The sequence below is a fragment of the Nicotiana sylvestris genome, chromosome 11 (assembly GCF_000393655.2).
Source record: "Nicotiana sylvestris chromosome 11, ASM39365v2, whole genome shotgun sequence".
Classification (NCBI taxonomy): domain Eukaryota; kingdom Viridiplantae; phylum Streptophyta; class Magnoliopsida; order Solanales; family Solanaceae; genus Nicotiana; species Nicotiana sylvestris.
Window position 1 is genome coordinate 97155369 of NC_091067.1, and position 72089 is coordinate 97227457.

At 36.7% G+C, this 72089-nt stretch overlaps 2 protein-coding genes across 2 annotated transcripts; one reads left to right on the top strand and one right to left on the bottom strand.

Moving 5' to 3' along the window:
• The first annotated feature begins 33344 nt into the window (after positions 1-33344).
• On the top strand, positions 33345-37785 carry LOC138881365 (uncharacterized). Its single transcript, XM_070161588.1, has 8 exons — positions 33345-33575; positions 33687-33812; positions 33906-34349; positions 34611-34946; positions 35708-35821; positions 36236-36627; positions 36724-37140; positions 37254-37785. Exons 1-8 carry the CDS (start codon positions 33345-33347, stop codon positions 37783-37785), a joined length of 2592 nt encoding a protein of 863 aa, XP_070017689.1.
• Positions 37786-65412: 27627 nt separating this feature from the next.
• Positions 65413-67539, bottom strand: LOC104210907 (transcription factor MYB16-like). Its single transcript, XM_009759867.1, has 3 exons — positions 67346-67539; positions 67061-67190; positions 65413-66467 (listed from the first exon to the last, which is right to left on the bottom strand). The coding sequence occupies exons 1-3, from the start codon at positions 67476-67478 to the stop codon at positions 65648-65650; spliced, it is 1083 nt and encodes a 360-aa protein (XP_009758169.1). The 5' UTR covers positions 67479-67539; the 3' UTR covers positions 65413-65647.
• Positions 67540-72089: the final 4550 nt, after the last annotated feature.

A 72089-nucleotide genomic window follows, 5' to 3' on the forward strand; every position in this document is an offset into this window, starting at 1 on the left:
TTTGAGTTTGTTTCATGTGAGTTTTACAACAGCCTTGGGATTCTTTACAAGAATAGAGTGATTTTCAAGCGATTTTCATCTTTTCCTACAACTAGGTTTCCGAAATTTCTTTTAAAAATTGTTTGATGATTTTTTGTGTTTAAACTTCCACTTCTCATATATTTTTGACCAATTAGCCCATTTGTACTGAAAGCCCTAATTTTCTAGGTTTTTCGTTTGGTTTCTGAGTACTAGTGCATCTAAATGTATTCTTGCTTTGGGTTCTTCTGATTTCCTGTGATTTTCTTGTCCTAATATGCTTCTACTAAATTTCTTAGTTCGACCTTTCACTGATTTTATATGCTTGTGCTCGTTCTAACTATTCATGCTAAGACTTGTATATTTCTCCTTCAATTAGTGTCGTTTAATTATGTGTTTTTTTAAAGCTATGTGAAATGCTGACTATCCATGTTATACCTTATTTTATATGCTGACTCTTTCATGGCTTTCTGAATCCTTGATTACTCTGAATCCCTTATTTCCTAGTTTAATTTTAACACTTTCCTTTAAACGTTTGATTCTTACCTCTTTACTCAATTTGATTGAATTTGCTTGCCTTAATTATTTTTCCTGCCTTATTTGTATTCCACTGGTTATTGCTGATTTATTTCCTTAATTAAACTGATGTTCATTTACACCTAATTACCTATTCTATACCTAAAATTTACTTGATTCTTTTTCTTAAATACTAAGCAAGTTTTACCGTTGAACTAATTGTCCCTTGATTGAGGGAATATCTTGTTGATTAACATGTGACTTCCTTGATTTTTTCTACTTAATTGAATTCTTACCTTATTTGTTAAGTTTTTGATTACTATATAACCCCCCCCCCCCTCCCCTTATTCTAAGTTCTGAACAACAACAAGACTAGTTCCAAAACTCTCTCTTATACTTAAAGCTTTCTGCTCTTTTCTGTTACTTGCTACTTCCATTGAACTAGCCGGCTGTGAGCCAAGGCTAGTTATTGCACTACACTTCTCTATACTATGTGTTCTCTTATTGTATTAGTTTACTGATTCTTGTCTATCACTTGGCTTTTTCTATATGCAACTAGCATGCTTAAATCTTGGTTTCACTTAGCATATATGAAACTACCTATTCAACTTATGATTAACATGTCTGATAACTTTATTGCTTTCTCTAGCATGTCTCAAATTAACTCTACTCCATGTATGTATGTTTGATTATCTGTATGTTTGTTTACCCAATTCCTGATAGTAATCTACTTTGCTAGGTTACTTAATACTCCCTAAGTACTTCTGACCCTATGTTCAAATTCTGCCTAGTATAAGTATGTTCTCCACTATTTGATTGACTCCTAAATCCTATAAAGAACTCTGAAAAAAGAAACTTCTGTGCTCTTGTTCTTACATTAATATGTCCTATGTGACCCCAGTTCCCATACTCCCTGAATGAAATCTGTGTCTGAATGGTGTTGTTTAAACTGTTTGCTGATTTCTCATAATTTCACTATTTTCAAAACTGTTTTATTACTAATCAATTCCTATTTTTCATAAAACTTGTTTACTTAATTGAGCCCTTTCTAACATTGTTTTTCATATCAAAACCATTTCAAAACTATGTCAAGCACTCTCACATTACTCCTAGAATATTAGGTTCTGCCCCTCTGGCATGTGCACTGCCTTGAGATCCTTGAGATCTCTCTGAACTATGGCATGTCAGAGCTAGCCTTCTCACACTACACCTAAATCAGTTACTGTTTGAGAAAGTCTAGGTGTGAGCATTACCCGGGATCCTTGAGATCCTTAGGGAACTTTGATACACCTAGACATAATACTGCCCATGGAACTTTAGCATTTGAGGCTATTGGAGGCTTGGAAGTCATTTGGGCCTACTCCAGGCTCCCTATAGATAACTTCTTCTTTTCTTTATTTGTTTGTGTAATTTATTCATCTGGTCTGTAATAATTATTTATAAACAACATTGGGGTGATTAGTGAAAAGGGGTGGGTAGTTACATATCTGTTGAGTAACTCGGGTAGATACCATGCCTATGGGATTGTGTTAATTCACTTGCTATGTTTTCTTTACTTTCACAATATTAGAAATCATGTCTGTAGGATCTAAATAGCTTCAATAGTAGAAATCATGCTTATAGGATCTAAATGACTTCATAATTAGATATCATGCCTATAGAGTGTAAAGTATTTGAGTTCAGTTTCTATTACAGCATGTGAAATCATGCCTATAATTTCGAAAATCAGCTCTTAACAATTAGATACCATACCTATAGGAATAAAAATCAGAATTCCTGCCTGTAGAACTTAAAATCAGTTTAGTTAACAAATCAGTTTAATCCATGTTAAGTTCATTCTGAATTGGTTTAATCAATTGTCCGCTTCTTTAAATGAGTTTTCAAACATTGCCCTAAATTAATACCACTAGAAATCATGTCAATAGGATCCCCAAGTGTCTATTTAAAATCTATTCACTGTTTTACTGCATCAATGTAGATATTATGCTCTTAGGATATCATTGTTCTGCTTTTAGGCAAGCCTATAGGGCGATTTAAATCTTGTAACTCTGAAACTATGCTTTGTCATTTAAAACTGTTCAGATTTAACAGGTCCAAATCAGTAGGGAATCCAAATAGGATTTTGACACTTTGTCCTAGCTCAATATTGTATAATCCCTGCTCACCTAGATATAATGTTCTAGGATTTTCTCTTAAATACTCGACTGTTGTTTGAAGACGTGCATTTACTTGTTATATTTGTGGAGGTGACTGTGAGCCTGTAATTTGTTCTCTTTAAATGTCGTCCTACTTGTTCTTGATTGACGCCTAGACTCTTATCTTTTAAAACCTTAGAAAGGTGTAGAACTATCCGAAAGTAGAGGTCCTAAAATACCTCCAGGGCCACAAGGAAGGGACGGGTAGTGCACGCATAGGACATTTTCAAGGTTGCTAGAATGCTTTAGGCTATGACCAAGGGGAAGGACTTGGGTAGAAAAGGATATGATGACTACGCGCTAATGTCACATGTAGCCCCTCATTGAGGAGTGTTTATCGGGCATTGTGTGGGGTGATCCTATAGGCTAACCAACCTAGGACCCCTCTTTCCCAATTCCCGATGTTTAAACCTTACTCTCTTATATGCAACTTGTTCAAATTCTTTGAGTCATACAGTGTCCCAACATGCCCTTATTTGCAACTATGTGTTTAACTATTTATTTGTTAAAGGACTAATTCATAAGTATAAGTTCGGTCGGGACCCACCGTTGTAGACCAAGAGGGGTTCCTAACACCTTCCCCTTAAGGTTATTTCGAGCCCTTACCCTAATTCTCTGGTAATGCAAACTAGTCTAAGAGTTAATCACTTTAGGTACCCTAACGCACCATAATTTGTTAGGTGGCAACTCTTCAAAATACCCAATTCCCAAAAGGAATTGATTTATTACCCCCATGAATGTTGAAACTCAGACTTCTCTCTCTCTCTGCGGAGGGAAAAAAAGGGGGCGCGACATGTACCATCTCTATTTGCTCATTTCCTGGATATTCCTCGTGAGTCCTTGGGTACTCCCATTTATTTGTCCACTCTTGTGGGCAATTTTGTGGTTTTAGATTAATTCTATTGGTCCTGTGTGGTCATATTCTGTGGTTACAAGACTAGAGCGGACCATCTGTTACTTGACATGACTGACTTTAAGGTCATCCTGGACATGGACTGGTTATCCCCATATCACGCCATCCTCGATTGACATGCCAAGATTGTTACTTTAGCGATGCCAGAGTTGCCGAGATTAGAGTGGAAGGGTTCCTCCTTTAGTACAGCTAGTCGAGTCATCTCTTTTTTTAGGGCTTGATATATGGCCGAGAAGGGTTGTTTGGCTTATCTAGCTTATGTTCGGGTCACTACCCCAGAGTCTCCGATGATTGATTCAGTGCCAGTAGTTCGGGAATTTTCGGATGTTTTTCCTTCTAACCTTCCAGGCATGCCACCAGATCGTGACATTGATTTTTATATTGATTTGGCTCTAGGTACCCAGCCTATATATATCCCACTACACCATATGGCCCTGAAGGATTTGAGGCAATTGAAGAAGCAGCTTGAGGAGTTGCTAGCAAAAGGGTTTGTCAGACCAAGTGTATCGCCTTGAGGTGCACCAGTGTTATTTGTGAAGAAGAAAGATGAGACTATGCGGATATGCATTGATTACCTCCAGTTTAACAAAGTTACCATCAAGAACAAGTACTTATTGTCGTGTATTGGTGATTTTTTTGACCAACTGCAAGGTACTAGGGTGTTCTCTAAGATCGACTTGAGGTCAGGTTATCATCAGTTGAAGATTCGGGACTCAGATGTTCTGAAGACTACTTTTCGTACTAGATATGGCCATTATGAGTTTTTGGTGATGTCCTTCGGCTTGACCAATGCCCCAGCAACATTTATTGATTTGATGAATAGAGTGTTTAGGCCTTATATTGATTCATTTGTCATTGTCTTCATTGATGACATCTTGATCTACTCACAAAGCCTGGGGGAGCACGAGCAGCATTTCAGAGTGGTGCTTCAGACCTTGAGGGAACAGAAGTTATATGTTAAGTTCTCCAAGTGTGAGTTTTGGCTAGAGTCTGTGGCATTCTTGGGGCATGTTGTATTAGGCGAGGGTATTAAGGTGGATCACAAGAAAATTGAGGAAGTTCAGAGTTGGCCTCGTCCTACTTTAGCGACTGAGATCAGGAGTTTCCTGGGGTTAGAAGGTTATTATTGCCAGTTTGTGAGGGGTTTTTCATCCATTGCAGCACCTTTGACAATAATTGACCCAAAAGGGTGCTGCATTCCGTTGGTCGTATGATTGTGAGGCGAGCTTTCAAAAGCTCAAGACAGCTTTGATTATAGCATCAATTCTAGTGTTTCTTTCCAGTTCGGGGATGTATATGGTGTATTTCGATGCTTCACGCATTGGCTTAGGTTGTGTATTAATGCAGGAGGGGCGAGTTATTTCATATGCTTCACGTCAACTGAAGATTTATGAGAAGAATTACCCTGTGCACGATATAGAGTTAGCTGCGATTGTCCATGCTCTTAAGATCTAGAGGCATTATCTTTATGGGGTGTCATCTGAGATTTACACCGATCATCACAGCTTAAAACATGTGTTCAAGCAAAGGGATCTAAATTTGAGGTCGCGCAGATGGCTTAAGTTACTGAAGGATTATGACATCACTATTCTTTATCATCTGGGCAAAGCGAATGTAGTCGGGGATTCCTTGAGTAGAAAGGCGAAGAGTATGGGTAGATTGGTTTTCATTTCAGCAGAGGAGAGGCCACTAGCCTTGAACATTCAGTCCATGGCTAACAGACTTGTGAGGTTGGATATTTTAGAGCCAATTCAAGTTCTTGCATGTGTTGTTGCACAGTCTTCACTATTGTAGCAGATCAAGGCTTGCCAGTTTGATGATCCGCACTTGGTAGTCTCAGAGAGACTGTGCTACAGGGTGGTGCCAAGGAGGTTTCTATTGGTGAGGATGGTGTTCTATGACTCTAGGGTCATCAATGTGTTCCTAATGTTGTTGGCTTAAGAGAGGATTCTAGAAGTGGCACGCATTTCTCTATATTCCATTCATCCAGGTGCTACGAAGATGTATTATGACCTGAGACAGCATTATTGGTGGCGGTAGATGAAGAAATACATAGTTGAGTATGTAATTAGGTGCCTAAATTACCAGCAGGTCAAGTATGAGCACCAGAGGCCAGGTGTCCTACTTCAGCAGATAACTATACCTTAGTGGAAATAGGAGCGCATTACTATGGAATTCGTAGTTGGGTTGCCGCGGACCTTGCAAAAGTTTGATGCAGTTTGGGTCATTGTCGACAGGTTGACAAAGTCGGCACACTTCTTTCCGATTGAGACTACATATACTTCAGAGAAGTCATCCCAGATTTATATTCGGGAGATAGTTCGGTTTTATGGTGTGTCTGTTTCCATCATATCAGATAGAGGGCTTCAGTTCACTTCACATTTTTGGAGAGTCGTTCAGAGTGAGTTGGGAACCTGTGTAGAGCTCTGCACTGCGTTTCAGCCACATACCGATGGGCAGTCATAACAGACAGTTCAGATCTTGGAGGACATGCTTAGGGCATGTGTGATTGACTTTGGGGGACAATGGAATCAGTTCTTACATCTGGCTCGGGTTTGCTTACAACAACAATTATCAGTCCAGTATCGATATGGCTCCATTTGAGGCTTTATATGGTCGACGATGTCGTTCTCCCATCAGGTGGTTTGAGCCCGGCGAGGCTAAATTATATAGTGTTGAATTGGTGATAGATGACTTGGAAAAGGTAAAGTTAATTCAGGAGCGACTTCGCACAACACACTCCAGACAGAAGAGTTAGGTGGATCAGAAGGCACGTGATGTATCATTTATGGTAGGCGAGAAGGTTCTCTTGAAAGTCTTGCCGATGAAGGGTATCATGAGATTCGGGAAGAAGGACAAGCTGAGCCAAAGGTTTATAGGACCATTTGAGGTGTTGAGGCGGGTTGGGGAGGTTGCTTATGAGTTTGCTTTACCTCCCACCTTATCAGGTGTTCATCCGGATTTTCATGTGTCTAAGCTCTAGAGGTATCATGCCGACTTGTTGCATGTGTTAGACTTTAGCACTATTCAGCTAGATGAAAGCTTGGGTTATGAGGATGATCCAGATACCATTGTTGCTAGACATGATAACAGCCGAATCAAAGAGGATTTCCACGGTAAAGGTTTAGTGGAAGAGCAACCAATTAAGGAGTTGACCTGTGAATCCAAAAAGGACATGCGGAGCAGATATCCACACTTATTCAGCACTTCAGGTTTTAATCTAGACCCGTTCGAGGAGGAACGTTTGTTTAAGATGTGGAGCATGTAATGACCCAACCGGTCGTTTTTCTTTCTAGAACCTCGTTCCCCTAAATGAGACTTCCCATACTTGTTTTTACTGATTTATGACTTGCGAGGATGGTTAGTTCGGGATTTGGAAGAGTTCGGGTTGAAATAGGAACACTTGGTTCATTAAGTTTGGCTTAAAAGGCCAAGTTTGACTTCGGTCAACATTTTTAGTAAACAACCTCGAAATTGGGATTTGACAATTCCAATAGGTTCGTATGATGATTTCAAACTTGGGCATATGTTCGGATCGGATTTTGGATGACCCGGGAGCATTTTGGTGCCTAATAGTGAAAGTTGGTTCTTGAAGGTTTTAGAAGTTCTTTAAATTTGGTTTGGAGATGGTTTTGGTGAAATCGAGGTCCAAACGGAATTCCAAGACCGGTAATAGTTTCGTAATGTCATTTAAGACTTTCACGCAAAATTTGGTGTCATTCCGAGTAGTATAAGTACATTTCGGCGCTTACCATCACCTTACGGTACCCGTATGGGTTTTTACCAATAAAACTCTCTCATTTTATTTCTCTCATTTTGTTGTATCAGATCCAAGTAACTATATCCTTCCATTTTGAACCTCTTTGCCGATTGATCAGAAGGATCTGAACAGGTTTTGGGTAAAAGGATTTAGATTGAGTTACAACTTTGGAACCTTTCGGGCGAAACCATCGCCAAACCATTATAACATCTGCCCCAGTTTCACTTTTAGGGGAATTTGGATTTTATTTTGGTGTGACTAAACCCCAGAGAGAGGCTGCCTACGTATCCTTTCGGAATCAAGTTGAACGTAGTTCAGGGAACTTTGTTTTTGTTTTTCTTTTCTTTTGTTTTTTCTTCTGTTTTGTTTGTTTATTTTTTTCTTTCCTTTTTCGTCTCTTTTTTCTCATCAATTCATTTTCTTTGTCTTTTCTTCCCCTTTTTGTATCTTTCTTTTTCTTCTCTTTTCATCTTTTTTTCATTTTTCATTTTATTTTTCAATTTTTTCAATAACACTTTCAGGTTCCAAAGTGGGTAATCAAATAGGAGTAACCAGCTCAAAGGGTTTGCAAAGGGTTGAATATTTTGATAGTGAGATAGAAAGCCTTCTTCATCCCCACCAGAAAACATCAATGTTATATAGAGGATCCAACATAGTACCTTTTGACTGCATTTGCACTGACAGTTGTTTCAAGGACATTTCCTTCGATGTGTCCCAAGTACGACGCACTCTTTTGGTAGTACTCTTGTTGTAATGTATGGACCTTTCCAATATGGAACCAATTTTCCTTCAGATGTTCTGAATCTTAATTTTATTTCCTTAAAAATTATCTTCATTGCGATCAAATTTTTGATTCATTATTTCGGGGTTTGACAGCTTTCAGGATCTGGGCATATAGTCCAAAAGCATGTAATGTTATTGAAATCCGCATTTAACAGAATTGAAAATACAATAAGAAAAATGACAAGATTAAGAAAAGAGACATTCCTGGACAATGAAATATTAATTTCATTTGATTTTTGATTTTTTGATTTTTTTTTAATTTTTGAAGATAGAAGGGTTTACATCAGAAAGTAAGACAATAAAGTAAACCATCAGGATCACACCCTAAGATAATCCGAACGTAGAAAGAATAGCAAGACTGGCTACTAAGACTCCCGTCTGATGGGGAACTTTCATGTTTGGCGACAATTTTTTGGCTTTATTTCTGTCTCGGCAATGGTTGCAATAGCCTTCAGTGTCGGATCAAATTCCTCATCTTCACAAATTATTCCGACTATTGACCCGATGTTATGGGTAGGCAACATATTGTTCATCACATCAGGATCTTCTTTATACTGAAAAATAATTCTTTCAGCTTCAATCAAATCTTCAACTGCCCTTTTGAGGGTCCAACAGTCCTCTGTACTATGTCCCACAGCTCCAGAGTGGTATTCACATCTAGCATCAGCTCAGTGTGACAGGGACTCGGGGTTTGGCCGGTTCGGGGCCACTAGCTGTAATAGATTTAGCCTGATTAGCCTTTGGAACAAGCTTGAATACGATTCACTAATAGGGGTGAACTGATTCTTTCTGAAAGGCTCTCTTGGGTGACGATTGTACTGGGGAACATTTGGTTGGGGATTATATGGAGCTTGGTAAGGATAGGCATTTAAGGGAGGTGGAGCTCAGTTTTGTGTATGATGTTATGTGTAAGGTAGCAGCATCTTGAAGGGGATAATAGTGTTGAGGGACCTCAGGAAGCATATATGATTGGCTGAATGACTACAACCCCCCCCCCACCCCACCCCCTCCCTTCGAGCTGGAAACTATCATGGCTCCTTCCTCTCTCCCATTTCCATTTATCAAACCCTCTTTACCGTTTTGAACATCTGGTGATTTGGCTTTAAAAGCAGCATGACACAAGATTCGACTCGTTTTTAGCCCACTTTCTACCATCTCCCCAATTTTGATAGCCTCAGCAAACAGCTTTCCAATAGCAAACATCATGTTTTGGAAGTAGTCCGCCTCTTGGTCCTATAGAAAGACCATGACCATTTCAATTTCGTCCATTGGAGGCTTTACCCTGGCAGCTTGCTCACGCCATTTGACAGCATATTCGCGGAAGTTTTCCGCGATTTTCTTTTTTAAATTTGACAAAGAGTTCCTGTCAGGAGCGATATCCACATTATACTGGAATTGGCGGACAAAATCTCGGTCCATATCACCTCACATGTGCCGATGAGTAACTTTTTGATCTGTATATCTTTCAGAAGCGATTCTGGTGAGTCTTTCCCCAAAATAGGCCATTAGCAGCTCCTCTTTTCCACCAGCACCCCTCAACTGGTTACAGTATCGTTTCAGGTGAGCGAACGAGTTCCATGCCCGTCGCACTTTTCAAATTTTGGCATCTTGAAGCCAGCTGGCAAGTGGACATGGGGAAACAAACAGAGGTCAGAGTATGAGACACTCTTTTGGCCACTCAGACCTTGTATGTTTTTCAGGCTTTGTTCCAGACTCTTCATCTTCCGAGCCATTTCTTCTTGCTTAGGATTTTTAACCATCTTTTCTTGCTCCACCGAGAGATAATATTGCGGAGGTTGAGTGAAGGAGTACGGGGTCACATATGTTATTTCTGGTTGAAGTTGTGCACCCTAAAAGATGAACATTGGAGGCGGTGCCCTTGAAGCCAGTGCGCGGGGGCGAACCACAGAAGGCATCCTAGGATCATTGGAGGGAATTGGAGGGTACCCACCTGGGGTGAGCGGGTTGGGCACAGGGGCGTTGGTAACCTCACCTGACCGGGAGATCAACTCAGGAATTACACATGGCGGTTCCCTACCATTGGACCAGGCGACCCACATTTCCGACATGCGGAGACACAACATCCTATTCTCTTCAGCAACTGCTGATTCTAGTTGTGGAATAGCTGGTGCTAGGCTATCCTCAAGATCGATGATTTGTAGATGGCTTTCAGAGACCATAGGAACCTTTACTTTGGATCTTGTGAAGTAAGGATGGGAATCCAGATTACCAACAAAATCAACCACCTGAACAGAACCTGGCTAATTTGCACACCCAACAACCTTGTTAGTTTTGAGACGCTTAACAGATAGGAAATCGCATATTGGGATGCAATGCACCTAAATAGTTAAACGTTTCTACTATGTGTTTAAACGAGTTACATGTTTCATCCCGGCCTTAATTACCCCTTTTCACTTTGTACCTCTTTTCTTTCATTTATGTTTTTCTTCAACCGCTCTTGATTTTCTCATTTTGTTTATGTCGCTCTTTTATTTTTGGCACTCTCTTTTTCTCTAATTATTTTTGTCACTCCCTTTTCTTTTTCTTTTTCTTTTTTTTTCTTTTTCTTTTTCTTTTTCTTTTTCTTTTTTCCTCTTTTCTTTCTTTTTTCACTCAATTTTTTTTCTCTTTTCTTTTCCAGTTTATTGTCCCTCAATTAATTTTATGGCTATGATCGAATCCGATGGAGATTGCCTACGTATCATAATACCTCATGAATTAGATCTTGCGTAGTTCGGGAAGATTTAGAATGGAGTAAATAAGCTAACTCTTTTTTTTTTACTTTTATAAAACTAAGACCAAAACAGCTTTAAGAAAAAGAAAAACATACTTTTTTGGATTTTTTTTTTTGTTTTTTGTTTTTTGTTTTTGGAATTTTCAAAAGAAATGCTTTAAAAGAAGAAAGGAAATATATTTTATTTTTTGGATTTTTTTTTTTGGAATTTAAAAAGTAAATGGAAGATATTTAGTTTGAATTTTTATTTGTTTTCTCTTTTTCTAAAGAAGAAAGAAAATATTTTTTGGATTTTGGATGTTGCCTCTTAATTTTCAAAAGAGGGACTTTTAAGAAAATATTTTGGGATTTCAGAGTTTTCATTTTTTTTTTTGTTTTTAAATTTACAAAAGTACTTCTAAAGAAAAATGAAAATAGTTTTGGACTTCAATTTTTTAAAAATATTATTTTATATTTTTTGAAAGAAAGATGTTTAAACAATGAATTTTTTTTTATTCTTTCTTTTTTTCTGATTTTGTTTTTGAATTTTTGGGAAAAGCCTTCTTAAAAAGGTAGAAAAAAATATTTTTTTTTTTTTGGATTTTGATTTGACATGTGGATTTTTGAAAGAACTTTTAAGAAAATATTTCGGATTTCTGAGTTTCTCTTTTTTTCTTTTTTAATTTACGAAAGAACTTTTAAAGGAAAGCGAAAATATATTTGGACTTTTATTTCTCAATTTTTATGGACATTTACAAAAAAAAGACTTCTAAAGAAGAAAAGAGTATTTTTGGATTTTTTTTCGGAATTATTTTTGAAAAATATTTCAAAATTAAGGAAACCCGTATTTTGGATTTTGATTTTTGATTGATTTTTATTTTTATTTCTCTTTTTTCCATATGAAAAGGAAACTATTTTTTTGTTTTGAGTTTAAAAATCTTTATTTTGAATTTTCTAGGAAAATGCTTCTAAAGAAGGAATTAAGGGAAAAATTAGGATTTTTGAAAATTGGGGTCAGAACCAATGAGGTTTGCCTACGTATCTCACATCCGGTGAGAATCAGACCCGCGTCATTCGGTCAATTTTGACGGAACAAGGGAAACATGGCGCTTGAAAATTTTGGCTCATTTTGAAATGACTTTTTTTTTTCTTTTTTTTTTTCAGAATTTCGGCAGAGTTTCAGGATTTTCAAATACCTACCTCACTCTTTTTTTTCTTTTTTTTTTTTGATTTTTTTCCCTATTCTAAAAGCCGGTCAACATGCAAGCCGAATAAAATAAATGCGCAAATAGCACGTAAGATGCATCAGGATGGTCTTTTTATCTTGGGTACACCTGTCCTAGACGGACCCAACCCCTGTGTTGGGTCCCCAAAGTCAAATACACATGATGCAAACAAGTGTTCCTACTAGTGATACGGCATGAGGCTGTGTTATTCTAGGTTTAAAACCTGGGTGTATTGTTCTAGACCTGGCTTACCCAAGCGGACAACTCGAGCCGAGGGGGCAACGTACCGGTAACCAAAAGATCATCCGGTTTTGCTACTTGTCCGAACCTAGTTCTAAATTAGGGTATGACACTAACAGAAAAGAAGTCACGAAAGCATGCACTTCCCAGAATATTAGAAGAGAAGGATTTCGCAACAGTTTATATACAGTTCAAATAATATCAAAGCAGTAAAAAGCGGCATTTAGCACAACAGGCCCAAACATATAAAAATCAGATAATAAATAATGCCAAGCATAACAGTTATTCTAAGCTCGAATTCATGAACCTTGAAACGGAAGTTCTAGGTTTTTATTCCACACCAGAGTCGCTAGAGCTGTCACGCCTCCTTTTTCCCACCCGAGGGGGAGTATAAGAAAGTTTTTCCAATTAAAGTGACATTATTCGATATGGGATTATTTATTTATTTTTCAGAGTTGCCACTTGGAATAGTTTATTTGGTGTCCCAAGTCACCAGTTTATTTTAAAAATTCCAAATCGAGGAAAATCGATTTTTATTTAAAAGTTTGCGAAACCAGAAAACTAGGTAAGTAATTCTGTTAACCCGGGAGAAGGTGTTACGCATTCTCGGGTTCTGTGGTTCGAGCACGATCGCTTAACTATTAATAATTGGCCTAATTTTCTGATTTGTTACATGTTTTAAACATATTGTGCATTTTTAACTTTTTAAACCGCTTTTTAGGATTTATGAAATTATTTCTTGAACAAGTTACGATTGTCGTACACTTGCCATTTTGGAACACATTGCAAACCACGCTACATAAAATGCACCCGCGATTTGCGACATGTTTATTTTATTAATAGTTCGAAGTTGTTATGATCGGGTCACGTGAAATCCACACCCGAATTTGGGATTAGGTATCACAACTATGTCACGGGAACTTTACCCGTAGCTACAAAGATTTTTCTATAAACTCTCCTAAAGCAAACTATGAATGTTCAAAATATTTTTTTTACACTAGGTTATAATATTAATGTGAGGGCAATAGATTAGATGATTCAATTATGAATGTAAACAGCCTCTCTGCCCCTTGGGGTAGGGGTAAGGTCTGCGTACATATTACCCTCTCCAGACCCCACTTGTGGGATTATACTGGGTCGTTGTTGTTGTTGTATATTTCACTAAAGAAAAATAAGGATGCCCCTATTTAAATCTAATTTAAAATTAGGTATCACAACTACGCCATGGTAACCGTACCCGTAGTTGTAATGATTTAATTGCGTGCCTAAAGTAAACTACGGTGTTCGAAATTATTTCTTTTCCTAAATTTGAGGTTATTGCAAGGCCATAGCTTATTTATCTATTTTTTAAGATTGTACATCCAAGATACTGTCAACAATCCAAACTTTCATATACAACACTAAAATTATGGCACATATAGACTACGGTGACAATATCCATAGTGTGAGGATTCATCAAGAAAATGACTAGTTTCGCATGAAAAAAAAACAAACAAAGTCACCAAAAAAGAATAACTATAAGTGAACGATTGCTACAACAGGTACATTAATGCAAACAAAGCTTCTTTCTTACCAAGGAGGAAAAATACAAAGTAATAAAGAGATACAGGGCTGCTTTCCATTATCCAATTTGAGTATTCATACGTGACATCTTGTTCCTTAGTCCTAAAGACTCTCATGCTGAAGAAAAGGACAAATACATAAGGAGACACTCAATTGACCCTAACACATATCTAGGAGGCAAAGGTCAATTTAATTATCTCTATGTGCATATTCATTGGACTCTATGGCCAAAGATACAGTGATGTAGAGCCAAAAAACCAATTTCTTTTGCCAAATGACGGTGGTTAACTGCATACGCGTACATCTACCCAACATATAATGGCCTTTTATTTCCTTGTTTCGTACACCCATTTAAAGGAAAAAAGCAACACAAATGTTCAGCTATTAATGATTTTGCTAACCATAACAGATGAATCAACTAAACTATTACATCTCCTTTTCCAAACTATCCTTACAAGAATTAATAATTAACAAAAATGATTCTCACACTTTGAACATGAAATTGACTTAAATGAATCAACCATTATACAAATAGTCATTTTTAATCATTCAAATGAAAGCACAATACAAGGGAGTTTGGAACTTACCTAGCTGAAGCAGCAAATACACTATAAATAGGCCAAATTAAGGTAGAATTCTAAATCTGGTTACAGTAGAACCCGAGCCAAATAGAAGATGACGATACCCAGCAAGCAGCCACAGATCCAGCAGTCAATTAGCAATTTTGGAGAGTTTAAACACTCCTAGCAGCCAAAAGGAAGGAAATTTCAAGTTTTCTTCTCATTTTCTCTTGGAATTCCAAGTTTTCTTTCGAATTTACTGCCCTCTTTTGGTCTTGGCTTCCTCTTTTATTTGATTTCAGATATTTATTTTTTGATATTTTTAGTGTGTGTGAGAGAGAGCTGGCGATGGAGGATGATGGCTAAGCTTTTGTTTTTATGGAGGAAGTGTGTGATCTTTGGTTTTGAGAGGGAGAGGAAGAAGAAGATGGAGGGGAAACAAATGCTGGGATTGAAAAAATGGGGAGGGGAGCTACGCCGTTGTTCTCTGAAGTAGCAGGTGTCGTTGTGTTGAAGAAGAAAGAAAGCACCGTTTCTCTGTCTTTTTCAGAGGGAGAGGGTCCTTGATTTTTAGGTCTCTATCTGATCTTTTTAGGTCTAGCTCTAGGTCTTAATTAAAAGGGAAGGGAAATGGGTACTGGGCTTTGGGCTTGAAGGGATTTGGGTCATGAATTTGGGCTAATTAACTTTGGCTCAATACACTAAGACTAAACCAAAATCTTTTTTCCCATTTTCTTTTTCTTTGATTTTAAAATCTAATAAAATCCTAAAATAATCCTAAATCAATCTAATTTGTAAAAGTTAAAATTATTTATCTATTAAAACAACTAATTAACTTAAAACTAAATAAAAGCACTAATTTCTAAAGACTAAAAGCTAAATATTTAAAAATGACCATTTTTGTGATTTTGCTTAATAAAATTAATTCCTACATGCAAATTGAACCTAAGATGGCATGAAATTAAAACGTGACAATTTTTATGATTTTAAAATATTAAAAATGCATGAAATGCAACTAAATAAAGAAAAACTCCAAAAAATCAATTAAAACTATTTTGGTCTATTTTTAGGAGTTATTTTCATGTAGGACAAAAATTAGGTGCTCACACCCCTGATCGGACGAGGCTTGGACAAGGTTGAGAATTTGGAACAATAGCTGAATGTACCAGGTCTATCATAATCGCACCTGCGCTTGGCCAGCCGCAAGTGCGAGCTCGCAGGTGGGAGCCAAGCTACGTAGAAGTGGTTAAGGAGGGGCAACCCGGGTTTCGCAGAAGTGGGTACCCACCCACAGATACGACGCCAGCCGGTCCAGGGCATTTAAGAAGAAGCGGACTCTTGTCTGAAGAAGCGAGGGCGTAGGTGCGGCCCCCTGACTGCAGGTGCGGAAATCGCTAGAGGCAGTGAGCCTCATTTAATACGGGCTTAGGCTATTTTTATCACATTTTCTTCCACTCTTGGGCGATTTGGTAGCTTTTAAGGAAGGGATTTCGACCTAGCCTTGTAAGGTAAGTAATTTCCACTTAATATGAGTTTAATACATAGATTATAGGTAGATTCCAACATGAAAATTGGTAGAAATCATGGGTTTAGATGAAAAACCTGGGGTTTAATAATATAAATGAGATTTTACCACGAAAATGATTATGAAACTTAGTGAAAATCATATATTTACGTTTCTAAGGTTATGGGTAACAACTTTCTTCGAATATTTTGGGAATCCGGCCATGTGGGCCCGGGGGTAAATTTTAGAAACCTTACATCTAGGATTGGGTAATCACTTAACTAGTTAGAATGTAAACTTTTAAATATATATTGATTAGTTTTTATGCTATTTAAATAGTTTTGGATTGTTCGGCTCTGATTTGAGGGTTTGAGCGCATTCTTGAATTTGGAAGTAGGCTTTTAGACGAGTTAAGTCTCCTTTATAACCTTGTAATAGGGAATTAATCCCATATGTGAATCAAATAAATGTGTGTACCAATTTGTGGGGGCTACGTACATACGAGGTGACGAGAGTCTGTACGTAGCTACTATTATGCTATTGTCCGGGTAGTTTAAGACTCGTATCATGCTTTACTTGAAATGTTTGCGCCCTTACTTGCTAATTCAATTACTTAAGTCATTGGAATTTTATAAAATAAGTGTAAAAGGTTAAACTCACTTACTTGAAGATTTAATGGAATACTTGACCATATATGTGAAATTTGTGTTTTCTTTGAAAATATTTGCTATTTGTGGATCGGGCCGAACGCCTCGGTAGTAAATAGATGCATCTATGGTTCACGCCATTCGACCCTCTAGTAGTGCACAATTTAAATATTATATTGGATCGGGTCGTATGATCTCGGCATAATTTACGCATGATAATTCTTGGAACTCTCCATGATTGATACTACTTAAATGTCTTGAAATGTAGGCTGTTGAATGATAAAACTTTATTTGAAATTTATAATTTTGAAAGAAAAACTCATCATTTCCAGTTATTGAGCTTTCAGTATTATTCATGAAATTCATGCTTAGTATAACACTTTGATTATATAATTGTTAGCCCATAGTAAGTGTCAAAGTCGATTGTCGCGCCCTTTTTCTCCTCGTGGTGTCCGGGTTTCGACATTTATGTGGGAACAACTCGTTTTCTTTTGGGAATTGAGTATTTTGAAGAGTAGCCACCTAACGAATTATGGTGCGTTAGGGAACTTAGAGCTATTAACTCTTCGATTGGTTTGCAGTACCAGAGATTTAGGGTAAGGGCTCGAAATAACCTCGAGGGGAAAGTGTTAGGCACCCCTCTTGGTCCACAACTGTGGGTCCCGACTGAACTTATACTTACGAATTAGTCCTTTAACAGATAAGTGGTTGAAACAAATAAATGAAGCATGTTGGGCATTGTATGACTCAAATAATAAGACATAGAATTTGAACAGGTTGTGTGCATAAAAGAAAGTAAAGTATTTAAGCAAAGGGGATGTGGGAAGAGGGGTCCTAGGTTGGTTAGCCTACAGGATCACCCCACGCAATGCACGGTAAACACTCCTCAATGAGGGGCTACACGTAACATTAGCGCATAGTCATCATATCCCGTTCTACCCAAGTCCCTGCCCTTGTCATAGCATAAATCGTTCTAATAACCTTGACAATGTCCTACGAGTTCACTACCCGCCCCTTCCTTGTGGTCCTGGAGGTTTTAGGACCTCTAAAGCTGAGCAGTTATAGACAACCCCTAAGGTGCTTAAAATGAAAAAATTTTAGGCGACAGGCAAGAACAATTTAGGACTACATATAAATCAAGTTAGAGCCTCACAGTTACCTCCTCAAGCATATCACATAAGTGCACGTCTTCAAACAACATTCAAACACTTAAGAAAACAAATCCTAGAACATGACATCTAAGTGACCAAAGGTTATAAAGTACTGAATTATGCCAATATGTGAAAGATCCTATTTAACTTGCCTACTGATTAAACCTGTTAAATTTGAGGAATATCTCTGATTGCCTACTGATTAAACGAAACCTCCAGTGTGCAAGAGTTCAGAGAGATCTCAAAAGGGTCCCAAGGAAGTACGCACACTGGAGGGGGCGGAACCTAGAGACTGGAGTAGAGTGAGAGTGCTTGACATAGTTTGAAAAGGTTTTAGCAGGAAAGCAGTGTGAAAGAGATTTAGTTGAAGTAGCTTTGTAAAAAAGAGGGTTGTTTAGTAAAACAGCTTTTGAGAACAGTCATGTAATTAAACAAATAGCATGTCAGTCAAACAAGTTCAGCAAACACTCAGGGAAAAAATCTCCACACAGGGTCGATTGGGGTTGGGGACAAATAGAGCAGGTATGATGAACACATAATAGGAAGAAGTCTCTTGTGCTTGGGGCAGGTAGTAAGACATAGATTCAGGTGTGTTAATTAGAACACAGTTATAGAACCAGAGATGCTTCAGGGAGATTCATGGGAGTTGGGAGATAATAGAGTATAGGATCTTATACTAAACATGGTTGAGCATAATATTAAAACAACTTGGGGCAATAGCCCAATAAGTGCATACTAGAACTAAGCAACATTATACAAGCATTAAATAGAGTAGAGTCAAGTTACTTAGTTCATGAGAGCATGCTGACCCTAAAGAGGTAAGACAGGGCTAGCATAATTATATGAAGCAAAGAGATTAAATACATGTTGAACAACAAAACTATAGGTAGAAACAAATCAGGAACATGATGAACTGAAGTAGTAAAAGAAACATATTACTTTTTGGGCTTGAATTGAAATCAGAGCATACTAGTATAGAGATGGTAAATACAAGGTGAAGAATAGGAGAGCACAATAATTAGCCTTGGCTTACAGCCGGCTAATTCAGAATGGTAGCAAGTAACAAAGAAAGAAAGCATAAAGCTTTAAGTGTGAGATAGATTTTTTTAACCAATGTGTTCGTGTCTGTGTTAATGAAAGAGCAGGGTATTTATATTTTAAGAAAATAAGGCAAGAATCAATGCTCAGCAAAAATAATGGAACCATGTACTAATTAGAATCAAATCAATGTAAATATTTCCCTTCAATTAAGGAGTTAAATAATAAATAAGAAAATAAATCAATGTACGACCAATAAGGAAAGATTTCAAATACAGTAAGTATAGGGTAAACAATTAGGGTTAAGTTCAGAAAAGACTCTAATTAAGGAAATAGTCAGTAAGAATAAAGTACCAATGCAGACAATGTAAGCGAATCAATCATATTGAACAGAAAGGGTAGGAATCGAAGGTTTAAAGGAAGGTCTTCCAATCAAACCAAGCAATAGGGGATCCAGAATCAATCAAGGAGAAACTCATGAGTCAGTTTTTAGCATATAAATAAAGTAAGGCATGGATAGTAAAAAGTCGACACACAACTCTAGCAAACATGAAGGTTAAATAGCACTGATAGAAAGAGGCAAGTCTTGAACAGTTAAGATGAACACAAGCTCATAGAATTGATGTAGGTTGGGCTAAGAAACTCAGTATAAACATATTCGAGGCTAGATAGTCACAGAAACTCAAACGAGAACCGGTCAGTCACAAAAACAAAACAAATAACCCTAAAATTAGGGCTTTCAACATAGACGAGTTGAAGATGTAGTTAAATCATATAATCAATCAAAATATGCAAGAAATAGAAGTTTAAACACAAAGAATCAAGTAAAACAAGGTTTCAAAAGGAAGTTCTGAAAACCCTAGTTTTAGAATGAGGTGAAAAACACTTGAAATCAATAATTCTTGCAAAGAATCTCAAGGACAGTGTAAAATATTAAAGAAACAAACTCAAATCTTCCTAGATCTGTACAAATCCAGGAGGCGTAGAAAAGAAATTAGGGTTTCGAAAGAAACCCATATAGAGATGAGGAACCTGCTTAGAAAACCCAAGGATCGTTGCAAATACAACATGATTTTGCTTGAAATCACACTGGAGTAGCCAAGAACATGCAGGCGACGAACCCTAGCTGTAAGTCGACATGACCTTGGGCCCTTGAAGACCTTAGAGAAGGCAAGCATGGCATGAGAGAAGCCATTGGAGGCTCAAGAGACGACGAGAGGTCACCGGAGATGGGAAGTCGGCAGTTGAAGACTAGGGATAGGTTGAGAGTGTTTTGAGAGAGGAGAAGATCTTAGGGTGGCGGATATGGGAAAGTGATTAAGGTTAGGGGGTCGTTTGGAATTAAAAAGGAAAGAGCAAATACGGGTCGTTGATCTGAAAGATCAACGACCGTGATTTGATGGGTTCTGCGTTGGGTAAGGGTATTTAGGGTTTGGGTCGGGTGGTTTAATGTGAATTTGGTCTAGGGTATTGGGTTTAATTGAGGCTAAAATTAAAATATAATTTGGCTAAGTTTTAAATAGCCAATTTAACACTATATAATCTATAATAAATAATAAATAATTTCTAAAAAAAATAATTTCATGTAATAATATGATTTAAAATATATATTTAACATTTTAAAAATATATAAGATCAATTTTATGCATATAAATGTAATTATACATTAATAGGGCTAATATTGCAATTATATGTAAATTAGTTTTAAAAAATACAAATGCAATTATAAAAATGCACTAAAAATACTTAAGCTCTATTTTGGCACAAAAAATAGGATTTAGATGGCTAAATTACTGCAACGATAATTTGAAGGATAATTATTGGGCATTTTATAAGTAAAAGAAACAAATAAATCAATTTAAAAACTTTTAAAATTATAGAAAAACTATAAAGACCTTGTGCATGCTTATATATGCCTATATATGTTATTTTGAAAGTATATATGTGTATTAAAATATATAGGGAAAAATTGGATATCAACAGCTGCCCCTCTTTACCCGGAAAGGATAAAAGAGTTTTCGGGTAAAGAAATGATGGCCAGACCAGACGGGATGCTTTGAAAGACAGAGGCCAGACTCTGATCTTCGACTTGCCTACATATCCCTGGTTTTACAGGAATCAGGCCATGTGTAGTTGGATTTATTGGCGGAATATACCGATGAGGTCATTACAAGAACGGACGCGAGAAGCGGAAGCGGCTATGGTGAGCGGTTAAGGCTCAGGAAAATTTGAAGTAACTGGAGCGAGATCACTCCTACTAGGATAGCGGCTTCCTACTAGTTACCTCCAGATAAAAGATGCTACAAACATATATTTGCGAGAATTTAAACATGATGCAAATTCCCTTTGGACCATGAAGGTTGTCTTCGGACGGTTAAAGATGACGTTCTTGGACCATGATGTCCTGGGTCATGAATTGCTTAGTAAGGGATTCGCAGACCATGAAATGATGTTCTCAGGCCATGAAGATGGTGCCTCCGAACCATGACGCCTTTGAATAATGATATACAAATTTGAGAGATCATTAGGTCATGACATAGTGTCTTCAGGCTATGAGGATGATGCCTTTTAGACTATGACGCCTTTGGATAGATTAGCAATATTTCAGCCCATGATATGCAACAATATGATGCTAACAAGACAAGGCTTAGTCTTATAAAATGGATGGCAGAGCTTAGCCTGATTGATAAACAAATAGATAGTGCTAGAAATAGAGCAAGATTTGTGTGAAATAGGATAGTGCTTAGTCCCGTGCAAATACGGAGGTAGGGATTAGCCTCATGTAGATATGAAGGCAAGGATTAGCCTTATACAAGAATGAAGGCAAGGATTAGCCTCATGCAGATAGGGAGGAAGGGATTAGCCTCATGCAAATTGGGAGGCAAGAATTAGCCTCATGCAAATATGGAGGCAAGGATTAGCCTCATGCAAATATGGAGGCAAGGATTAGCCTCATGCAAATATGGAGGCAAGGATTAGCCTCATGCAAATAGGAGGTAGGGATTAGCCTCATGCAGGTAGGGAGGCATGGATTAGCCTCATGCAGATAGGGAGGCAGGGATTAGCTTCAGGCAAATAGGGAGGCAAGGATTAACCTCATGCATGATGGAGGCAAGGATTAGCCTCATGCAAGTATGGAGGCAAGGATTATCCTCATACGGGTATGGAGGCAAGGATTAGCCTCATGCAGATAGGGAGGCAGGTATTAGCCTCATGCAAATAGGGAGGCAAGGATTAGCCTCATGAAGATATGGAGGAAGGGATTAGCCTCATGTAGGATGGAGGCTAGGATTAGCCTCATGCAAGTATGGAGGCTAGGATTAGCCTCATGCAAGTATGGAGGCAAGAATTAGCCTAATGCGGGTATGGAGGCAAGGATTAGCCTCATGCAGATAGGGAGGCATGGATTAGCCTCATGAAAATAGGGAGGCAAGGATTAGCCTCATGCAGATAGGGAGGCAAGGATTAGCCTCATGCAGATATGAAGGTAGGGATTAGCCTCATGCAGGATGGAGGCAGGGATTAGCCTCATGCAAGGATGGAGTCAAGGATTAAACTCATGCAAATAGGGAGGTAGGGATTAGCCTCATGCAAAGAGTAGTATATGTCTTAGCTGGAGATATATTTGGTACCTGATGGCCTTATTGATAGTGATCTTGCTACGTGGATGTTATCGTTACGTCGGATTTGCCTGCGTTCAAAGAGAAATTGTATGTTTTGTGAGGGGGAGGTTGATTCGTGTTTCTATCGGCTGGCTTTGCTTTGCTCCATTCTAAAAGCCTTTCGAGTTCCCCTGGGTGACACCTGACTGCTATGAAAGTAGAGTTTTCAAAAATATGCAGTTTGATAAAAAAAATAGAGTTATTTCATAAATATATTGATACATTTAGATGAACTAGTGACTGTAACACAATCTCAAAGGCATTTCACCTCTCCTATTTTGGAATTTTGAAGGTCCTACTCAAAATTCTTCCCTAGTTCGGTAGGTGTCCTTTGATTGTTTACGGATAATAGGCCTTGCTGAATCTTTTTGGAATTTTGAGAATCTTTCTCAAAATTCTGCCCCTATTTCTTAACCAGTTTCTGATTTTAGGGCATGCACTGGCGTCGGCTGGACTTGCTTCAGAATTTTGAGGACCCTCCTTAAAATTCTGCTCATATTTCTGATTTTGGGGAAAAATAAAAATTTTATTGTGATATGATCGAACCCATAAGGCTGCCTACGTATCCCTTCTTAAATGGGAATCAGGTCAGGCGTAGTTCAATTACATCAGATGAGAAATGTAAAATAATCTAGGCATATTATCTCTTAACTGCGTCTGAATTGATTGGTTTTAGCTAGACTTCTCCGTCCATTTCTGCAAGTATGAGTACTCCTCCTGTCAGGACCTTGTGAACCATGTACGGACCTTGCCAGTTGGGAGAGAACTTCCATTTGGCTTCATCTCGATGCGGGAAGATTTTCTTCAATACCAGCTGCCTTGGTGCGAACTGTCTTGGTTTGACTCTTTTGTTGAAAGCTCTAGACATTCTGTTTTGGTAAAGTTCTTCGTAACATACTGCGTTCATCCTCTTTCCATCGATAAGGGCCAATTGTTCAAAGCGACTCCTTATCCACTCTGCATTGCTGAGTTCAGTTTCCTGTATGATTCTTAAAGAAGGAATCTACACCTTGATTGGGATGACAGCCTCGATACCATAAACCAGCATGTAGGGAGTTGCCCCAACTGATGTGCGAACCGTGGTGCGGTACTCCAATAGAGAAAAGGGTAACTTCTCATGCCATTGGTGGTGGTTCTCTACCATTTTCCTTAGTATCTTCTTAATGTTTTTGTTGGCAGCTTCTATGGCTCCATTCATCTGTGGTCTGTAGGTTGTGGAATTCTTGTGCTTGATTTTGAAAGTTTCACACATAGCTTTCATCATATCACTATTAAGATTGGCGGCATTGTCAGTAACAACGGAGTCGGGAACTCCAAAGCGGCAAATAATACGATCCTTGACAAAATCTGCGACGACTTTCTTGGTTACAGCTTTGTAAGATGCAGCCTCTACCTATTTTTGTAGTAATCAATGGCTACCAGAATAAACCTGTGTTCGTTTGAAGCAATGGGCTCAATTGGACCAATAACATCTATTCCCCAAGCGGCGAATGGCCAAGGTGAGCTTGTTATTTGAGCTCGTTTGGTGGCATTTTTATCATATCGGCATGCACTTGACATTGAAAGCATTTGTGGACATACTGGATGCAATCCGTCTCCATGGTCATCCAAAAGTAACCGGCCCTGAGTATCTTCTTAGCCAAGACAAAATCATTCATGTGTGGGCCACAGGTCCCAGCATGCACATCCTCAAGTAGCTTAGAAGCTTCATTTGCGTCGACACATCTTAGTAAACCCAGATCAGGAATTCTTCTGTATAAGTTCCCTCCGCTATGGAAGAAGTGATTGGACAATCTCTGGAGTGTGCGCTTCTGAGTGTGGTTTGCATGTTCCGAATATTCTCCCTTTGACAAATATTTCTTTATGCATATAAATGTAATTATACATTAATAGGGCTAATATTGCAATTATATGCAAATTAGTTTTAAAAAATGCAAATGCAATTATAAAAATGCACTAAAAATACTTAAGCACTATTTTGGCACAAATATAGGGTTGAGATGGCTAAATTACTATAACGATAATTTGAAGGATAATTATTGGGAATTTTATAAGTAAAAGGAAGAAATAAATCAATTTAAAACCTTTTAAAATTATAGAAAATTATAAAGACCTTGTGTATGCTTATATATGCCTATATATGCTATTTTAAAAGTATATATGTATATTAAAATATATATATAGGAAAAAATTGGGTATAAACATCGACCCCTCATCACTACTTCTTCGAGGTTAGACTGGATACTTACTAGGTACATGTTGTTTATGTACTCATACTAAACTTCTGTACTTAACTGTACAGGATCTGAGGCAGGTGCATCTAGTTACCCGTCCTGCACGCTTAGTTGATCCCTACCTCGAGACTTCATGGTGAGCTGCCTTCCGAGTCGTTCTGCAGCAGCTGGAGTCTCCCTTATGTTTTATTTTTCTGTCTATTTCTTTTCAGACACTAGGCTAGCATTCTTTTGTATATTCTACTAGATTGCCCACACACTTGTGACACCAGATCTTGGCACATACACTAGTAGACTTATGATTTTGGGTTTGCTTACATGATTCGATTTGTACTCATTGCTTCTGTTTATTTATGTTACACTTGCAAATTTCTAAATCTTTTTAACAAATAAGGAAATGTCACCACTTAATAATTTATTTAAATGGAAAACCACTTGTTTGATTAGTGTTGGCTTGCCTAACAATGGTGTTGGTGCCATCACGACCTATAATGAAATTTGGTCATGACAGAATTAATGAACAAGCAAATGAGAAGAGAAATTTCCAGCAGTAATTCAATTAACAGTAGCAAAAAGAAGCAAAATCACAATGGCTTTGGCTTTTAACCGGCCAAGGTATCAAGTTTCAGAGTATAATAAGTGAGAATGAGAGAATAATACAATCATTCAAGTTTGTCTTAGGGGGATTTGGGGAAGGGGTTATATAGTGGTAGAAGTTGAACGAACAAACATAGAAGATAATCAATTAAACACAAAATAAGGAAAGAAAATATCACATGCAATCAATGATAGAAGCATTAAAAGAAGATTCAGAACCCAAACCCTAGTTGGTATCAAATTCAGGGCGAATCATTCACAAGCCCTAATCACAATGGAATCAACGAAGATATACTAGATACAAGAGAGAGTTTTCTTTTCTCCAATGTATAGAACCACAAACGCACACAGAACAATAGAATCAAAGCCAAATATGTGAGGATCGAATTGCCATAATTATAATGGTAGCGAAAGTTACCATAAATGAATGATAATAACAGAAAAGGTAAGTAGGATCCGCGTATGAGGAAGGACGTTGGGATCTTTTAGGTCGGCTAGGGTATGGCCTCTGAGGGAGAAGAGAGCACGTGAGGGCGGCTGTGGAGAGATAAGTGCATTTTAGGGTTTGGTCACAGGGATATAAGGAGAATATGGGATTTATTATGGGTTGTTGATCACTTAAAATCAGTGGCCAAGATCGAATAGGAAACGGGGCGGGTCAAATGAGCGGGTCCCTGATCGGGTCAAATTAGAGGCTCGTTTGGCTTGGGATTTGTGAATTGGGCCAGGTATTTGGGGTGTTTGGGCCATTAATATGGTCCGCAAATTTGCATAACGTGGGCTATATTTTAAATACATGAAATTAAGGAAAAATAATTTAAAAAATAGTTAAATAAAATATAAAAATTCCATTTATGAAAATTAATACCTTAAAACAATATTTGAAGATTAAAAAATGTAAAAAATATTTTTACCCCAAAAAAGAAGACAAATGCAATCAATTGTAAAGTATAGGCTATTATTGTGTAATTAGCATAAAAATGCAAATGTAATTATATAAAATAAATTAAAATATTATAATGTGTACATGTAGGTATAAAAACTAAATTCAGATGATTAAGTCATCACAAAATAATTTGAAAGAATAATTAATAAATACTTGAGTAATTTGAGTGCAAGAAAATCAATTTTAAAACATTTAAAAATCATAAAAAAAAAATATATAGAAAATACTTATATGACCCTTGTAAATGCAAAATGATATTTTAAAAGTATATGGAATACATTGTAAAATATGAGGGCAAAATTAGGTATCAACATCAACAGAATTGGTCAGTGGTCGTTTTTGCGATCAAGTTTTCGCAATTGCGGGATTCGCAAAGGTCGCAACTGTGACATCTGCAGCTTGTTTATAGCTAAGTATTTTGGGACTTAGATGTATTTTACCATATTTTAAATCCTAGAGTCGGTAGGATGTGATTTTATGGAGTGATTTTCGTACTAAACTACTCGGTAAGTGATTTTAATCAATTTTTAATTTTATTTCATGATTATATATAACATTTAACATCAAATTCATGAGCATATAAGAGGAATTATGAATATTTTGTCTATATTTTGAAAAATGAAAATTTGATATTTGAAAGTCTAATTGGACTCGAATTTGAAAACAATAATACATATATAAACTCGTGGGATTATGGGTAGTTGAGACCTACTGTTTGACTCGAGTTTTGATCGGGCTGCCCTGGGTTGACTCTTTTGAAAATGGTATAAAAATCATAGCTTTATTAATTAAATTTGGTTTCTATTGCATTGCTTGCTATTGTTAAGTCGCTTTTGGCTAGATTTGAGCCAAGTGGGGGTGTATTTTAAGAGGGAAAGCTATTTTGAGTGATGAATCAGCCTAATTGAGGTAAGTATCTTGCCTAACTTTTTGTGAGGGAAACTACCCCTTAGGTTTTGGGAGATGGTACTAATTCAAAATATGTGGAAGACTTGTACGTGAGGTAACGAGTGTGTATACGGGCTTATATGTGGTATTTGATCAGTATAGACTTCTAAGCTTCTTTCATGTATTTAATTGTATTTGTCAGAATATGCTATATTTTTCATTGTTGAATTTTCTCTTACGTGCTTACTTCAAGTTGTTAGTACATGTTCTATCTTTTATTGTCAAGTTCACTCTTATGTGATTTATTTGTTAAATGTAATTACTTGTCAATTCATGCCTCATTTGTTACATGTCTTAATGATTAATTGATTATTAATAATCGTGTCTTTATTTATAAATTGTCATTACTTGTTATGTGATTTTGGGAGTTATCGTGTAACATTATCATCTGTTTGTGACTTCTTGTGTAGCTTCGTTATTGCGTTTGGTTTTGTTGATACTCTGTAGTTGGTTGTAGTTGTTTGTGTAATTCCTATTATTTAGGGATCGGATTGCACGCTATAACGATATTGAAATTATATGAAAAGATATGATATGGAGCGATAAGGATGGATGATATGATATAGGTGGGATCAGGTTGCACGCCGCAAAGGATATTATTATTATTATGTGGAATCGGGTTGCACGCCACAACGGATATTGCTATTATTTTGTGGGATCGGATTGTATGCTGTAATAAATATTTTTATTATTACTTGGGATCGGATTGCACGCCGCAATAGATTGATATGTTGTAATTATTGTGACAGTAAAGTTATCCTAAATTGTTGTTCTCATGGTGTGTTCTATGTTGGAACGGTTTATCGGTTGGACGGTTATTATTTTTTTCCTTAAATTATTTCACCGGTATTTGATCTTATTGGGTTGACCGTTGTTAATCCAGTATTGGAACGATATTGACTTCTTGTGCGAGTCATGCATTCTACTTAGTTTGTTATGTTATCCTAATGTGCTAATATGTGATTCCGTTATTTCTTGGAAAATTAATTGTCAAGGTGAATTTATGTGCATGAGAGAATTATCTCATATTCGTTCGAGTTGTTGGTAAATTAGCTGTTTTAAATAAAAGAATTCTTAAGGTGTTTCACGCATGCCACTTTCAAAATAAAACTCGTTATCTCACTCGGCGCTTTATTATTTTAAATGGTTTTCTCATTTTTACATTAATTGAGTTTCAAATTATATTTGTCACCTTATTCGATGTTTTCTTTACTTGAAAATTTTCATCACACTTTACTTTTAACAAATTATATATTTAACTCATTAATTTAATGGGTTTTTTTCTTTGTTCAAATACGATATTTTACTTATTTTATTAATTTCTAAGCTAAACCTATATGATACTCTATTTTGTATAACTTATTCTTACTTTACTTTATTATTTGATTTCTAAAACAAACTCATTATATTATCTGACGCCTTACTTTATTTCAGATTATTATTACGGTTATCTAGTATTAAATATATATTTCTCGATCATTTTAAATCATATTTGACACGGTTACAATATACATGGTAGCACTTGGGCCTTGCCATGCGAAGGTTATTGTTATTATGGGCACAAGGTGCCAAACGTGAGGATTTGGAAATTTACTCATGATTTGTGGTTATGAGGTGTGATGCATCGGGTAGTTCTTGTTGCAAGTCTATGCATTGGGAACGATTGGATTAATTGAGTTTCCATATATTTTTCCTTATTTGAGTTCATTTATATCTCTTAGATGTTCAGATTATGTTACTGCTTTATTCCCGTCTACTTCTTGTTGCTATTTGTGCTTTCATTATTTTCATTATTGGTTGTAAATCAATAATCTTTCCGTTGTTAGTCTTACATTGATGTTCTTTCCATTATTAGTTTTGTGTTATATCTTGCACAGGTTTATATGTCTGATAGGTGTCTTGACCTGGTCCCGTCACTACTCTATCGAGGTTAGGCTTGATAGTTACTGGATACCACTATGGTGTACTCATGCTATGCTTATGCACAATTTATTGTGTAGGTCCAGATACTTCTGATTGAGTTGGTTTTGAGACTTATATTTGCGCGGATGAAGACAAGGTATACCTACTTGATGTTCGCAGGTCCCGAAGTCACTTTCTGTTGTCTTTCATTTCCACTGTTTACTATTATTTCCCCAACAAAACTAGGTAAGGCATTTACCTCAAAGAAGCTAAATCAATACTCTAAGAAGTCGTTCCAGTGTGAAACAACCTACGAACGGCTCAAATCTAAACGAAATAACTTAATATCATAAACAAAAGCAATAGAAAACGATTTTGAATAATAAAGCATCGATCTTTAACTAAACTCAAAAAGCCAACCTCGGGCCCGGACCCTGAAACCCAACAAAACTCATAAATTCTGAACACCCATTCCGGTAGGAGTCTAAGCATACCAATTTTATCCAATTTCGACCTCAAATTGGCCTTCAAATCATCAATTTATATTTTAGAAAAGTTGTTACTAAATTCTCCAATTTCTTCAATTTGATTCATCAAACAATCGCTAAATTTAAGGTTAGAATCATTAAATATAAATAAATCTGAGTCAAAATACTTACCCCAATCCAAATTATTAAATTCCCTCCAAAATTGCCCAAATCCAAGCTCCAAAACCTTGTGAGAAAAAATGACTAAGTTTTAGAACAAGTAAAAAAATACAGCACTTGTTCTAGCACGAATTAGATCCTAGATGACACCAAAACTCACATTTGATATACCCAACATAATTCTTATGAGATTATACCCAAGATAGCCTTTTGACTCACCCAATTTGGCTTTAAAATGAGGGAGATATGATGTTTTAACGTTTTAAAGGAAGCCTGAAAATTTTAGGGACATAAATGACATTTTCATCATTATTTACCCATAAAAAACCAGCAATAAGAAAATCTTTGTTTTAGCACTCAAAACTCATTCAGAATCTCCCGCACACTCAAAATACTAAAAAGAGGTTATCTTGACCCGTGATAACTAGGGATTCTAGTCTATTTTATGCTCCTTTTTGCTTGAGTTTTAGATTAAAAGTGTGTACAAGTATTCTCAAAAGCTAACTTATTGTGCTTGTTTGCAGTGTTTGGTCAAAAAGAGACAAGAAAGTCAAATCAGCTCAAAAAGGAGTGAAGTCTGCACAAGTGAAAGCTGAGTCAACTGAGCGCTACAACGAAAAATCAACCGCGGACGCGGAGGATTCATCATTGAGGAGGTCTTGATCTCGCGATCCACGGTGGCAAAGATCAGAGAGCTGCATTTTTGGGACTGCAAGTTACCGCGAACAGCGGTGATTTTATGCGGCTGCGGTGCCTCTACCGTGACAGCGGTCCTTTTATCACGGTTAGCGGAAGAGAGATTTAGAGAGTCTGAAGTTGAGCTGAAAGTTAAAGACTGTGGTCTGCGCTTGATTTTATGTATCCGTGGTAGCCTCACTGCTACAGTGGTCCATTTTCTGCTGTCAGCGGTACCTCCGTTAGGGGCATTTTTGTTCGAAAATTTTAGTTGTGTATAAATACTTCTTTTTCAGATTTTTAGGTTATCTTTTGTTCAGCTGAGCACGTGAAACCGCCGTTTTTTCCTTTTTGAGTAATTTTATAGCTTGTTTAGCAATTAGTCTTAGATTCTTAACTTGTAATTACATTTATGGCTTCTATTTCATCTCAATCTATGATTTTTTCTTCAATTATGAGCAGCTAAACCCATTAGCTAAGGTTGTGGCTCAACCCTAATATGGGTATTTAATGGGTCTTCTATTTTAGGGCCTAGATGTTTATGGGTGATTGATATTTGGCCTGATTTGTGCTTTTTATGTTGAATTGGTGGTTGCAGACACTAATTTGTGCCTTTTTGACTTAGTCTCTTCTTGAGAAAGAGAGCTTAAGTCTAGGAAATTCAGGCCAACAAGGAATTGGGGTGCATTCAAGAGATTGATAGCCCCAATTAAAAGGTTAAACCTAGAGATAGTAACATTCGACTTGAGCCAACTTTGCTTGCACAAATTGAACACCCAATTGGGCTTGAGAAAGTGAATTAGGGCAAAGTCACTCAATCTACCGAGAGGTATAGAGTGAGTATCTTCGTGCATTGGCTATATCATGATCCCACTTATAACATTATTGTCCTAAGTTTTAGATTATGTTAGATACTCACCTAGGAGTAAGTCACTTCCCTAGTGCCTTTTTATCCATTTAGAAAACCCTACAAAAATATCTACTTAGCTTAATTTTGTGCATTATTAGTATTAAATTAAAAGTATCAAACAAACAAAGAATGGTTGGAAGTGCAACCAAAAACACTGCACATCGCTAGATTAGATAGGAATCCAACTCCAAACATATCTTAGCTCCCTGTGGATTCGATCTCGTCCTTTTCGGTTAAAAGCTGGATCGACCGCTCTTGCCACTCTATAGTGGTGTAGGGTTGGACCCAATCACTTTTTGGCACCGTTGCTGGGGAGCTAAACGGTTTTGGCTATCTATCTGACTAGTTTTATGTCTTGTTTTTCTTTCCTTCCGTGTTACTAACTTGTGTGTGTCATCAATTTAGGTACAAAATGGCAAACAATGATCCTCTTGAAAATATTTTGCCAGGGGAGGAGGTAGATTATAATGGTGAGGATGAGGTGCCTATAGTACCTCATGGTCAAAGATGAGGCCACCAGTCTAATGATAATGTTCCAGACCCTCCTCCGCCACCTCCAAGAGTGGCTCCTCGGGTGCTTCTAAACGAAGGCTATGCTAGTGCAATTGTCCCACCCAAGATCCGGGTGGGAAATTTCCAAATTACAAATATGATGTTGACTTTATTGGATCAACGAGGGTATTTCACAATTGCTCCCCATCAGAATGCACATAAACATCTTAAAGGTTTTGTGGATACCTGTTGGGAAAGCAAGCAAACAAATGTGTCAGAGGATGCATTGCGACTGAGATTATTCCCTTTCTCACTTAGAGGGAATGCTTTGGACTGGCTCGAAAGGCTTCCCAACCATTCCATCACTACGTGGGATGAGTTGGCGGACAAGTTTATAGCTAAGTTTTTTTCACCAGGGCATATGGTGACTTTGAGAGATGAGATTTTGGCCTTCAAACAGGAACCTAATGAACCACTTCATGAGATCTAGGAGAGATATCGGACAATGGTGAAAGATTATCCAAACAATGACATGACCGAAGCAATGATTTAGCAGACATTCTACCATGGCATTACACGACCAATCAGTTTGTAGTGAACCAGCTAGTAGGGGGATTTTATGAACACACCTTATGTTGATGCGTGTGAGATATTGGATGAGATGGCAGATACTTTCTCAGCTTGGAAAGGTCGAGCCAATGTGCCACAGGGTGACTCCACTGTCATCTACTTGCACAAAGAGCTCCATGATCATGGTCAGGCAATAGCAGAGTTAACTACAACAATGAACCAGTTGGCAAAAGCTCAATTGCAATAAGTTCAAGCTCCTAGACAAGTAAATGTTATGGAAGGTGTCAACATGTTGGTCAATAAGAGGCGACAAAGTGGTCAACAAGGTCAAGGTAGTCCGGATCAATATGAGCAAGGTAGTGGTGGTTACAATCAAGATGACGGCTATGATGAGCAAAGTGAAGAAGTGCAGTACGTGAACAATTACCAAGGACAAAGGGGCAATGCTCCTAACCAACAATAATAGTGGAGATCCCAAGGAAATTGGGGGAATCAAAACCAACAAGGCAATAGCAACTGTGGGAACAACAATCAGAATGGGGGAAACTAGAACAACCAGGGCAACTGGAGTAGCAACAACAACAATTGGGGAGGAAACAACAACCAAGGGGGTTGGAATAATGGCAATCAAGGGAATCGGGGGCAAGTCTTTCAAAGGCCCCCGATATATCAACAACCAAACAACCCACCTCCATTTCCGTCCTAAGGTCCTAGCTCATCAAACAATGAGATGGGAAGGATCGAGATGATGTTTGAACAAATGATGAAGAAGAATGCCGACTCCAATGCCTAGTTGGCATCCCACAATACTTCAATCCGAAATTTAGAGGTTCAACTTGGCAAGATTTTGCAATCTTTGAATACTCGCCCTAAGGGGGATTTACCTAGTGATATGGTAGTAAACCTGAGGGGTGGGAACAATACCGGACATGCAATGGCGGTGATTACTAGAAGCGGTCGAGGTGGTGATAGGAATACCTCCAACCAAAATGAAATTGTGAGTGATGAGGTTGAAGTACAAGATGATGATGTTCCTATAGTTGATGAGCATGTGAGTGAAGTGAATTTGAATGTGGAAGTGAGAATTTATATTAATGATAATGAGGTGGAGACTCAAGATGATGTGAACCCATCTAGGGAACACGTAATAGATATACCGAAAACGGTAGTACCCAAGGCTAAGGCTCCCTTGCCAAGGCCTCCTCCACCTTACCCTTAGAGGCTTGCGAAGCAAAAGAATGAGAACCAATTTAGGAAATTTATTGACATGATGAAGAGCTTATCAATCAATGTTCCTTTGGTGGAAGCTCTTGAGCAAATGCCGGGTTACGCCAAGTTCATGAAAGACTTGGTGAATAAAAAGAGATCCACGGATTGTGAGACCATCAAAAAGACTCATCAAGTAAGTGCAATTGTGCACTCGATGGTTCCAAAGCTTGAAGATCCCGGCACTTTCACCATTCCATGAACCATTGGGATTGCATATTTTGCAAAGGCATTATGCGATTTGGGAGCAAGTATCAATTTGATGCCTTACTCCGTGTTCAAAACTTTGGGTATTGGTCAACCAAGGGCTACTTCAATGAGGTGGCAAATAGTAGATATAACAATAAAGAGGCCGCTTGGTATTATCGATGATGTTCTTTTTCGGGTGGACAAGTTTATTCTACTTGTTGACTTTGTGATTTTGGACTGCGAGGTCAATTATAAGGTTCCGATCATATTGGGAAGACCTTTCCTTGCAACTAGGAAGGCATTGGTTGATATGGAAGCAGGGGAGCTCACCTTCCAGGTGGGTCATGAAAAAGTGGTCTTTCATGTGTGCAAATCAAGGAAGCAACGAAATAGTACTGAAGTGTGCACTTTTGTAGATCTTGTCACGAAAGTGATAGTTGATGATACTAGTACAATAATCAATGTGGAGGATCCTCTAGAAGCGGTATTGTTGAACCTTGATGTGAATGAGGATGAAGGTCGGGTGGAGTGTGTCAATGCTTTGCATAGAATGGGCTCTAACTCTTATGAGCCTTGAAAGCTCTCTTTGGATCTTGAGAACAGAAAGACTCCACCAACAATGCCCTTAATTGAGGAACCTCCCATTTTGGAGTTGAAGCCTTTGCTCTCACATCTCAGGTATGAATTCTTAGGCCCTAGTTCAAATTTACATGTTATTCTTTCATCTTATCTTACTAACATGCAGGTAGATGCAACACTAGAGGTGCTCCAAAGAAGAAAGAAGGCAATTGGATGGACTCTAGCTGATACTCGGGGAATAAGCCCCGCCTTTTGCATGCACAAGATTATACTTGAAGATGATGCCAAGACCTCCGTGGAACATCAAAGGAGGTTGAATGCGGTTGTGCAAGAGGCTGTCAAAATAGAGGTGATCAAGTGGTTGGATGCAGGGGTTGCGTACCCCATCTCGGATAGTTCTTGGACTTCGCCGGTGCAATGTGTGCCAAAGAAGGGTGGTATGACTGTGGTTACCAATGAGCAAAATGAGTTGATTACTACTAGGATTGTCACCGGATGGAGGGTATGCATGGGCTACCACAATCTGAATAAAGTGACCCACAAGGATCACTTTTCATTGCCTTTTCTTGACCAGATGGTAGACAGGACATGGCGCGACTTAGGATTACTGAGGACATGGCCCTTGATAGGGAATTATGGAGGTCGAGCATTAAGGTTGTAGGTTAGGGGAGAGTGAATATTTCTACAGCACAATAGAGGGAGACTATCCAGTTAGGAGTTAGACTAGGAATGTCATTGGTCGTCTATTGATGCAGGGCTTTCCCTTCTAGTTGTACTATACCAGCCATCTATTTCGTATTTCGTATTTTGTATCCTGTATTTCATATTTCATATCTCTTATATATTGTTGTTGTTATTTTTATTACGCATTTTTATGGCACTAATATATCATCTCCTATTGCTTTTTTGAGCCGAGGGTCTCCTGGAAACAGCCTCTCTACCCTTCGGGGTAGGGGTAAGGTCTGCGTACATATTACCCTCCCCAGACCCCACTTGTGGGATTATACTGGGTCGTTGTTGTTGTTGTTGTTGTACTCAAGTTACAACCAGATTTTGATTGCTCCAGAAGATCAGGAGAAAATCACATTCACATGTTCGTATGGCACCTTTGCCTTTTCTAGGATGCCATTTGGTTTGTGTAATGCACCGGCTACATTCTAGCAGTGTATGATGGCTATATTTACCGACATGGTGGATGACTTCTTGTGAGTGTTCATGGACGACTTCAGTGTTGTAGGTGACTCTTTTGATGAATGTTTGAAGAATCTTGACAAGGTGTTGGCTCGGTGTGAAGAGACCAATCTTGTTCTTAACTGGGAAAATGCCACTTTATGGTCGAGGAGGGCATTCTCCTCGGCCATAAGATCTCAAAGCACGGTATAGAGGTGGACAAGGCTAAAATTGAAGTGATCTCAAAGCTTCCTCCTCCCACTTCAATCAAGGGGGTTAGGAGTTTTCTTGAGCATCCAGGGTTCTACTGAAGATTCATCAAAAACTGTTCTAAGGTAGTGAATCCTTTGTGCAAGTTATTGGAAAAGAATGCCAAGTTCGTGTTTAATGAGGAATGTATGAAAGCTTTTGAACTTCTCAAGTACAAATTGACAACCACTCCCATTATTACCACACCCAATTGGAGCTTACATTTTGAGCTCATGTGTGATGCAAGCGATAATGCGGTAGGAGCTGTCTTGGGCCAAAGAGTAAATAAGATGTTTTGCCCGGTGTATTATGCAAGAAAAACAGTGAATGATGCTCAAGTGAATTATACGGTAACGGAAAAAGAGTTGTTAGCAATTGTGGATCAGAAAGAAGGTGATAGTTCATACCGACCATGAAGCACTCCGCTACTTGATGACAAAGAAGGATTCCAAAGCTCAGTTGATGAGATGGGTTTTATTGCTTCAAGAGTTTGACCTCGAGATTGTGGATCAGAAAGGGTGTGAAAACCAAATGGCGGACCAGTTTTCCCGCTTGGAGGAAGAGGGGAGGCCCTGTGATGGCCTCGAAATTAATGATTCATTCCCTGATGAGCAACTCCTCTCTGTATCTATGAATAACATGCCTTGGTTTGCGGATGTTGCCAACTTTCTTGTGACCGGTATTGTTCCGTGTGAGCTCTCTTCTAACCAAAGGAAGAAGCTTAAATGGGATAGCTTGGACTACTACTGGGATGAGCCCTACTTGTTCAAAATCTATAATGATAGTGTGATCCGGAGATATGTTCCATAAGAGGATCAAAGGAGTATTCTGGATGCTTGTCATTCCTCTCCCTACGGTAGTCATCATGGTGGGGCAAGGACAGCTTCAAAGGTGCTTAGTTGTGGTTTTTATTGGCCTACATTGTACAAAGATGAGGACGAGCTTGTGAAGAGATGTGATGAATGTCAAAGAGCAGGTGGAATTTCAAAGAAGGATGAGATGCCTCTCACCACTATTCTTGAGGTTTACATATTTGATATGTGGGGTATTGACTTCATGGGACCTTTCGTGAGTTCTTGTGTTAACACGTACATTCTGGTAGCCATTGATTATGTTTCAAAGTGGGTTGAGGCCGTGGCTTTACCCAACAATGAGTCCCGGAGTGTTGTGAATTTTCTCAAGAAGAGTATTTTTACTCGGTTTGGCACTCCTAGAGCAATCATCAGTGATGGAGGGTCTCATTTCTCGAATAAGGCATTTGACACTTTGCTTGCAAAGTATGGTGTCAATCACAAGTTTTCTACCCCTTACCATCCTAAAGCGAGTGGGCAAGTTGAGGTCTCTAATGGGGAGATCAAGAGATATTGTCAAAGACGGTTAATGCAAATAGGACCAATTCATCGAAGAAATTAGATGATGCTTTGTGGGCTTACAGGACTACTTATAAGACTCTGATTGGTATGTCTCCATACCGGTCGGTGTTTGGGAAAGCTTGCCATCTCCCGATTGAGTTCGATCACAAGGCCGTGTGGGCCTTGAGAAAGTTGAATCTTGAATGGGATGTTGCAGCAAATCTCCGGGTGGAGCAACTCAATGAGCTTGATGAGTTCCGATTTCATGCCTACTCCAGCTCGTCCTTGTATAAGGACAAGATGAAGTACTTACATGACAAGTATTCTAGTGGCAATGAGTTCAAAGTGGCTGATTTGGTTCTCTTGTTCAACTCCCGGTTACGATTGTTTTCGGGAAAGCTTAAGTCAAAATGGAGTAGACCTTTTGAGGTGGTGCTTGTGACTCCGTTTGGTGCTCTTCATTTGAAAAACAAAAATGGTGAGATCAACAGAGTTAACAGACACAGAGTCAAACACTATCTTGGAAAGTTTGATGACAGCCACGTGGTAGCAATGATCCATCTCAAGTGATTGATGATAACCTGCGTCGTGCCGCAACGTTAAATCAGACGCTTCTTGAGAGGCAACCCATGTGTTTTTCTTCTTTTTCTTGTTGATTTTCTTCTTAGTGTAGGATTTGTTTTTGAACTAAATAGTTGTGAGATGTGTGTAGGGATGTTTGATGCAGTGCAGGACTAAGCTGGAAAAATTTGACACTCTCTAAAGATTGGACCGCTGCTGCGCTCTATTTTTCGTGGTCGCGGTGGTCTTACCACAGAGGCAGAATTTGATGGTGGTCAGTGGTGCTAAAAAGTCGAAAATGGGGGTTCTCTGAAGTTTCAACCGTTGTCGCGATGCATTTTCTTCGGTCAACGGTGGCTTACCGTTGTCGTGGAGAATTTTCTACTCTCAGCGGTGGTCTCAGAATTGCAGCACTTCAGTTTTATACCAGCGCGGACCACGGTAGGTAAGATCGTGTGGGCCCTTGGGTATTTTCTATAAATAGGCGGTCATAAGGCCTTTTTCCCTTTTCGCCCATTTCACTCTCAAACTTAATTTCACTGTTCACTCCATACCCTAAGCAGCATGCACAAGATTTAGAGTCCATTTCCTTTGTACATTTCACATTTTCATTTCACTTATTAGTCTTCAATTTTGTATTTGTTGTTATTTTACCTGTTAGTTTTTACTTTTTCTTCCCCTTTTCTTTAAATTTTAACCTAGGGTTGTTTAATCTTAATTAGGCTAGGCTTCATATAGTTAGGAGTTGTTAATGAACACCTAGTGGAATTAAAAATATAGAGGCGACTGCTAAAATGCAAGAACATCTGAAACCCTAGGTGTGTTGGGCCCAATTTTAACTTTCGTGGCCGCGGTTGATTTTCTGCGGTTCGTGGCAATATGTTTTATCTGAGATTTTAAAGTCCTGATAACCACGGTCAGCGGTGGAAAACTCCGCTGACAGCGGTTCCTCTCTACGACCGCGATAAATTTTCCGCGGTCCGCGATGATAAAGTTAAGAAAGATATAAATGAGGGTCTGCGACCGCGGCTGATTTTCTGCGGATAGCGGTGCAACTACTGCAGCCTTCCTCCTTTTTCGGGGATGAGGGGTGTGATAGAATCAGAGGGTGGGTAGTCTGATCCCCACACCTCTACGGCCGCGATGCATTTTCTGTGGTCCGTGGTACAGCCTTCATGGCCGCGCTCCTTTTTCTGCGATCCGCGGTCTGCAATTTTTTTCCTATGCACTGTAAATTGTCCTGCTGTTTTCTTCACTAATTCTTCTAGCAACTAACAATATTCTATGGATTATGTAGACATGTGATTTTTGACCCTCCCCAAGATTTTTTATATTTTAGCATGTAAATATTTAATTTAGGCCTAATATCGTTATTTCAACTAACTTTGACTCTTTCACTTTATTTTATTACAACAAAATGAAAATTACAAAAAAATAGTTTCATTAATATTTTGTAGTCATTTTTAATCTTGAAAAATACTAAAAATAGTTTTGTTTTAACGGTCAGTCTTATTTTAATAGCTATTTTACTAAAGTAAGAATAATTAATAAATGAGATCGTATTTTTAGTCTCGTTTGCGGCAAAAAAATAAATTTTGACTCAAACGACCCATTTTTAGACCTAATTTTGGACCATAATTCCTAGGATCATACCCCTTAACCTAAATATATCCCTAAAAACTTAAACCTATAAAAGAAGCCAACCCCTATATTTAAAAGGATCAGCCACAATCTTAGCCATTTTCCATCGGCAGACTCCCCTCTTCGCGCTCTGATTTCCTCTTCTTAGTTCTCGATTGAAAAGCAACACAGACAATACACAAAAAGGGAAAGGAACGAAAAAACAAAAAAAAATGGGGAGGAAGGCAGAGAAACGTTCTTCTCCTCTCGATTTTTAGATTTTATCAAGTTTTCTTGTTAAATTTCAAAAAAAATCAGAAAAAGTAAAAGATATATTCTGAAATCTCTTCCTTTTGGATTTGGTTTTCAAAAAATGGAGTCAAGCTGAATTGGGTGTTCGGATTTGGAGTTTCGTTCGAGATCGATTCCCGGTTTAAGTTCGCGGTTCTGATTTCTTCTTGTTGTTGTATTTACGTCGGACTTTCATCTTGGTAAATTTGTCATGGATACTTTCTTTACATATTAAAGAAGAAACGTTTAACAGGTTCATTTCTGATTAATCCCTCTTTATTCTATTCTAATTACTGCGAATCAAACTTCAAAAGAGACATTAAAAGATAGAGTTTAGTTTACAATGTTAATGCGTGCGAATTGATCTCTTTCGGTGTAGTAAGATTTCTAGTTGATGTTTTCTCCCAACTTCCTTTAGTGAAATCTCTGTTGTTATGATTAAGTAAGGTTAAGGTGTTTAAATTTCTGTTTTTGTAGAATTTGCATTAGACTGCTAGAGCATTTAATAGACAAAATATCATCAGCAAATGTTTTCAATTGTTTGTCCAAATGTGGAATTATATGCCTTTATGAGCTTGGCTGATCGTTCCTTTTCATTTGGTTTAGACATGTGATTGAGTTTTTTTTCTTCCTTTTTAGTCTTTATTATTATTAATTAAGAGAATCCATCTGCTCATTTAGAGATCTATGTGTTATGCTTTGCTTCCGTAAATTAATTATTCGAATATTTGTAGGCATGTCATAATATTGTTTAGCCATATTTGCCTTACTAGTATCTCATTCTTAACTGTTGGAACATTTTTTAGATAGATGCTTTAGAATAAAAATTATTTTTATTTTATTTTTTTTTATAAAAAAAAGAGTACTTTTTTAGTTATCTTAGAAGTTGTTCTTATCTTGTTTGAGTAAGAAATTCCTATAGTTCTTTAGAATTCTTTATTAACGTCGAGTCATATGCACAATTCGCTCGATCAAGTTTCGGCAGATATGTACTCTTTCAAACTGAACAAACCAATACAATAATCATATGCATCACACCTTTTCCTTGATTAGTGTTGGATTATTTGGTGCAGAGTGATACTTTGTGGAGTCGTCATGCCTTCAGTCATTCCTCTTAATACTTCTATTGTGCTTGAATGTCATTTATTTTGCCCTAATATACTAAATTACTTTATTGTGTCATTCCATTGTTTGTTTAGTAGGTTTGAGTGTGTGTTCGAAATTAGCAGAATGGATGGGATGGAATTGGACGTCTAAGTGGCTCTTTTGATAGCATTGATTCATTTAATGTACTATTTCATCTTCCGTGGCTCATGGTCCCTTTAAATAACCATATTGCTTATTTATATATATGTTTACTTTGTGTATCTGCTGGATGGTTTACTCTAGTTCTTAGTTTTGTTGGATGTAAATTATTTAGATAACGATGTTGGACCATGGGGTGAAATCTCAAATGAAATGAAGCTGAACATGAGCATGAAATCTCATTTAGTAAAAGTACTCCATAATCACATGTCTTTTCACACACAATCATTGAATTAGGAACTAAACAATCATGAACTTCGTAGTTTGCTTTAGGAGCATTAATTATAATTATCACAGCTATTACTAAAACTCGAGGGTACATTTCATGTGGCCCGGTTCTAATTTCCAACAAGGTTAAATAGAATGTGTCGTGAACCACGGGTGCATTTCATGTGGTGTGGCTTGCGATATGTTATTAATAACCTTGAATTAATTCTTTTAATAAGTAAAAGCGGGTTTTCAAAAGTTAAAATGCACATAGGTCTAAACATGTATTAAAATCAGATAATAGGCCAATATTAATAGTTGAGTGACTGTACTAGAACCACGGAATTCGGGAATGCCTAACACCTTTTTCCGGGTTAACAGAATTCCTTACCCGGATTTCTGTGTTCGCGGACTGTAAAACAGAGTCAAACTTTCCTTGATTCGGGATTTGAACTGGTGACTTGGGACACCATAAAATTATCCCAAGTGGCGACTCTGAATTTTCAATAAAATAATCCCGTTTTGATTGTCACTTTAGATTGGAAAATCTCCCTTATACCCCTTGCGGGGTGATAAAAAGGAGGTGTGACAGCTCTGGCGAATCTGCTGGGGATAAGAACCCAGAACTTCTAATTCAGGGTTCAGAATTCGAGCTTAGAATAATTGTTATATTTTGCTTTATTTATTATTTGGTTTTATTACATGTTTGGGCCTAATGTGCTAAATGTTGCTTTTTACAGTTTTGATATTGTTTGGACTGTATATAAAAATGTTATGAAACCCTCCTCTCTCTAAGTCTTCTAAATCATCTGGAAAGTGTGCACTTCGTGTGACTTCTTTTCTATTAGAGTCATATTCCAATTTTAGAACGATGTTCGAACAAGTTGCAAAGCCGGTGAAGCTTCTGTATTCTCGGTATGATGCCTCCCTTGGCTCGAGTTGTCCGCTCAGGTAAGCCAGGTCTAGAACAAATAAACCCAGGTTTTTAAACCTAGAATAACATAGCCTTATGCCAGATCCCTAGTAGGAACGCTTGTTTGCATCACGTGCATCTGACTTTGAGGACTCAACGCATGGATTGGGTTCGTTTAGGGCAGGTGTACCCAAAATAACAGACCATCTTGATATCCTATGTGCTACACGTTGCATTTTTTCAAGAGTAAAAGGGTCATTTGGCGGACCGATGATAGTTGAGGGCAAATGGAAAAAAAATGAGAAAGAAAAGAGGTTGAAGTATAAAAATAAAGCAAGTGGGGCCCAGTTATAATTTTCTTGCACACCTTTTCAAAAAAAACCAAAAAAAAGAGTTTGCATTTTCCCCATCATTTTTCTTAAAAAAAGGAAAAAATAAAAAAATAGAAAAGAAAATCCAAAAATATGTTTACGCGTTTCATCATTTTGTTCAAAACAAAAGACAAAAATATTTTTTTCTCTGAATTAGTTGTTATTTTTATTTTTTGCCCGTATCGAAACTTCCCGAACTACGCATACCTGATTCTCGTCTTTCGGGGCGTGATACGTAGGCAACCCACATAGGGTCTGGTCTTCCTAGTAAATCTTAGGTTCTTTGCTTTGCAGGGTCTTAGCCAAAATTTTGCACTTCTAGCCATCTTTTAGCAAAATAAGTCATTTTGCAAAAATAGCTTCAAACATGTCTTGCATGTGTCTTACAAGGAGTGTTATTGTCTCACCTAGTATTGGTTTGAGTTTTTTTTCATATAGTGTGGATCTACTTACCGGGGTTTGAGCATGACAGACACCCCGTAACCATCCAGTCAGGATCGCACATTCAGGAGTTGCTTAAGGAGATTGTTTTAGGTTTTATGTTTTGAGTGTGTTCTTCATTTTATCTCATCTTTTACTTTTTAGTTTTGTACAGTAATATCGAGTTTTTTGTTATTTTACTTTCTATTTTATATTTGAAAAAGTATGTTGTAACTCAAAAATCTAAAAAAAAAAAAAAAGAGGTTTCGCATTTTATATTTCTGTTAGAGGTTTTCTTTAGAATACTAATTCTTTTAAGGTTGTTTTCCTTTAGGAAATTAATATGAAGAACTCAAAACAAAAATTTCTATTATATTTCCTTTTAGTACATTAAGACAAAAAATTCAAAAAATGAGAATTTTCTTTTAGTAGCTCTGTAAAAGTTTTCTTTAAAATTTTAGTTCCAAAAATCCAAAAAGATTTTCTTTGGAGGTGCTTCTTTGAGAAATTGATGAGAAAAAAAACCTTTTCTTATTTTCATTAGAACTTTAGGATATTGTACATAGAATAAAAAAACATACTTTTTCTTTGGTTTATTTTCAGATTTTCTTCCTTAGGTAATCAAAAATTCAAATCCAAAAACAGGTTTTTATCTTTTTCATTTCTTGTTTTGAAATTTTTTCTTCAGGATATCAAGTGAAAATTCAAAATATTTTTATTTGGTTTATTCTTTAGATTTCCTTCCTAAAAAAAGGAATCAAAATATTTTTTTCTTGTAGGAATTTTTCCTTAATAATTTCCCATAGAGTATTTGTTTCAAAAAGAAAAAAAAAGACATGCTAGTTAAGCTAGAGTTTAGAGTAGGTTATAGAAGATGTAGTCTAGAAAATATAAAAAAAAATTTGCTTCTTTTATTTCTTTTTTCTCATCAGAGTAGTCATTAAGGTAAAAAGAAAAAAAAAAGAACGTCAATTTGTTTACTCTATTCCTGATCTTCTCGAACTATGCAAAGATCTGATTCATGCGGCATCATGATACGTAGGCAACCTACATAGGGTTCGATCGAAATTTTTTATTTATATGAAAAAAACAAAAGGAAAAAAAAAGAAAAAAAGAAAAGAAAAGAAAAAAGGGGGTGAAATGATGGGATGTGAGAAATGAGAGGAAAGAAGAGAGTGATAATTAGCCAAAAAGAGGAAGGAAAATGAGCAAGCAAGTTCTAGAAAAGCAAAGAAAAGAGATGATTGAGATGAACAAATTGGGATGATGCCAACTGACCTTCGTACCCTCGAAATCATTTTAGAACCGATAACTGTGGCTAGGTGCATTGCACATAAAGTGAGATTATCTTATGTTAAATGCCCTAACGCTAACGTGATGACTTCATTTTGTTCCTTTTGTTATCTTCATTATTGCAGAAAGATGGTTGGTTTGTGGTTCTTAAAGTAGTAACTCTTCTCTACAACATAAAGTTGAAAGGCAATGACAGATGACAACAGAACTGAGTTGGTTGATACGGGTGTCCAAAAGCAATTGGTTGAATAGGACAATGGGTTGGTTGAAGAGGTGAGGATGTTAAGACAACACATGGCAGACATGTATCGGGCTTGGATGACTGGGAAGGAACCACCCCCGCCACCACTTACCTTCCTAGATGCTACCCTTACCCAAACTCCGGTCATAGTGCCACATGATTCCCCATACTCTCCAGATTTTCCCACTTATCACTCTTTTCCCAACCACCCTAGTAGCTTCATCACTCGTCCTTCAATTACCTTTCCCCAAAATTGCCCTCCTGTCATATCCACTATCCCAAACAATAAATACTCACTCAAAGCTCATGATGCCCAATATTACCCCTCAAAGGTTGCCCACAAGGTTCCTGACTCATACAATTAGAGCCTTCGGAATGACCTCATATTGAAAATGAAAAGTTCACAGGAAAAGAAGGGCGAGATGAAATATCCAGGAAGCTGAAAGGTATAGAACAGTCCTTAAGGAGCATGCAAGGGATGAGAAATCAGATTCATATGTTCCCTGATGTTCACCTGCCTGTGGGGTTTAAAGTGCTAAAGTTCAATTTGTATGAGGGGCGTGGAGATCCGGTAGCCCATATGAGGGTTTATTGCAGTGAAATGAGAAGTGTTGGCGAGAAAGATGATTTGTTGATGGCATATTTCAGTGAGAGCTTGACTGGGGCGGCTTTGGAATGGCATAATCGTCAAGATGTTGGTAAGTGGCATACATTGGGCGACATGGCTCAAGATTTTTTTCGACACTTTCAATACAAATCAGACATTACCCCAGACTGCTCCTCCCTATCTAAAATGGAAAAGAAGCTGAAGGAAAGCTTTAGGGAGTTTGGGCTCAGATGGAGGGAGCAAGATGCTCGAGTCAGCCCACCGATTGTTGAAGAAGAAATGATTGAGCTTTTCCTACAAGCTCAAGGACCCACCTACTTCAGTCGTTTAATTCCGACCTTGGGTAAACATTTCAATGATGTGGTAAAAATGGGGGAGATGGTAGAAGAGGGAATCAAGTCAGGCAAAATCATAAGTTATTCGGTATTGAAAGATATTACGAAAGACATTCAGAACATCCCAGTAAGTTTGGGTGGAAGAAAGAGAAATAGAAAAGATGATCCTCTGAGCATTCATGCTCAATGCTTTCAGCCTCGACATCGACCCCGTGGATATCCTTATGCACCATATGATCCTCCCCAATGCTACTTCTCTCCATAGAACCCCCAAAGTTTTACATCACTTTCCCAGTACCCTATCCACAATGCACCACCATATGCTCCACACCCACGAGGCCCGCGATGGCCCGCACCACTTCCCCAAATGTCTTACCCGCCCCCTCAAGCATATCATCCACCTGACCGCAAAAGGTTCCAACCGAGGCCAGAATACAAATTGAAAAGACTACTGAAAAAAGGAAAGGCTTTCACCCCTATTGGAGAATCATATGCCAGTTTGTTCCAAAGGTTGAGGCAATTGGACATGTTGAAGCCGATTCAAATAAAAATGTCAAACTCTCTGCCAAAGAGGTTTGACTTTTCTCAAAGGTGTGCATATTGCTTCGATGCCCCGGGTCATAGTACAAAAAAGTGTTGGCACCTGAAAAATGCAATTCAGAAGCTTATTGATGTAGGTGACATTGTCGTGCAAAATCCAGATGCAGCAGACACTAGACAAAGTCCATCGCCTATTCGTAATGAGACTCATATGGTGAATATGATTTGTTTTGAAAAGGAATATGAGAATTCTTCTGAGATCCTCGGAGCTCCACGTGCTGCAAAGCTTTCGGCGCTATCAAATGTTGATCTTAATAATGAGACGGGAAAGGGAACCCAAAAGCAATTTGTTAAGAACAACGTGATAAAGACTTGTGAAGGTCCTAGTATTGATTGATGCAGAATTCAGTGGCTAAGATGTTGAGCTTGGTGATTGGAAAGATGCTCCTTTCTTGGTTATCCAGGGGGAGTATTGGTGGTTTATTTTATTGTCATTTCTGTTGTCCGGTTTATTTCAAGGTTGTAATCCGGATATTGTCTTATGGCTCAAACCCTTATATCCTTTTATTTTGCCTGGTTTGTTCAGTTGTAATAACTCGTTTAGTGTTATCTAGGTTTGTTCCAGGGTTGTAACCCTGGTTTAGTTCTTGTTTTGTTGTTCAAACCCCTTCACCGTTTGTCTAATACAATTTTCTATTTTCTGTTATTTCTAGTCATTTCTGTTTAGTTCTCTTCTCCTTTTATAGTTCTCTTCATGCTGGTTCTAGTGACATGACATGCACGTATAATTCTAGGCCTGGTCTTAAAGGTTAGTTTAATCATGAAGCAATAAAACAATTGTGAAGATGATAGGGACATTTGAGGGAAATTACTAAAGGCATTTTGAGATCATTAGAAGCTCGAACTGTGTGAAACTGGAGCAGATAATTTGGGAAGTTAATGGGGTGACAAGAATTCGTTAAAGGAGAGTGCATCCTAGACAATTTGAAGCAAGCAACTTTGAGTTCAAATGTATCTCAAGTTACAAAATAAAGTCAAGGAAGTTTTTTCCGAAATGACGGAAGATATCCATTGTGAAAAGGGAATCACCCAACGAGGGTTTTGTACTTGACAATGCGCTAAAGAATAGTGGAAGGGATATCAGTAAAATCAATTTTGAAGCCGCAAAAAAAATATTGTGCATGATCTTCAATTTTCATTTCAAGTTGCATGTGTTGTACTTGGCATTTTCAAGGATTGGGAGGCCCTCTTTCAGCTACCCAAACACTTATACCATTCGATACCCTTTTGAGTCTGTACTGATTTTTTTGACTTCCCCTCTTTTGGAATCAAGTTAGAGTCATACAAAAAAAAAGAGTTCATGTACCCATAGATTTATTTAGAAAGTTCATTCCAAAAGGAAAATTCAAAAAAATAAGAAGAGAAAATAGAGATAAAGAAAAAAATGAAGAAAAAAGAAAGGAAAAAAAGAGGAAAGAAAAAAAGGGAAAAAGGAAAAAGAAAAATAGCAACAACAAAACATATCTTTGTGAACTATGTTTGACCTGATTCTTGTCACCACAAGATACGTAGGCAACCTTATAGTTCGATCATACTAAATAAAATATTTCATAATCCCGCGAAGTCAAGAGTGGGGCATTTTGTCTTAGAAATTCCATCTCAAAAAAAGGAAGAATCAAATTTCCTTGTTTTAGAAATTAGGGCAAAGTTTTTAGAATGGATTCCAAGAGTTGTAAATAAATAAATCTCGTTGTCTTAGTTATTTTGAGCATTTATCCTTTCTTTCTAACCCTGTCCAAAATCCACATTACAGTCCAAAAAAGACCTCCCGGATAATCTTTGAGAGTGCTGAGTTTAGACATGCCAAGAGTATATGATGTTTTTACCATGGTTAATGCCTTGTCATCTACAGAATCAGAGGAGAATAAGAAGAAAAGAACAAAATGAGAGAGTCTTATTGGTGAAAACCTTCACAGGCACTATGATGCGATGGTGAGTCGAGAGAAATAACAAAATGAGAGAGGCTTTATAGTGAAAACCTTTCGGGCACTACAAGTCGAAAAAGGATTGTGAATCAGAATGGATAATCGGAGCATTGAAGCCCAATTTCACGGTTTAGGGGTATAATAAGAGTTGAACATCAGACTTGTTTGACAGACTAGGTCATTTAATCAACATATGCATGTCATGGTCATTAGAGTTGGTATCCGCATCTGATAGGTTTCTACTTTGTAGTTTTCTTTTTAGGAATCATCTCTTTCCTTTGTCCTTTACTCTGTTCCTTTTGTCTTGTTTACTTCCTCTTCTTGAGTCTATTTGGTCAGAATAAGTGAGAAATGACTTCAAAATTTTCCATCAGCTTTCCAATTGCACAAAACGGGATCTGGCTAGCACATCAAAGTGGCATAAGTCAGGAAAGAACAACGTGCGCACTGAGTTGGTAACAATCAACATGCTTTGGGGTTCATGTGAAATACAAAGGTTTGGTATATATCAATTCATGAACAATGCAACAGATGGAGGGTGTAGGGTGAACGGATCAAAGGTATTTTCTGTGATAAGATTGACAAAGAAAGTGGTTAACCAATGACAAACAAGGTCTTCCAAGAAGAAATCAAAGTTATCATGGAAAGTGATGGAGCAATAGACCTCAAGGCCAAGGCCAGTGGTTTAAGTCAAGAAGGAACAACATACGCACTGAGTGGGTGGCAATTGACGTGCTCTGGGATTCATGTGAGACACAAAGGTTTGGTAAATGTCAGTTCATGAGCAAAGCAACAGATAGAAGGTATTGGGTCTGAACGGAGAAGAGGTATTTTCTATGATACGGGTGACAAAGAAAGTGTTTAGTCAATAAACAAGCAAGGTCTTCGAGTGGAAATCAAAGTTATCGTGGGAAGTGAAGGAGAAATCGCCCTAAAAGTCAAGGCCACAAACCAACCACCATATTTTTAAAACTGACAAGATTTTTCTTGATTTGAAACAGGGGCAGAAAACTTCGTTTGTTTCGAAGAAACCCTCCGTAAGGAAAAGCAAGCACCAGACATGTTTGACCGTAAATTCTCAGGACCCTCCTGAAAAATGGACCTAGTTTAAAATTCAAAACAATCATGAGTAACAAAATCTAGCATAAATGTACCCCAAAGGAACATAAATTGGCTTCAAAGTTTTCATGCTTGAGATAGGATTCAATTAAGGGCTTTCAGGACCCTCCTGAATAATGGTACTTAGCTTTAAGACTTCTATTAGATAACAAGATTTAGCGTAAGCTCTGTTGTAGGGTAGTATAACTCAACCGTAAAAATTGTCCCTCTTAGGATAATACTTGATTTTTGACTTTCAGGACCCTCCTGGATAATGGGATGTAGTTTTAAGACTTTCTTAGATAACCAAATTTAGCGGAAGTCATACCTTTAGAAAACATAATTCAGTTTTTAAAAACTGACATTTAACTAGGAGTTGTCAGGGCCATCTTGGATAATGGGATCTAACTCTCAAATTCTTAAAATATTCGATAAACACTCACAAATGTGCCCAGCTACCAAACCGGGGCAGAAAATTTTCTTTATTTTGTCTATTTTGTTGAAATCAGGCGCGCACCTGGAGAGCACGGGAATATAGTTCAATTTTGGCAATCAGGCGCCCACCTGCAGAGCACGGGAATACAGTTCAATTTTGGCAATTAGGCACCCACCTGGAGAGCACGGGAATACAGTTCAAGTTTTGGCAATCAGGCGCCCACCTGGAGAGCAATGGAATACAGTTAAAGTTTTAGCAATCAGGCGCCCACCTGGAGAGCAAGGGAATACAGTTCAAGTTTCGGAAATCAGGCGCCCACCTGGAGAGTAAGGGAATATAGTTGAAGTTCTAGCAATTAGGAGCCCACCTGGAGAGCAAAGGAATACAATTCAAGTTTCGGCAATCAGGCGCCCACCTGGAGAGTAAGGAAATACGGTTCAAGTTTTGGCAATTAGGTGCCCACCTAGAGAGCAAGGGAATACAGTTCAAGTTTCGGCAATCATGTGCCCGCATGGAGAGCAAGGGAATACAGCTGAAGTTTTGGAAATTAGGCGCCCACCTGGAGAGTAGGGGGATACAATTAAAGTTTTGGCAATCAGGCGCCCACCTGGAGAGCAAGGGAATATAGTTCAAGTTTTGGCAATCAGGCTCCTGCCTTGAGAGCAAGGGAGTACAGTTCAAGTTTTGGCAGTCAGGAGCCCACCTAGAGAGCATGGGAATATAGTTTAAGTTTCAGCAATCAGGCGCCCACCTGGAGAGCAAGGGAATACAGTTGAAGTTTTGGCAATCAGACGCCCACCTGGAGAGCAAAGGAATACAGCTAAAGTTTTGGTAATCAGGCGCCCACCTGGAAAGCAAGGGAATACAGTTCAAGTGTTGTAATCAGGCGCCCACCTGAAGAGCAAGGGAATACAGTTCAAGTGTTGTAATCAGGTGCCCACCTGGAGAGCAAGGGAGTACAGCTAAGATTTTGGTAATCAGGCGCCCACCTAGAAAGCAAGGGAATACAGTTAAAGTTTTGGAAATCAGGCGCCCACCTAGAGTGCAAGGGAGAACAACACCAGTTTTAAGGAAGGGAAACAATTTAAGTGTTGGAAATCAGTAGCCCACCTAGAGAACAAAGGGAAGCAGCAAGGTTCAAAGGAGTTCAGCAATCAGGGGCCCACCTGAAGAACAAAGGGAAGCAGTTCAAGTTTCGAGAAAAAGCAGAGAAAGTGTTGGTTATCAGGAGCCCACCTAGAGAACAAAAGGAAGCAGCAATGTTCAAAGGAAGATAGCAATCAGGAGCCCGCCTGGAGAACAAAGGGAAGAAACAAGGTTCAAAGGAAGTTCGGCAATCAGGAGCCTACCTAGAGAATAAAGGGAGAACAAGGCAAGTTTTGGAGGAAAGGAAGATAATTCAAATGCCTGAAATCAGGAGCCCACCCGGAGAACAGAGGGAAGGAAAGAGTGGTCAAAGGAAGACGGTTCAAGTTTAGCAATCAGGTGCCTACCTTGAGAATAAGAGAATTCACTTCAGAACACAATTCAAGTTAGCAACAAAAGAAGCTCGCACCTAGAATGCGAATCAACAGTCCGAGGTGATCAACAGAAGTTAGTCACAATAAAAGAAAAAAAGATAAAGGCAAGAAGTGAATCCAAATGCAGAAGTTGATGAAATATGTGGGTTGCTCAAGACATGGTTGAAGTCACAAGCATAGTATGTCCAGTTTTGGTCTGAAATGTTTAAGAAGAATGAACTAGCACCTGCAACTAGCAAGCGTCAAGGTTCAAATCTAAAGTCTGCATGAAGAACCACTCAAGATTCAAGATTAAGTTTCAGAAGACTAATAGATAGGAATTCTGTGACTCATAGTTGACAGACTTAGCTAGTCTTTTTCATGTTTTGACTTTTGATGTAACATCAGGAGCGCGGACTGGAACCTCAGTGGAACGGCACCTCGACTGGCTCTCCACCTTGGCATACTCTATCATCTCACTCACTTCTGAACTACACGTGGCCTGATTCCTTTATAGCCAAGGATACCTAGGCAGCTCAGATACTAGGGCTCGGTCACATTCCCTTTCTCTTAGCCTTAATCTCTCCAAATAAGGGTCAGGTAAAAAAAACATGTCTAATCGTTCTTTGTCTGAAAACTCTACGTGTTTCCAGTCAATGAGGGGTAGCTGTAGACATGTGATTTTTGACCCTCCCCAAGATTTTTTATATTTTAGCATGTAAATATTTAATTTAGGACTAATATCGTTATTTCAACTAATTTTGACCTTTCACTTTATTTTATTACAAGAAAATAAAAGTTACAAAAAATAGTTTCATTAATGTTTTGTAGTCATTTTTAATCTTGAAAAATATCAATAATAGTTTTGTTTTAATGGTCAGTCTTATTTTAATAGCTATTTTAGTTAAGTAGGATTAATTAATAAATGAGATCGTATTTTTAGTCTCGTTTGCGGGAAAAAATAAATTCAGACTCAAACGACCCATTTTTAGACCTAATTTTGGACCTAGCCCATAATTCCTAGGCTCATACCCCTTAACCTAAATATATCCCTAAAAATCTAAACCTATAAAAGAAGCCAACCCCTACATTTAAAAGGATCAGCCACAATCTTAGCTATTTTCCATCGGCAGACCCCCCTCTTCGCGTTCTGATTTCCTCTTCTTAGTTCTCGATTGAAAAGCAACACAGACAATACACAAAAAGGGAAAGGAATGAAAAAACGAAAAAAAAATTGGGGAGGAAGGCAGAGAAACGTTCTTCTCTTTTCCATTTTTAGATTTTATCAAGTTTTCTTGTTAAATTTCAAAAAAAAAACAATTCAGAAAAAGTAAAAGATATATTCTGAAATCTCTTCCTTTTGGATTTGGTTTTCAAAAAATAGAGTCAAGCTGAATTGGGTGTTCGGATTTGGAGTTTCCTTCGAGATTGGTTCCAGGTTTAAGTTCGCGGTTCCGATTTCTTCTTGCTGTTGTATTTTCGTCGGACTTTCATCTTGGTGAATATGTCATGGATACTTTCTTTACATATTAAAGAAGAAACATTTAACAGGTTCATTTCTGATTAATCCCTCTTTATTCTATTCTAATTACTGCGAATCAAACTTCAAAAGAGCCATTAAAAGATAGAGTTTAGTTTACAATGTTAATGCATGTGAATTGATCTCTTTTGGTGTTGTAAGATCTCTGGTTGATGTTTTCTCCCAACTTCCTTTAGTGAAATCTCTGTTGTTATGATTAAGTAATGTTAAGGTGTTTAAATTTCTATTTTTGTAGAATTTGCATTAGACTGCTAGAGCATTTAATAGACAAAATATCATCAGCAAATATTTTCAATTGCTTGTCCAAATGTGAAATTATATGACTTTATGAGCTTGGCTGATCGTTCCTTTTCATTTGGTTTAGACATGTGATTGAGTTTTTTTTCTTCCTTTTTAGTCTTTATTATTATTAATTAAGAAAAGCCATCTGCTCATTTAGAGATCTATGTGTTATGGTTTGCTTCCGTAAATTAATTATTCGAATATTTGTAGGCGTGTCCTAATATTGTTTAGCCATATTTGTCTTACTAGTATCTCATTCTTAACTGTTGGAACACTTTTTAGATAGATGCTTTAGAATAAAAATTATTTTTATTTTATTTTTTTTTATAAAAAAAAGAGTACTTTTTTAGTTATCTTAGAAGTTGTTCTTATCTTGTTTGAGTAAGAAATTCCTATAGTTCTTTAGAATTCTTTATTAACGTCGAGTCATATGCACAATTCGCTCGATCAAGTTTCGGCAGATATGTACTCTTTCAAACTGAACAAACCAATACAATAATCATATGCATCACACCTTTTCCTTGATTAGTGTTGGATTATTTGGTGCAGAGTGATACTTTGTGGAGTCGTCATGCCTTCAGTCATTCCTCTTAATACTTCTATTGTGCTTGAATGTCATTTATTTTGCCCTAATATACTAAATTACTTTATTGTGTCATTCCATTGTTTGTTTAGTAGGTTTGAGTGTGTGTTCGAAATTAGCAGAATGGATGGGATGGAATTGGACGTCTAAGTGGCTCTTTTGATAGCATTGATTCATTTAATGTACTATTTCATCTTCCGTGGCTCATGGTCCCTTTAAATAACCATATTGCTTATTTATATATATGTTTACTTTGTGTATCTGCTGGATGGTTTACTCTAGTTCTTAGTTTTGTTGGATGTAAATTATTTAGATAACGATGTTGGACCATGGGGTGAAATCTCAAATGAAATGAAGCTGAACATGAGCATGAAATCTCATTTAGTAAAAGTACTCCATAATCACATGTCTTTTCACACACAATCATTGAATTAGGAACTAAACAATCATGAACTTCGTAGTTTGCTTTAGGAGCATTAATTATAATTATCACAGCTATTACTAAAACTCGAGGGTACATTTCATGTGGCCCGGTTCTAATTTCCAACAAGGTTAAATAGAATGTGTCGTGAACCACGGGTGCATTTCATGTGGTGTGGCTTGCGATATGTTATTAATAACCTTGAATTAATTCTTTTAATAAGTAAAAGCGGGTTTTCAAAAGTTAAAATGCACATAGGTCTAAACATGTATTAAAATCAGATAATAGGCCAATATTAATAGTTGAGTGACTGTACTAGAACCACGGAATTCGGGAATGCCTAACACCTTTTTCCGGGTTAACAGAATTCCTTACCCGGATTTCTGTGTTCGCGGACTGTAAAACAGAGTCAAACTTTCCTTGATTCGGGATTTGAACTGGTGACTTGGGACACCATAAAATTATCCCAAGTGGCGACTCTGAATTTTCAATAAAATAATCTTGTTTCGATTGTTACTTTAAATTGGAAAAACTCCCGTATACCCCTTGCGGGGTGGTAAAAAGGAGGTGTGACAGATTATACTTGCAGACAATGATTAAATCTAGAGGATGCAGTGAAAAACAAATAGGGAAAGCGGAGTCCTCCCAGGGTAGGGGACGAGGACAGATTAAATTGACCCAGAAGTTCAGAAATCAATTGGGAAAATGAGGAAGAGCATCAGAGCTACAGATAGAGCTACTTCCTATTCCACGGGAGTGAGTATTTGCCCTTCCGGGAGGCCTCAAAGTCTGATTTAGTGTCTGCATATGTACCCGACTTCCCGAAAAGACATAGGTTAAGAGATGAACCTATACCCCCAGCCTCTCCTACTTTTCATGCTGCCTCTTCTACTGAGTCGTCTGATCACTCAGCAGAGGGTAGTGAGTCTTCAGTTTCAACCTCACCTACAGCTTCGTCACCTGGACAAGATCCCTTAGATGATGAGGTACCGGATGCCGAGGGAGGGGGTGTGACCCAAACCGGGGTATGGAAAGGACTAGAAACCCTGAAGTGTGGCAAAGGAGGTTTGTCAGTGAGCTGGCATATCACAAGTTCCGGGAGTGATGGCCTCTAAGGTCACTTATTCATCAGCGCCAGTTCATAGAGCGGGATCTTCTGCCTCATAACCCCTACGTGAAGCATCACTTCAATGAGTGAGTGGGATGGGATTACTTCACTACTAAGGTGTCAGAGGCTAATAAGAACTTAGTCAAGGAATTCTACGCCAATGCCTCCCACATCAAGAAGGATACAAAAGTGACTAAGGTGAAGAACCTGAAGGTCAAGTTTGACGGTAAAACAATCAATGAATACCTGGACTTCAATGATGAAGATGAGACATTACGCTTGGAGAAGGTGGCGATGGATGAGGCCCGTGGTTGGCATCATACCTGGCTCTCCCGAATACCACTCCAGCATGGTTGACAACAGGGGTTCCTATCTTGAGGAACACCCTACACTTTGAGGCGAAGGGTTGGGAGACTTTTGTATGCAGCAGGCTAGACCCCACTACTCATGAAAACACCTTGCCGGTCTCCCGAGCGATTATAGTGGCAGTTATTATGGCGTGGTTCCCGATCAATGTCGAGAATATCATGTCTAGGGTGATCAACAGAGTAGTCAATGAGGGTGATAGATCGTACCCCTTCCCGAACTTCCTTACCATGTACTTGGAAGATCAGGAGGTGGAGAAAAGAAAATTTGATGTCAAGGTAAAACCCAAGATGCCCTTTTCATGGTATAGCCTCAAGGGTCCAGACAACCCCAAATCCAAGGAATCCAAGGGCAAAGCTACTGCTTCTATTGGCCAGTCTGAAGAGCTAGTAGTGATAGTCACTACTTCACAGCCTCTCACTACCATACCATATCCTGCCTCCGGACCATCTACTTCCATGCCTTCAGAAATCCCATCCTCCTCAACATACCCATTGACTTCCCATAGATTGAGCCAAACACTTTCCAGTATCAACAACTGGATACAAGCAGCAACTTCTATGTTGCTTGTGCTATCCAGTTCGGTGGCAACCCAATCAGTTCCCCCACAGCCACAGGTGCTAGCTTTGGTAGAGGGGTCTCTCAAGGATCTTCTGGACAACGAGAAGAAGCTCTTGGAGAACCAAAATCTTATAATGGATGCTCTAGCAGTTCAAGGAAAATCACTTCAGGAGCTGAGCAAGCAAACAAGGAAGCTGAAAAAGACTCGGGCCTCGAAGGAGTCTGTGAAGGAATTGAGGGGGGTGAAGAAGATGAAGGCAGCAGACCACTTACCATTGGATCTGCTATTACATGACTAGCCTCAGTAGCTTAGACAGAGCGGGTCCAGGATCAGGAGATTGAGAGAGAGCCCAATAGAAGGAGAATAGTGCCTAGGGTTGACGATGTAGAGATCGAGCTGGCAGAGACTGAGAGAGTTGCTTCTGGCCAGCTATAGGCCCCCGATACAGGTGATCTAGGCGCCCAGCCACAGGACCCCATGCTACTACAGGACCCCATTCAGACAGAGGACCCATAGGGAGTTTCCTTTACTCTCTACCCTTCTTTTTGAGCTTATTTTTTGTTAGTTAGCATTGAGGACAATGCTAGTTTTCATTTGAGGGGGTGGCCCTACTTTGCTGAATTTGTAGTTGGTTTGTAATTATGATACTATTTTCTTTTTTTATGCTTATTTTTCATTTTTGGTATGTATATAACTTTACCATTTATTTTACTTTTCGTTATTTTTCGATCTTGGTATGTATATAAAGTTACTCTCTCATATATATATTCATTCCCTCTTATGTATATTCATCTAAATCCCATATTGTACATATTTAGTTTACTTTCCGTGTTTTCCTTCATAGCTTATTTTGTAATTTTCCTTAATAGTATAGCTTCTTATTTCATTTAGGAGCTTCTTTTTCGGTTTGTAGCTTTTTATCTTACAATTTTGTGTAATCAATAAGCCTTTGGTTTTCTTAATGCCATGGTACTTTCCAAAGGTGGAGTTTGTGTGAACCGGTTGGCTCTTCCCGATGATGGATGGCATGACAACCTTCTTAAGGGTTTGCGTCTATTTTTCTTTTTGTTTTTGTGTAAATAGCGATTAGTGAGCAATGGTGCCTCGGGCAAAGCTTCACTTGAGCCTAACACATTTACCTTTGACCTTATGGTTAAAAACAAAATTGGTGTGTATAGGATGGTGATAGTTGTGACCTTGAGACTCTTGTGTTGACTAAACAATCATCGAGTGGTTTCTCGGAACCATTTGTGCTGCTCAAATCTTAGCTAAGATTGTTGTGGGGCCCCAAATCTGTTTCTTTAGCAATCCTATAGCTTGTGTGGTGAGGTATTGATTTGCAAGTCCAACTCCTGTGCCAATAAGTCTAGAATTTGCCCTGAATATTTATCTAGGTGAAATCCTAAGTAAAGCTCGACTTGAGAAGTGACTATAGGCTCTCATTGATCCTAATTGAGACTTGAAAACATCCATATCCTACCAATAATGATATCCCTAGTCAACCCCGTTGAGTCATAGCCCATATTCTTTCAATAACCATAATACAAGCCGTTATTCGTTCTAAAATGATCCTCTCTTGGCACCTGATCTTTCCTTAGCACAAGGCAAAAATATAAGTTTGGGGGGAGAGACGAGGAATGCAAAAGTGATAAAAGGTACAAAATGAAGAAAAGGAAAGGCAAAAAGAAAAAGAAAGAAAAACCAAAAATTCAAAAAAAGGTGAACAATATAGAAGAAATGAAGGGATCCAATAAAAGCAAAAGATGAAAGGCATGGAATGATTAGAAAGGAGAAAAAAAGGATTGAAATGAACAAGAAAGAGTGACAGTGTCTCTCTCTATCCCCTAAAGAAGAAGTAAATGACTCAAAGAGTCAAGAAAATATTTGCCAAAATAAAGCAAATGAAGTGCTTAAGGGAAGATGAAACCTTCTTAGACCAATATATCCTACCCTGAACCAAAAGCATTCATTACATCCCCACAAAATCCCTATATGATCTTGAGTTGGGTGAGCTTACATTAGTGGTGACTCACATAAGGGGCAAGCTTATGGTACTTAGAGCCAGACTTGTGACCTTCCTTTGAGAGAGATGAGTGTGTTTTCCACAATTCTCGTTCTGAGTGCTACAATCTAAAAGTAAGGTATGCTTGTGGAAAGTTGAGGAGTATGAGTTTGGGTTCCACAACGACCACTGTGACAGAAAGAGTTTCCTTGATGAGTTAAGTCAACTCTTGATGTTTTTGTGTCGCACTATAGCCGTGGTGCTAAAAGGTTGTGTATTTTTGATAATGCATTTGAGTTGAGGGTAATTGTTAGTCCAAATTAATTCTTGATGAGGTTACTTTAGTACAGCTGAATTTTCCTTTCTTTTATCTTGAGGAGGTGGGAATTACTTTGTTTGCTTGAGGACAAGCAAAAGCTTAAGTTTGGGGGAGTTTATAATTAGTAATTCTAGTTTATTTTATGCTCCTTTTTGCTTGAGTTTTAGACTAAAAGTATGTACAAGTATTCCCAAAAGTGAACTTATTGTGCTTATTTGCAGTGTTTGGTCAAAAAGAGATAAGAAATTCAAAATCTGCTCAAAAAGGAGTGAAGCTTGTACAAGTAAAAGCTGAGTCGAGTGAGCACTACAGCGGAAAATCAACCGCGGACGCGGAGGACCCACCGCTGAGGTGGTCTTGATCTCGCGGTCCGCGGTGGCAAAGATCAAAGAGCTGCATTTTTGGGACTGAAAGTTACCGCGGACAATGGTGATTTTATGCGTCCGCGGTGCCTCTACCGTGACAGCGGTCCTTTTATCACGGTCCGCGGAAGAGAGATTCAGAGAGTCTGAAGTTGAGCTGAAAGTTGAAGATCGCGGTCTGCGCTTGATTTTATGCGGCCGCGGTAGCCTTACCGCTGCAGCAGTTCATTTTTCGTTGTCAGTGGTACCTCCGTCAGGGGTATTTTTGTCCGAAAATTTTAGTTGTATATAAAAACTTCTTTTTCATATTTTTAGGTTATCTTTTGTTCAGCTGAGCACGTAAAACCGCCATTTTTACATTTTGAGTAATTTTATAGCTTGTTTAGCAATTAGTATTAGATTCTTAACTTGTAATTACATTTTATGGCTTCTATTTCATCTCAATCTATGATTTCTTTTTCAATTATGAGCAGCTAAACCCATTAGCTATGGTTGTGGCTCAACCCTAGTGTGGGTATTTAATGTGTCTTCTATTTTAGGGCTTAGATGTTTATGGGTGATTGATAGTTGGTTGCAAACACTAATTTGTGCCTTTTTGACTGAGGCTCTTCTTGAAAAAGAGAGCTTAAGTCTAGGAAATACAGGCCAACAAGAAATTGGGGTGCATTCAAGAGATTGATAGCCTCAATTAAAGGGTTAAACCTAGAGATAGTAATACCCGACTTGAGCCAACTTTGCTTGCACAAATTGAACACCCAATTGGGCTTGAGAAAGCCAATTAGGACAAAGTCACTCAATCTACCGAGAGGTATAGAGTGAGTATTTTCGTGCATTGTCTATATATGATCCCACGTATAGCATTATTGTCCTAAGTTTTAGATCCCGTTAGATACTCACCTGGGAGTAAGCAACTTCCCTAGTACCTTTTTACCCATTTAGAAAACCCTACAAAAATATCTACTTAGCTTAATTTTATTCATCATTAGTATTAAATTAGAACTAGCAAACAAACAAAGAATGGTTGGAAGTGCAATCAAAAACACTGCACATTGCTAGATTAGATAGGAATCCAACTCCAAACATATCTTAGCTCCCTGTGGATTCGATCCCGACCTTTTCGGGTAAAAGCTGCATCGACCGCTCTTGCCACTCTATAGTAGTGTAGGGTTGGACCCGATCAACCCGATATTGATCATGGTCAAACTCCAAATCCTTAACTTAACTAGTTTCTCAACCAATAATCCAAAATACACCCAAGCCCCTCGGGACCCCATCCTATTATACTAAACAATACAAATACATTGTTCAAACTTATCCAAAGCTTCAAAACATCCACAGAATCATCAGAACAAAGAATTGTGGCTCAAACCGAATAGAATTTCTCTTAAGTTGTTAAATCTTCATTCTTTCAAAAGAGTGACTAAATCACACTTAAACACTTCGGACTACTTCCAAACTGTGCACACAAATTCAATTCAACTATATAGACCTATCCAAAGTCACGGAACACCAATTGGAGTCCAATAACATCAAAGTCAACTCTTGGCCAAACTTATGAATTCTTAAGTTCTTCAACTTGCCAACCTTCGACAAATAGTGTCGAATCCTTCTAGGAACCTTAGAAACCAAATCCGAACATATGTACAAGTCCAAAATCATCATATGAACCTATCGGAACCATAAAAACTTGATTTCTAGTTTATTTACCCCAAAAGTTAAACATTGGTCAACTCTTCCAACTTAAAGCTTCCAAATCGAGAGTCATTCTTCCAAATCAATCCTAAACACTGGAAAACTGAAACTGACCATACACGCAAGTCATAATATATCATATGGAGCTACTCAAAGTCTCAAATTACCGACCAGAATACTAAAGCTCAAAATGACCGATCGAATCATTATACATAATCTCCCAATGTACTTCTTTTAAAATTGTATCAAAAGGATGATATTTTAAAACAAAAATAAGCAAACTTTGAAAAAATTAGCCAACCTGGACCTTACTGCTCCCAAAAAATAACAAAAATATGACACCATAAAAGGTGGTCTTGAATTTTTGTCTTCCTCTTATCTCATAGGCAAACTTTTTGTCCTCGCATTGGTAAACCTACTGATCCTTTACAAAGATGCTTGTGTCATTTCAGAAAATCTACAGTTAATTTTAACACTTAAAAATAAATTAAAACTAATATGATTTAACCCTAATGATTAGTTCAATGAGTGGGCTAGGTATTTGTAGAGTGCTAAAACTTGTTCTCTTCTATTCCTACTCAAGTAAGATCTATGATTTATTTTCACGTCAACAGTGGAATTTGTACTACCAAAAGGATCTCTTAGATTTCATTTCAAATTAATTATATAATATATACTCTCAATATTTCATTTGGATTAAACAAAATTTCTTATTTTGTTAAGACCCGTTAAATGCTAAAGAACCTAAGCAGTTACATTGATTACTACTATCATAAAAAAAAAATGTTCTTTAAGAACCCATAGCATTTGATAGTCTCCTGTTGCATTGGTTTCAATTGGAAGTTTTGGTTTATTTGTTTATGTGCATGTACTGATTGATATTTAGCTCGAGTATACAAAAAACATGATGAATTTACCTTTACATGTAAAGCGACAACCCCTTTTTTAGACGTTTGGTTCTTCTCTGTTTTCACAGGATACGGCTTACATATAAGGAAAGGCAGACACGTATAGAAAAGGGTGATTATTGTGTGAACACCCATATGAAATATGGTTCACGCGAATCCGTAATTCTCGAATTAAAGTATATACTATATGATATACATAATTTGGCAAAAATATATTTATCCGTAATTCTCGAATTAAAGTATATACTATATGATATACATAATTTGGCAAAAATATATTTATCCGTTTTGATGGAACCCATGATCAAAAGAGGTAAAGTGATACACTAGTTTTTTACCCTTATTTCTAGCAACGGATTCCAAAATTTTTGTTTAATTTTTTTCTTAAATATTTCTTTTCTTTCTATTTCAACTAACATAACTTTTCTTTTCATTCTTAAAATCACCAAATCAATCAATTACCAACTTCCCTTTTCTCACACGCATGGAGTTTACTAGATTTTCCCATCTCGTAATGGTGCACCCATCTTCTCGGAATTCTAAATCTGCCTCTGTCCATTGCCTTGAATTCTGAATCGGCCACTGAGTACTATGTCAGTCAAACCAAGTTACATTTTAGTTTAAATGACGTACTTTCTTTATTAGTCTGTTCCAAAAAGAATGATATATTTATATATTTGGAAATAATTTAACTTTAAACTTTTTATTTTACCCACTTTACTCTTACAGTTTGTTTGGATGGTTGTTACATATCGTTTCATAATGTATCGTATCGTATTGTATTGTATTGTACTGTATCGTTTAATTAATACAATGTTTGGATAGATTGTGTCGTTTTACCGTCGTTTCATGGTATCATGCACTAGTAATATGATGAATAAACTTGTAATATTATAAAGAAAAATTATGATACGGTATATAAAAAGGTTGGGTAAATGATAAAATAAAATTATTTAATAATAATGAAGGGTGAGATTGAGAGAAAAACACAAGAAAACGGCGCGACCACAACAAATCGGTCGTTACATAAAGTGGCACATTTCATCGTTGCGTAACGACGGATTTAACGATACGATACAATAAAATTTAAGTAACAATCAAAACAAACATTGTATTTAAAGTAAAAATTCGATACGATACAATAGGTAACAACCATCCAAACAAACCATTAATGAGAAGTTTTTATAGTCACACAAATACATGATCCTATAAACTTTTACCCCTTAGGGGTCGTATGGTAGGGTGCATAAGAATAATGCTGAATAAAGTGTATTAGTAATGCTGGTATTTGTTATGCTTGCATTAGTTATACTGACATATTTCTTATCCATTATTTAGTTTGAGGTATTAAAGCATTGCACAATTTTTAAAAAGAATTGTTCAAAAAATGCTCTCAAAACCAGTCCATCACTCTATCTTTTAAAAGAAACATATGTTAAGGAAGGTTTTTTTATGAAAAAAAAAATTAAAAAATTATTTGATTTGTCTATCTATATTGTAGTATAAAACTGAATATTTATTCATAAAAAAAATATTCTTAGCATTTATTTATTTACTAGGGATATAATTTTTATTTCTCACTATTTGGATTATTTTAAACTTGCAATAATATAATAGCATATTTTAATCAAGCATAAATTTTGAAGGACAATTTTATCTTTAACTAAGCTAATGAATGCATTAAAATCCATTGTATTGTTAATATCATGATTTTCTATGCATTAGTTATGCATAGAATAATATCAAATAGGGTGTATAAGTAATGCTTGCATAATTAATGCATATGTTCAAAAGTATATCAAATAAGGTATTATTAATACACAAAGTTAATGTATATAGTATTATTTCATCTAATGCATTTTACAAAACGATCCCTTAAGTTTTTAAGACCATATATTTCAAAAAAAAAACTTTTTTTCCTCTTAAATTTTATGTCAAGTGAAATTAAATTACTTAAATTGAAAGAGTACTAATCAAGTTGGCTTCCAGCAACTCTCCTCAATGATGGGATGGCACGAAGTGACATCTTTGGCTTCTAGCAACTCTCCTCAATGACGGGACAACATGAAGTGACATATTTCACTCTCATAATTCCTTTAAAAGAACTACTAAGTTCGGTACAAAATTTAAGAAAAAAAAGGTTTTGAAACTTGTGGTCTTAAAAGTATAAGGGGTAAAGATTTTGTGAGGTCATGTCATTTGTGTGATTGTAAAAATTTCTCATTAAGGATAAAATAGGTAAAATGAAGAGTTTAAAGTTGAATTATTTCCAAATTTAAAAATATATCATTTATTTTCGAATATAATATAAAGAAAAGTACATCATCTAATTTGAAATGGATGAAGTATTTTTTTTCATGGTTATAGTTTTTTGGGTTAACCTTAGGTTATATATAGCTTAGTTGTCAAACCCCAATCAAACCAATTATTATAGCTTGTTTGGCCAAGCTTCTAAAGTTTGCTTATTTTGAGAAATACTTTTCAAAAAAGTATTTTTGGCGAAAAACAGTTTCTATTTGGCTAATTAATTTGGAAAACATTTTTGAGCAACAATTAGTGTTTAGCTAAACTTTTAAAAAGTGTTTCGAAGTGTATTTTTTTTTTTCAAGTCCTCAAAAAAGTGGTTCTAGGGAAAAATTACTTTTTTTGCTTTTCAAAAACTGCTCCTGTTTCTGCTCAAAAGCATTTTTTTCCTCCAAAAATTTTTTGTCAAACATCTTAATTTTGAGAAAAGGAATAAAAAAAACATATATACCAATTAATAGATGACTACACACAACTGATTTTTTTATTAATTTAATTATATACTGACCAAGGTCTTAAAATGTCGTTATGACTGTGACATCATAAAGCTTAAACTTATTACCAAAAGGTTTGGGAGCACTAATCATTAATTTTACACGTATTTAATCATATCAATATCCATTCATCTAGCTAGCTCCCTATACGTTGTTAGGTGTCCGGAATCAAAATATTAAAGGAAATACTTGTATGATGAATCAGTACAAATTTAGGGAACCTCTATACTATGTTTTTGTTAGGTGTTTGCCCAGATTTTCTTATCATAATTGGTTCTCCTATCTCATGAAGGAAATGACAACATATTTATCATAATTGGATTTTTCTTTTCCTAAAAGGAAAATATAATTCTTCCATATTTGGCTAGTCCTTTTTTTTTGGAGGAAAATATTTGGACTTCTATAAATTAAGGATCTTTCATTCTGATTCAGTAGCATCCATAATGTAGTCATATGGGGTTTGAGAGTCTTGCTTAGGGGGAGAATTTTACGGGACAAGTGTTAGTGTATCACTTGTGTTTGCCTATTCGTGAGGTTGTTCTCTCAATATTTTGTACTCTCTTTTATATAGTGGATTGCTCATCTCCGCCATGGACGTAGATCAATTGATCGAACCATGTTAAATGTTTGTGTCTCTTTTGGTGTATTTCTCTTTTGTTATCTGATTTATTGTCGCTCAAGATTTGCGTTACTAGCTTCCGCATGAGACCCGATTTTTTCGGTCCTAACAGTTCTTCCTGAGAATATTCTAATGACATGTTAATTTATGATAATCTTAACCACTAGGATATCTCCATTCGGTTAAAAACTTACCCCGGATGTTTACACCAAACCAATAAATATATAACATGTGTCTTGCATATGGACTTCAATCATTTAACCATAGTAAATTACTTGCATTCTCATCTAATTAAATTAATTAACCATAGTGAGTTAATATAATTTGGTGTAAATATCCGGTATGAATAAGTATTTACCCTAATTATATCTCCAAACCACTCATATACTATATGAAATTTAGTAAATGAGATATACTAATATCCCATACAATCGAGACCATTAGATGGAGTATAAATTATGTCTGGATAATCAACTTATCAGAAAAAATATATGATAGCAAATTATGAATACCAGATAAATCATTCCTAATTAAAACAATATATAGTTTCATAATAATGTGTTTAAACTCTTAAACTCTTACATGACATATCGGATCTTGGATACATAATCATATCCAACAGTTTTAGTTACTAAAAAATGAAAATAAATTAGCCAACAGTTTGGAGACTGGCTTCTTACCGTGAGACGAGTCCCCTTCAAGTCTTGTAATTGTTATTTAAAACATAGTCTACTGGACGTTACACATACTGTTTATAGAGTTTAAATTATACAGAAATATTTACGTCGTTCTTGTCAGCTAGCGCCATTTTATATTAATGGACCCATGACGCATGTCTCTCTGAATATGGGTCCATCATACATATACCAAATCTTTGAAAATGGCCACCAACAATAAACACGAAGTACTTCAATTTAATAGCACTGACAATGAGTTTAATAAAACTATGATAGGGTTACTGACCACTAGTACAATATAGTTATTCCCCTAAAGCTCTAATCTTATTCTCTGGGTTGAAAAATTCTCAGGCAATTCTTCTCTAGACTAGGTCCGTGTGAACTAGATGCTCGCAACAACACCAAGGTTTAAAAATCTAGTCTAAGGTAGAATTTCCTAATCAAATCCTAATATTAAACATATTAAATTAATTAAAATACTGGTGAATCAGCAGGTAAAGTACAAGAATTTAGTATAGAATTCCAATAATTGTTGTTATTGTTGTCGTCCTCAAGATTGTCTTCGCAGCTTCCAACAATATTTTCCAAGTGCGTAAACCCTTGAATCAAACCTGATGAAGATTGGTCTATTATGCTTATATTATAAGTTGATGAATCATTTGAATATGAAATATCGTTAATCTGGCTGAGTAATTCGTTGCTTGGCTTGTCGAAGCATTTCCACTCTGTTTGAACTTCTTCCTTTGTGTTTTCCATGAAATTACTTTCTCCAACCAAACACGAATTCATGTCTACTAATCCAGGAATATTATTATTTGGTACCATGAATAAGTTGTTGTTCGATATGTTTGACGTGGATGTTGGAGAATCGAAGAAAGGATCAAAAACTGATGAAGTCATATCTTTGGTTTTTGGCTTTGTTATCCAATTAGTCCCTTGCCATGCTTTTAGTACGTCAAGACAAGGTGGTATTTTTGTTTGAAGGGGCAAAATGTTTCTTTGTAGGTTGCCATGAGATATTGGTTTAGTAGCCAAATTAGGACCAAATTGGTTGGAAATTATTTGTTTCTTGGACTCACGAACAAGTCTAGCTTCAGCTTCAAGACGAGCATTTTCCCATTGAGCCATGTGACTTAGGTTAGCAGCATCCTTCCCAAAAATGTTGGTTTTTGGTTTATGAGTAATTGGATCAATGCCCATCTTGGTTAATCTCTTCTTCAAGTGTGTATTCCAGTAGTTCTTTATCTCATTGTCCGTCCTATTGGGCAAGTGAGCTGCTATAGCTGACCACCTATATGATAATAGTATTATCAGCTTTTATACACAATCACATAAAAGATAATTTCAGGTAACTGCACATATAATAAAACCCTTTAGATAATTTTATGTGTCACCATTTAAATTTCGAGAGTCAAACTTATAATTTTGACCGTAAATTCATACATAGAATCGTAGAGTATTTTGACATAAAATTTGCATATTTAGAAGTTACATAAAAAGTACTATATGTCAAAATAATTAACGATCCAATATATATTAAAAAGGCAATAGTGATGAAGGAAAAACTCGTTTAACTCTTAAAATCTAAACGTTACTACATAAATTGAGACTGAGGGGTAGCATTTAACTCCACACTTTTTTCTATGATGAACAGTGTAGATTGAGGGTCAAGGTAGGAAGTAATGCATAAAAACTCTGAGAGAAAACTTGTCAACGTAACAATGTTAGACCATTTACGTAATGTTGAATTGCAGCAGTACACAGGCCGTACGTATAACACTGTTGTCTTTTTGTATCTTGGATAGAAGAAGAATTATATTTCCTTTCCTATTCAGCATTCAGTGGTTCTGCATGTCATATTAAGTAACTAGTTATTATTATTACCTGTTTCCAAGAAGGGCATGGAGTTGAATGATGGTTTGTTCTTCTTGCAAACTGAACTTTCCTCTCTTGATATCTGGTCTTAGATAATTTATCCATCTTAGTCTGCAGCTCTTTCCACACCTCTTTAATCCTATATAAAATTAAAAAAAAAAAAAAAATCATTCCCATGAAAACAATTTATCAATGCATGCTTAACGATAAAAAAGTTCTACGAGTTTAACGTTTTGCATTATCAAAATAACTACAGTTAATCGTCCATTAAAAATTATATTTGTAACAAGTTACCAGCTTTAGCAGGCAAAGCACGCCAGCTGCCACAGCCATATTTTTCAATGAAAGCCATGAGTTTTTGGTCTTCTTCAGGAGTCCATGGTCCTTTCTTCAATCCAACTTTCTCACAACAAGGTGACCTTCCCATTTGCCTTAAAGAAAGAAAGAATAGAGAGAACAGTTGTTATATGATTATTTTTGTGTTTGAATTTTCACGTGTAGCTTTGAAAGTAGAAAAGCTAACTGCGATTATAAATACACAAGCAGGAAGTAAATGCTAGCAGACAGTATGAAAAAGATTTATGATAAAATATTAAGTTCCTAACGAATGGAATAACTGCATTAGGTTCAACCCCAACTCCCTAACTTAGTACAATATCTTTATTCCCTTTATATTAAATGAGACATATTATTATGTAATTAAAAAAGAAAAGAAGAAAAGAGATTTCAACTTGTCTATCCAGACTGGCGTATAATTAAATAAGATAACTATTCAGTATTACTACTTACCAGTACAGTAGTACGAAATTTATTGGATGAAAGAAATAGGGTTGGGTTAACCCAAAGAAAAAAAAATAAAACAAAATAACATAAAAAAAGAAGAGACAACCACTGCCGAAGGATGTGTCACTTAAAAGATAAACAAAAGTTGTCTCGATTATATAGGATTTTCCTCTCTTTCTAATGTTGTTTTTCTTCTCCTTAAAAAAGATACATAAGTAAGAGACTCTCTTTTCTGCTTTTCTATGTAAGAAGATTTTAACCAAATTTTTCTTCAGCAATTGAATGTACGATTTGAGTGTGAACATTTTTTCAATAGTTAATTTCTGTTAAGGACGACAAAAGTACCTTCCCATAATAACTGATTTGAAAAGTTTTTATTTAGTATTATTTTGGTAAATAAATATTATAAGTAAAAGATTACTGCATTAACTTGATTAGTTTAATTAGGAGAAGGTTGCACGTAACCATCCCATATTCTTATTGAGTTTAACCTCAGTTTCCCCCGTCAAGTTAAGTTACCTAAACAAAGGGTAATTATTCATAATACGTCTAATATGATAACTTGGAATATGGATTTAACTTCTATATCAGTGTAATTTAATCTATTATAATACATTACCTGGTGTATGTATTCAAGTACTAACTCCATTTATGATTGTATATATAGTTGCATGTAGTTATCACCTGATAATGGAATTAGATTCTTTTATATTGTCACTATTATATATAAAAGTTAAAGTATTAAACTATTGAAATATTTAGTAAATAATCCACTGTACCAAATTACAATACACTAGTAATGTAAAAACTTTTATACTTTCATTTTATATAATTAAATTATCTAATTAGTTACTTTTCAAATATTAGCGTTCTAACACTTTTGCGAGACGTCCATACATTTTATTATATGTCGATGCAAAAAAGAGAAAACAAAGCGAGAGATGTATAGTGTAACAAATTCTCACACCCCTATATTCATTGAAGCAAAAAGAACATTATCTAATTAACTTTAACCCAACCCACTAACATGATTTTGTTCCATGAGGCAGATATAAAAATAAAAAAAATTGTTCACGGAAAGGATGATATGATTGTTGTAACCAATGTCACTAAATAAATTTTTTGGACCGAAACATCACTCAACTTTACCTTAATTTTACAAAAGCCATTAAACTATTTTTTATAATAAAAAAATTACTCAAATTTGTCTACGTATCACAAAAAATCATTATAAGTAACAGGGGTGGCATTTTCTGTGATATTTTGCCAAAGCTATACAAGAAAATTGTTAAATGTCTTTCTGTGATACTTACGCAAAATTAAGTCATTCTTTAGTTACAAAAAATTGATGTGGTGACTTTGAATGATAGTACATGATTTTGTTTCATGAGGAAGATACAGAAAAAATTGTTCATGGGAAGGATGATATGATTGTTTTTGTATGTTAATTTACACTTTAGTAAACACCACCACTATTTATATAACCAAGTGGCAAATGGAAAACCACTTCCTTTTTTGCTGAAACTTTACAGTATATAATATTCTCTGAACATGAAGAAATTTTGATTCAGAAAACCTGAGGGGGTAACTGTTCAGTAACAGCATTGTAATAGATCATGCTGATCTTAGCATTGCAGGTAAGGTAAGGCGGAACTAGGACGACCGAAGGGGATTATTTGAATTCCATTTGCAGGAAAGTTAAACTGTGTATATAGGATTAATAATTTTTTATATATGTATACTTTGCTTTAATAATTCTTCATATATTTACTTTTTTAATTTTTTGAATCCACTTTATTAGGGGCGGATCTACATGTTGATTTTGGGTTCTCAAGCACCCATTATCTTTGACAAGATTTAGTAAATTTGTATAGGTAATTATAAAAATATTTAGATAAATATTGATTGAGCACCCATAACTAAATTCTTTTTTACTCTTCTTTCAAAAATTTTATCAGTGAGCACCCACGACTTTAAAATCTTAGATCCGCCACTGCACTTTATCAGGGGAGGACATATATCGGACGAAGCGGTGTCACGTGATAGATCTTCATCAATAAAATTATTACTCATTTAGACATGTCCTGATTAATGTTATTTATTTTATAATCTTACATAAATATCGATACCGCTTATAAAAAAAATCTTACATACCCCATTATATAAATCATGCCTCAGCCACTAATTGCAATGTGGGTACATATAAGTACCATCAATGGTGTGTGGCTCTAACCTCAATCGTGAGGACATTTTCTTTGCTTTAATAATTAAGGTAAACAGAGACAGTCCATATATACAGCTATAATACTATATTAATTTCCACCGCAACGTCATCTCCCTTTGCATTTGTTGCCGGTATAAGGAAAAAGAAGGTCATCCTCATTTTTTATATACTAGTTTAAGGATATGCGTATTTGTTGTCGGAATATACTCCATTTGTATTTGTTGCCGGTATATACTAGTCTAAGGATACGCGCATATATTCTTATCCAAATGAGTACAATTTTTTTTAAAATTATATTAAATTTCTGATTGAATCATGAAATATATGTCAAGAAGAAACCTTGATTCTTGATTCTATTTTGCTAACTCATTAAAAGAAGAAACTTTGTCCGACATGATTTCTCAGTCATCTCAGTCAATATATTAAACTTAAAATTTATTTAAGATTTATACTTTTATTGCTTTAATTTTACAAGTTACGCATCCTTTTTAGTTTTAACTAAATCATACAACTTTAAAGATTTAGAATTATTATATTTTATTTTCAAAAAGCTATATATTCTTATGTTAATTCTAATTAAAAAGACATAAACAAGATGTCATCTATCCTAGAAGGAGTAAAAATATGAAATTCACGTAAAAATCAGATTTAGAATTTATTCTTTCAATCAATTCTCACGGATTTAGTGTGTTAGTTTTCTTGTATTTGTATAATCAGTTTTTATATTTTAATTGGGACGTTTTAAATTTTAGTCTAATTTGATTCAAAAAGAAAATTATAATTGTTTCTTAAAATATTTTCATGATAAAATTGTTACCAAAATAATTTTCTTGTATATTTTTTGTAATCTATATTTTTATTTTGTCATGTTTATAAGCATGCTCATAATTAAACGACCAAATTAAAAAAATTAAAAAACAACATTCCAAATTTCTTCGTAACAATGTATGTGCACGTAGTATAGAATATAGTACTCCATTTAAATTTGATTTCAGCCTCATTCAACTCTCTAAATAATATTTAAGAAAAGTTGTTTAAGACTATAAATATTTAATTAGAATTAAAAGCTAAACTAATAATAACGTGGACCATCTTTGAACAATCGTGGTTATATTCTTTCGATCCATATAAGGTAACTTTTAGTGTCCTAAATATTTGGATTATATACATAGTTTAAATAGGGAACTATTTAATAAGTCAAATTTTAGTTGGTTTCAAAATCCTAAATATTTGGAAAATAACTTAAATTATAATTCTATTTAATGTGAAATTCATTTTTAGAGGATAAAAAAATCGAACGACATTTTGTTAAAGGCTTTCGTGCTTTCAATATAGTATAGATATATAAATATGGTAAGTGTCATTTCGTATAAGTTGTTAGATTATGATCGATATATGTAAATTAAGACCATTAAAGAGATTGAAGTCTTGGACTTGAGAACTTTTTTCGTTAAGATTTAAGTTGAATGCTTAAATTCTTTGACATAGTGTTTTTTTTTTCCTTTTTTGTTTTGGTAAAAGAACGAGTTTAATATATATTAATAGAAAACTAAGAGACATTGATGCGCTGTTGTGCGCAGAAAATAACTTTCCCAAACGGGCTAAGTTTTATACTTACAACTTTTAATTGGCCGATATGGTCCTAACAAAAGTTTTTCCTAATATGTCAATTAAAGCAGCTAGTAGTGCGCGGGGGGGAATACATTGATTATCTTTTTTGACGCCTTCTTTAGAATATACTATCATCTGTCCGCACGCATTTGGATTCAAATTCACACGTGAACTCCACAGTCCGGTTATTTTTTTTATAAAAAAAACATAGACATATTTTTTCTCCTTATTTTAAACTCTCTCTCTGATTGATGCGTATGTTCTCTTATTTTAAACAAAAATAATTTTCAAACACAAATGCCGGCGAATTGGAAATACAAATATTCTCCTAGTATCAGGAACTTATTCTCAGAAGGTTAGTGAACTACAAATTGCAAATACATAGGTGATAACTTTAAATATAATTACCCTTCGGAGTTG

Excerpts from the sequence above, each read along its gene's own strand:
- LOC138881365 (XM_070161588.1), top strand. The coding sequence starts at position 33,345 with ATGGCGGTGATTACTAGAAGCGGTCGAGGTGGTGATAGGAATACCTCC. Across the intron at positions 33,576-33,686 it reads TAATAGATATACCGAAAACG|AGCTTATCAATCAATGTTCC; the intron begins GTAGTACCCAAG and ends GACATGATGAAG. Across the intron at positions 34,350-34,610 it reads TGGAGGATCCTCTAGAAGCG|GTAGATGCAACACTAGAGGT; the intron begins GTATTGTTGAAC and ends ACTAACATGCAG.
- LOC104210907 (XM_009759867.1), bottom strand. The coding sequence starts at position 67,478 with ATGGGAAGGTCACCTTGTTGTGAGAAAGTTGGATTGAAGAAAGGACCA. Across the intron at positions 67,191-67,345 it reads TGCTTTGCCTGCTAAAGCTG|GATTAAAGAGGTGTGGAAAG; the intron begins GTAACTTGTTAC and ends AATTTTATATAG. Across the intron at positions 66,468-67,060 it reads CATGCCCTTCTTGGAAACAG|GTGGTCAGCTATAGCAGCTC; the intron begins GTAATAATAATA and ends ATTATCATATAG.